Source organism: Petromyzon marinus, chromosome 58 (genome assembly GCF_048934315.1).
Source record: "Petromyzon marinus isolate PM22_M1 ecotype Great Lakes invasive population chromosome 58, UKy_Petmar_22M1.pri1.0, whole genome shotgun sequence".
Lineage (NCBI taxonomy): Eukaryota > Metazoa > Chordata > Hyperoartia > Petromyzontiformes > Petromyzontidae > Petromyzon > Petromyzon marinus.
Window position 1 is genome coordinate 5814890 of NC_133724.1, and position 72089 is coordinate 5886978.

Below are 72089 nucleotides of genomic sequence, written 5' to 3' on the forward strand. Positions count from 1 at the left end.
GGAGAGAGAGAGATGAGAAAGAATAGAGATGCAGTGTGAGAGATGAGAGAGTGAAGTGAGAGAGATGCAAGGCGAGAGAGGAGAGAGAGAGAGATGAGAGAGAATACAGATGCAGGGTGAGAGATGAGAGAGTGAAGAGAGAGAGAGAGATGCAAGGCGAGAGAGGAGAGAGAGAGATGAGAGAGAATAGAGATGCAGTGTGAGAGATGAGAGAGAGATGCAGGGCGAGAGAGAAAGATGCAGCCAGATGACAGAACAGAAAGGCTCAAACACGGCGGCGGTGACGATGACTAATTGCCTCTTGGATGCTAATTGGCTCGTTACGTTTAATTGGATTTGAAATCGAGCTGACATTTGCTTCTACCCACAAATAATCCTTGTTGTTGTTGTTGTTGCTGTTCGTGCTGTTGTTGTTGTTGTTGCTTCGCCGTACACAGGGCTGGGATTCCTTGGGGCCGCTTCCTGAAACTCTTCTGACGGAGCTGCATCAAAAGCAGCCAGCGCAGTCAGCCAGACCCCGGGCACAGCGGGGGACATAGAGACATCTGTTGACAGTTGTTTGTACCACCAACCACCACACACCCGCCACCACCACCACCACCACCACCCACAACCAACCACCACCCACCACCAACCACCACCACCCACCACCACCACCACCCACCACCAACCACCACCAACCCCCCATCACAACCAACCCCCCGCCACCACCAACACCACCCACCAACACCACCGCCACCCACCACCAACTCCCCCCACCACCCCACCACCACCACCACCAACCCCCCACCCACCACCACCAACCGCCCACCCACCACCACCGCCACCCCCCACTTCGACAGAAGCAAGCGGTGCGGCCTGCACATCATCAACGACCTTGCAATTGCTCGAAACATCTGCCACTTCCTTAACCCCGTTAAATTGTTCCACAATGAATGTTCACTTTGGTCTCAATGCGACTGTTAACGCCCGCAACGGGGCCCGGCACGGCCTCTGCATCGAGGGGGCTTTTCTTGTGCCACGTGCCAATTGGTGAACCCCACTCCCCTACCCGCTCGCCAGCACTCGGCGTGTTGGACAGTAAAAGCCACAACGAGTGCGTGGCTGCGATTACAGCAGCAGCTAGCAGCTAGCAGCAGCAGCAGCTAGCAGCAGCTAGCAGCAGCAGCAGGCGATTTACGCCGAATTGTGGAAGCTTACGTGTTGCAAAAATGTCACCCTTCATAGTTTACCCAGCAAAAAGTATTTGCTGATTCCCGTGACAATTTGGGCGATTCGAGTGCGTTCTGTGTTGATTTGCCAGCGATTACCACCACAGCAACCACCACCAGCTTCATCAGGCGATTAGCCGGAATTGTGGAAACCAACGTGTTGCAAAATTTAACCCTTAATAGCTTAACCAGGAACATTGATTGCTGAGTTTCGTGAGAATTTTTCTGTTCAGGAGGGTCCTGCTAGGGTGTCTTTCGTTGTTGTCTTTTTGCGGGCGACGATGACCTCTATCTGTGCCGGGCAACTCCATCTCATCCGCGCCCCCTATTACCCGCAACTCCTACAGTGAGGGAAAAAAGTATTTGATCCCCTGCTGATTTTGTACGTTTGCCCACTGACGAAGAAATGATCAGTCTATAATTTTAATGGTAGTTTTATTTGAACAGTGAGAGACAGAATAATAACAAAAAAATCCAGAAAAAACGCATGTCAAAATGTTTTAAATTGATTTGCATTTTAATGAGGGAAATAAATATTTGACCCCTCTGCAAAACATGACTTAGTACTTGGTGGCAAAACCCTTGTTGGCAATCACAGAGGTCAGACGTTTCTTGTAGTTGGCCACCAGGTTTGCACACATCTCAGGAGGGATTTTATCGCACTCCTCTTTGCAGATCTTCTCCAAGTCATTAAGGTTTCGAGGCTGACGTTTGGCAACTCGAACCTTCAGCTCCCTCCACATATTTTCTATGGGATTAAGGTCTGGAGACTGGCTAGGCCACTCCAGGACCTTAATGTGCTTCTTCTTGAGCCACGCCTTTGTTGCCTTGGCCGTGTGTTTTGGGTCATTGTCATGCTGGAATACCCATCCACGACCCATTTTCAATGCCCTCGCTGAGGGAAGGAGGTTCTCACCCAAGATTTGACGGTACATGGCCCCGTCCATCGTCCCTTTGATACGGTGAAGTTGTCCTGTCCCCTTAGCAGAAAAACACCCCCAAAGCATAATGTTTCCACCTCCATGTTTGACGGTGGGGATGGTGTTCTTGGGGTCATAGGCAGCATTCCTCCTCCTCCAAACACGGCGAGTTGAGTTGATGCCAAAGAGCTCCATTTTGGTCTCATCTGACCACAACAGTTTCACCCAGTTGTCCTCTGAATCATTCAGATGTTCATTGGCAAACTTCGGACGGGCATGTATACGTGCTTTCTTGAGCAGGGGGGCCTTGCGGGCGCTGCTAGATTTCAATCCTTCACGGCGTAGTGTGTTACCAATTGTTTTCTTGGTGACTATGGTCCCAGCTGCCTTGAGATCATTGACAAGATCCTCCCGTGTAGTTCTGGGCTGATTCCTCACCGTTCTTATGATCATTGCAACTCCACGAGGTGAGATCTTGCATGGAGCCCCAGGCCGAGTGAGATTGATAGTTCTTTTGTGTTTCTTCCATTTGCGAATAATCGCACCAAATGTTGTCACCTTCTGACCAAGCTGCTTGGCAATGGTCTTGTAGCCCATTCCAGTCTTGTGTAGGTCTACAATCTTGTCCCTGACATCCTTGGAGAGCTCTTTGGTTTTGGTCATGGTGGAGAGTTTGGAATCTGATTGATTGATTGCTTCTGTGGACAGGTGCCTTTTATACAGGTAACAAGCTGAGATTAGGAGCACTCCCTTTAAGCGTGTGCTTCTAATCTCAGCTCGTTACCTGTATAAAAAACACCTGGGAGCCAGAAATCTTTCTGCTTGAGAGGGGGTCAAATACTTATTTCCCTCATTAAAATTGATTTTTTTTGTTGTTCTTCTGTCTCTCTCTGTTCAAATGAACCTACAAATGTATAACAGCAGCGAATTTTATCTACACAATAACAGGTCCCTGCAGGGTGGGCTGGTAGGAACATTGGAATTTTGCGCAATTTTACGACATTGTTACGTAAAATTGTGCAAATTGAGAGCGTCTTCCCACCTTTTTGCCCACTGTAAATTTGCCGCGTCCCCAAAAGCGAAGTTCGCAAATGAGATAATGTGACTTCCAAATGTTGGGTGCAATAAGACATATCAAGTCTCTGCGCTGTCTATTGCTGGTTTTACACCCAACAGCACGAGATTTCACTTCGTTAAAGTATTGAAAGGGGACGGACGGACGGACACATTAATCTATTGCAGGCTGGTACACTCAGTTTACAACGTCGTTCCTACCAGTACCAGTATAAACGCAAGCCTCTCACTGTGGAGTCGCATCTCCCGTTTACAGCGCGGATGGATTTTAATAGGATCCGGTGGAATTGTGGTCTGCCATGTGTAACCCCCCGCAAATGGGCTCACTTCTTTGTTTTGATCACCTGTTGGTTGTTAGCTTGTGGATTTTTGTGTCTGGTGGCATTTCTTCACTTGTTTCATTTGCATTTTTTGATGCGTGGATGAACCGGGGCAAACATATTTGCTCGGGAAACAATAAAATAATAAAATATATATAAAACAACAAAAATTATCACGACGTTTCGACCATAACGCAAACGGTCATCATCAGGTGTGAAAAACCAACGGCAATAATCCTTCTCTCAAATGCTTCTTGCCGTTGGCGTTTCACACCTGATGATGACCGTTTGCGTTATGGTCGAAACGTCGTGAGAATTTGTGTTGTTTTATATATATTTTATTATTTTATTGTTTCCCTTCAACGTGACTTTACCGAAAGAGCTAAGAATATGAATTACTGCAGTCACGAAAGCTTTAAATCCCAAAAAAATATTTGTTCGGTTTAAGCGCATGACTTGTACTACAAATGTACAAGAATAAGAATGTATAAGCCATACTCTTTGGTTCTTTCGGTAAAGTCACGTGGATCGAATCATAACGAAGAGATCACGACGTATCGATAGCAACACAAGCAATCGTCTTCAGGTGAAACAACACAGCAGGCAGACTGCCGAGGCAGGAGTAAGGACGTTGATCAACCAGGTGTAGTGTTAACCGCTGTGTTGGCCGACTCTCTGAGTTGCATTATATTTTTAAGTTTGCTAAGTTTTATATATTCTTGGTTCTTTAGGGTAAAGTCACTACGTAGAAGGGAAACAACAAAATAATACAAATATAAAAAATTTCCCTTCTACGTGACTTTACACCACTGTTATATTCTTGGTTCTTTCGGTAAAGTCACCACGTAGAAGGGAAACAATAAAATAATAAAAATATAAAACAATTTCCCTTCTACGTGACTTTACACCACTGTTATATTCTTGGTTCTTTCGGTAAAGTCACGTAGAAGGGAAACAATAAAATAATAAAAATATAAAACAATTTCCCTTCTACGTGGTGACTTTACACCACTGTTATATTCTTGGTTCTTTCGGTAAAGTCACGTAGAAGGGAAACAATAAAATAATTTTAAAAACAATAAAATTCTCACGACGTTTCGACTGCAGCACAAGCAACCATCATCAGGTGATCACCTGTTGATGATCAGGTGATCACCTGTTGATGATTGCTTGTGCTGCAGTCGAAACGTCGTGAAAATGTTATTGTTTAATATTTTTACTTTTATTGAATTATTTTATTGTTTCTCTTCTACGTGACTTTACCGAAAGAACCAAGAATATAACAGTGGTGTAAAGTCACGTAGAAGGGAAATTGTTTTATATTTTTATTATTTTATTGTTTCCCTTCTACGTGGTGACTTTACCGAAAGAAACCAAGAATATGAATCCCTGCAGTCACGAAAGCTTTAAATCAAAATTTAAGTTGTACATGTTTTGTCTTTGTCTCTCTCTCTCTCCTCGTTCCCTCTGTAAATGTCACCCCCCACCCTCTCGCCCGTTACGGCAGCCCCTCCCCCCTCCCCTCCCTCCCACCCTCGGATTAGCCGAGGCCACTCCCACCGCCTCGACATTGACTTGCAAATTCCATCCCTAGCCCCGCCCACTTACCCTTGGGTCGCACCCAGCACAAACGTCTGTGACCTTTCGGTGGCAGGAGCTCTCTCGCTACATTTCCTCCTCCTGCCTCGGCAGTCCGACTGCTGCGTTGTTTCGCCTGAAGACGATTGCTCGCGTTGCCGTCGAAACGACGCGATCTGTCATTAGTTAGTTTTTCACGTGCGTAAAAAAACTTTACCGAAATCGCCGAAGAGGGCGAATTCCTGCAGTCACGAAAGCTTCGAATCAAGAATGTATAAGCCCTATACTCTTTGGTTCTATTGGGGTAAAGTCACGTAGGTGAAAATAAAATAACAAAAAATCACGACGTTTCGGCCACAACACAAGCGGCCTTCATCAGGTGAAGGGACGAGACTGTCTGGAGGACAGCGCTGGAGTGAGAGAAGCCACGCTTAGATCACGACCTTTAAGCTGTGTTAGAAGAAAAACACCAAGCGCCTTGACAAAGGAATTAGCATATAATTTAGCATTGAAATAGCTCATTGAAATAGCTAAGTTAAAGTATACACATTCGCAGAGGTACCCCTTGACAAAGGAATTAGCATAGAATTTAGCATTGAAATAGCTGACTGATTAGCTTGTGACTGGTCACAGAAATAGCTATGTTAAAGTCAGAGCATATACATTCACCGAGGCACATAGTACTAGAATGTATACGCCCCTTTAGAGACTATTCGTTTTGGGGCTTTGAGGGCAAAATCCCATGCGTTATTAATTCAAGTCAACATCTCGGCGAATCTGACAAACCACGCGCAGAGAATCAACATTCTGCTCCGTAACCCCGCTGCATTAACCGGGGTGGCCGCTGGTGGAAAATACAAAAAATCAAGATCCGAACCGCGGGACGTCTGCCGATAACCGGCAGGGGGCCGCATGGGGCCGGCCGCGTGGATGAACGAGACGAGGGCCGGAGGAGGCGATGAAGCCACACCTCCCCCCCCGCGCCCCCCCCCCCAGTCCCCCACGTTATCCTCTTTAAATCCTCTTGCCGCACGCGCCTTGAGAGAAACTTTGCTTTTCTCGGCTGCCGTGCGGTATTAAATATGGAGGAGCTCTTCAGCGTAAAGCCAGCACCCTCAAGCACCAACCTCCACCACCACCACCACCACCCACTACGACCCATCACCTCACGCTGCCCCCACCGGGTCTCCCCCAAAGTGGATTGTGAAGTGAGTTGATGGTCTAAGCCCCGGTTACCAATGACGCACACGAAGGAACATAGACTCACAGAGAGACACATAGACTCACAGAGAGACACATAGACTCACACAGAGACCCATAGACTCACACAGAGACCCATAGACTCACACAGAGACCCATAGACTCACACAGAGACCCATAGACTCACACAGAGACCCGTAGACTCACACAGAGACCCATAGACGCACACAGAGACCCAGAGACTCACACAGAAAGCCATAGACTCACACAGAGACCCATAGACTCACACAGAGACCCATAGACTCACACAGAGACCCATAGACTCTCACAGATTCCCATAGACTTACACAGAGACCCATAGACTGAGACAGAGAGCTACAGACTCACACAGAGACCCATAGACTCACGCATAGACCAGTAGACTCACACAGAGACCCATAGACACACACAGAGATCCATAGACTCACACACAGAGACCCATAGACTCACACAGAGGGCCATAGACTCACACAGAGACCTATAGACTCACCAAAAGACCCACAGAATCACACAGAGACCCATAGACTCACGCATAGACCCATAGACTCACACAGAGAGCCATAGACTCACACAGAGACCCATAGACTCACACAGAGACCCATAGACTCACGCATAGACCCATAGACTCACACAGAGAGCCATAGACTCACACAGAAAACCATAGACTCAAAGAAAGACCCACAGTCTCACACAGAGACACATAGACTCACAAATAGACACACAGACTCACACAGAGACCCATACACTCACACAGAGACACAAAGACTCACATAAAGACCCATAGACTCACACAGAGACCCATAAACTCACACAGAGAACCATAGACTCACATAGAGACACATAGACTCACACAGAGACCCATAGACTCACTTCAGAGAGCCATAGACTCACACAAAGACCCATAGACTCACGCATAGACCAGTGGACTCACACAGAGACCCATAGACTCACAGAGACCCATAGACTCTCACAGAGACCCATAGACTTACACAGAGACCCATAGACTCACATAGAGAGCCATAGACTCACACAGAGACCCATAGACTCACACAGGGAAACAGACTCACACAGAGACCTATAGACTCACACAGAAACACATTAACTCACACAGAGACCCATAGACTCACACAGAGACCCATAGACTCACACAGAGACACATAGACTCACACAGAGACCCATAGACGCACACAGAGACCCATAGACTAACAAAGAGACACATAGACTCACACAGAGACCCATAGACTCACAAAGAGACCCATAGACTCACACAGAGACCCATAGACTCACACAGAGACCCATAGACTCACACAGAGACACATAGACTCACACAGAGACCCATTGACTCACGCAGAGACCCACAGACTCACACAGAGACCCATAGACTCACACAGAAACCCGTAGACTCACACAGAGACCCATAGACTCACACATAGACCCATAGACTCACACAGAGAGCAATAGACTCACACAGAGACCGATAGACTCAAATAGAGACCCATAGACTCACACAGAGACCCATAGACTCACATAGAGACACATAGACTCACACAGAGACCCATAGACTCATTACAGAGAGCCATAGACTCACACAAAGACTCATAGACTCACGCATAGACCAGTACACTCACACAGAGACCCATAGACTGACAGAGACCCATAGACGCTCACAGATACCCATAGACTTACACAGAGACCCATAGACTCACATAGAGAGCCATAGACTCACACAGAGACCCATAGACTCACACAGAGACACAGACTCACACAGAGACCCATAGACTTACACAGAGACACATAGACTCACACAGAGACACATAGACTCACACAGAGACCCATACACTCACACAGAGACCCATAGACTCACACAGAGACACATAGACTCACACAGAGACCCATAGACTCACACAGAGACCCATAGACTCACACAGAGACCCGTAGACTCACATAGAGACCGATAGACTCACACAGAGACCCATAGACTCACACAGAGAGCCATAGACTCAGACAGAGACCCATAGACTCACACAGAGACCCAAAGACTCACACAGAGACCCATAGACTCAAATAGAGACACATAGACTCACATAGAGACCCATAGACTCACTACAGAGAGCCATAGACTAACACAAAGACCCATAGACTCACGCATAGACCAGTAGACTCACACAGAGACCCATAGACTCACAGAGACCCATAGACTCTCACAGAGACCCATAGACTTACACACAGACCCATAGACTCACACAGAGAGCCATAGACTCACACAGAGACCCATTGACTCACACAGAGACACAGACTCACACAGAGACCCATAGACTCACACAGAGACACATAGACTCACACAGAGACCCATAGACTCACACAGAGACCCATAGACTCAAATAGAGACACATATACTCACACAGAGACCCATAGACTCACACAGAAACCCATAGACTCAAACAGAGATACATATACTCACACAGAGACCTATAGACTCACGCAGAGACCCATAGACTCACACAGAGACCCATAGACTCACACAGAGACCCATAGACTCACACAGAGACGCATAGACTAGCCCAGAGACACATAGACTCACACAGAGACACATAGACTCACACAGAGACGCATAGACTCACACAAAGACCCATAGACTCACACAGAGACCCATAGACTCACACAGAGACCCATAGACTCACACAGAGACCCATAGACTCACACAGAGACCCGTAGACTCACACAGAGACCCATAGACGCACACAGAGACCCAGAGACTCACACAGAAAGCCATAGACTCACACAGAGACCCATAGACTCACACAGAGACCCATAGACTCACACAGAGACCCATAGACTCTCACAGATTCCCATAGACTTACACAGAGACCCATAGACTGAGACAGAGAGCTACAGACTCACACAGAGACCCATAGACTCACGCATAGACCAGTAGACTCACACAGAGACCCATAGACACACACAGAGACCCATAGACTTACACACAGACCCATAGACTCACACAGAGAGCCATAGACTCACACAGAGACCCATTGACTCACACAGAGACACAGACTCACACAGAGACCCATAGACTCACACAGAGACACATAGACTCACACAGAGACCCATAGACTCACACAGAGACCCATAGACTCACATAGAGACACATATACTCACACAGAGACCCATAGACTCACACAGAAACCCATAGACTCAAACAGAGATACATATACTCACACAGAGACCTATAGACTCACGCAGAGACCCATAGACTCACACAGAGACCCATAGACTCACACAGAGACCCATAGACTCACACAGAGACGCATAGACTAGCCCAGAGACACATAGACTCACACAGAGACACATAGACTCACACAGAGACGCATAGACTCACACAAAGACCCATAGACTCACACAGAGACCCATAGACTCACACAGAGACCCATAGACTCACACAGAGACCCATAGACTCACACAGAGACCCGTAGACTCACACAGAGACCCATAGACGCACACAGAGACCCAGAGACTCACACAGAAAGCCATAGACTCACACAGAGACCCATAGACTCACACAGAGACCCATAGACTCACACAGAGACCCATAGACTCTCACAGATTCCCATAGACTTACACAGAGACCCATAGACTGAGACAGAGAGCTACAGACTCACACAGAGACCCATAGACTCACGCATAGACCAGTAGACTCACACAGAGACCCATAGACACACACAGAGATCCATAGACTCACACACAGAGACCCATAGACTCACACAGAGGGCCATAGACTCACACAGAGACCTATAGACTCACCAAAAGACCCACAGAATCACACAGAGACCCATAGACTCACGCATAGACCCATAGACTCACACAGAGACACATAGACTCACACAGAGACCCATAGACGCACACAGAGACCCATAGACTAACAAAGAGACACATAGACTCACACAGAGACCCATAGACTCACAAAGAGACCCATAGACTCACACAGAGACCCATAGACTCACACAGAGACCCATAGACTCACACAGAGACACATAGACTCACACAGAGACCCATTGACTCACACAGAGACCCACAGACTCACACAGAGACCCATAGACTCACACAGAAACCCGTAGACTCACACAGAGACCCATAGACTCACACATAGACCCATAGACTCACACAGAGAGCAATAGACTCACACAGAGACCGATAGACTCACCAAAAGACCCACAGAATCACACAGAGACCCATAGACTCACGCATAGACCCATAGACTCACACAGAGAGCCATAGACTCACACAGAGACCCATAGACTCACACAGAGACCCATAGACTCACGCATAGCCCATAGACTCACACAGAGAGCCAAAGACTCACACAGAAAACCATAGACTCAAAGAAAGACCCACAGTCTCACACAGAGACACATAGACTCACAAATAGACACACAGACTCACACAGAGACCCATACACTCACACAGAGACACAAAGACTCACACAAAGACCCATAGACTCACACAGAGAACCATAGACTCACATAGAGACACATAGACTCACACAGAGACCCATAGACTCACTTCAGAGAGCCATAGACTCACACAAAGACCCATAGACTCACGCATGGACCAGTGGACTCAAACAGAGACCCATAGACTCACAGAGACCCATAGACTCTCACAGAGACCCATAGACTTATACAGAGACCCATAGACTCACACAGAGAGCCATAGACTCACACAGAGACCCATAGACTCACACAGGGAAACAGACTCACACAGAGACCTATAGACTCACACAGAGACACATTAACTCACACAAAGACCCATAGACTCACACAGAGACCCATAGACTCACACAGAGACACATAGACTCACACAGAGACCCATAGACGCACACAGAGACCCATAGACTAACAAAGAGACACATAGACTCACACAGAGACCCATAGACTCACAAAGAGACCCATAGACTCACACAGAGACCCATAGACTCACACAGAGACCCATAGACTCACACAGAGACACATAGACTCACACAGAGACCCATTGACTCACACAGAGACCCACAGACTCACACAGAGACCCATAGACTCACACAGAAACCCGTAGACTCACACAGAGACCCATAGACACACACATAGACCCATAGACTCACACAGAGAGCAATAGACTCACACAGAGACCGATACACTCAAATAGAGACCCATAGACTCACACAGAGACCCATAGACTCACATAGAGACACATAGACTCACACAGAGACCCATAGACTCATTACAGAGAGCCATAGACTCACACAAAGACTCATAGACTCACGCATAGACCAGTACACTCACACAGAGACCCATAGACTGACAGAGACCCATAGACGCTCACAGATACCCATAGACTTACACAGAGACCCATAGACTCACATAGAGAGCCATAGACTCAAACAGAGACCCATAGACTCACACAGAGACACAGACTCACACAGAGATCCATAGACTTACACAGAGACACATGACTCACACAGAGACACATAGACTCACACAGAGACCCATACACTCACACAGAGACCCATAGACTCACACAGAGACACATAGACTCACACAGAGACCCATAGACTCACACAGAGACCCATAGACTCACACAGAGACCCGTAGACTCACATAGAGACTGATAGACTCACACAGAGACCCATAGACTCACACCGAGAGCCATAGACTCAGACAGAGACCCATAGACTCACACAGAGACCCAAAGACTCACACAGAGACCCATAGACTCAAATAGAGACACATAGACTCACATAGAGACCCATAGACTCACTACAGAGAGCCATAGACTAACACAAAGACCCATAGACTCACGCATAGACCAGTAGACTCACACAGAGACCCATAGACTCACAGAGACCCATAGACTCTCACAGAGACCCATAGACTTACACACAGACCCATAGACTCACACAAAGAGCCATAGACTCACACAGAGACCCATTGACTCACACAGAGACACAGACTCACACAGAGACCCATAGACTCACACAGAGACACATAGACTCACACAGAGACCCATAGACTCACACAGAGACCCATAGACTCACATAGAGACACATATACTCACACAGAGACCCATAGACTCACACAGAAACCCATAGACTCAAACAGAGACACATATACTCACACAGAGACCTATAGACTCACGCAGAGACCCATAGACTCACACAGAGACCCATAGACTCACACAGAGACCCATAGACTCACACAGAGACCCATAGACTCACACAGAGACGCATAGACTAGCCCAGAGACACATAGACTCACACAGAGACACATAGACTCACACAGAGACGCATAGACTCACACAAAGACCCATAGACTCACACAGAGACACATAGACTCACACAGAGACACATAGACTCACACAGAGACCCTTAGACTCACACAGAGACACATAGACTCACACAGAGACACATAGACTCACACAGAGACACATAGACTCACACAGAGACCCATAGACTCACACATAAACCCAGAGACTCACAGAAAGACCCATAGACTCACACAGAGACCCATAGACTCACACAGAGACACATAGACTCACATAGAGACCCATAGACTCACATAGAGACCCATAGACTCATACAGAGACCCATAGACTCACACAGAGACACATAGACTCACGCAGAGACCCATAGTCTCACGCATAGATCCATAGACTCACACAGAGACCCATAGACTCACACAGAGACGCATAGACTCACACAAAGACCCATAGACTCACACAGAGACACATAGACTCACACAGAGACACATAGACTCACACAGAGACCCATAGACTCACGCACACAGCTGAATAATAATCCACGCCGGGCAAAGACTAGGACCATAGCCCCTCTCCCCTCACCCCCCTCCATAGTTACGCATTCTCTTGAGCGCCCTGTGCAACATTCGTTTAACGTTAGGTGAACATCATCTGGGTTGGGTTACGTGCACCACCCACACCCACCGCTATCGACATCCAACATCCCCCCCACAAAGACAAAGATCCCCCGTACAGCCTCAACAGACGGTAGGGGTAAGGTGCTGTTGGCGCGCACTTTCAAAGGCGGGCACGGCACACGAAGGGGGTGGGTGGCTACCAGCACCACGCCCGGCCGCCTTTGTCTCCCCCAGTGCTAGCGATGTTTACTACACCCCCCCCCCCGCCATCTTTGAACACCGACCGGACGTTCTGAACAAACGTCGAAGCCTCCCCCCCCTACCCCCTCCCCTCCCCCCTCCCCCCTCTCCGCTCCCCCCTCTCCGCTCCCCCCTTCCCCCTCCCCCTCCCCCCTCCCCCCTCCCCGCTCCCCCCTCCCCGCGCGCTGCGCTACGAACCTGGCGACCCGGGTGCGATTCCCGCTCACGGCCAACACCAGTGACGATTATCTGAACCGGTCCTGGGCCTCCCCCAGGTCGACTCAGCCTCAAATGAGTACCTGGTGCGGTGTGTAGTAAACATCGCCACTGGGGAGACAAAGGCGGTCGGGCGTGGTGCTGGCCACACACCCCCTCGTGTGCCGTGCCGGCCTTCATAGGTGCTCGCTAACAGCACTTGCCCCTACAGTCTGTTAAGGCTACACAGGTGAGTTAGTGGGTGAGTGAGTGGTTGGGTGAGTGACTGAGTAGGTGAGTGAGTGGGTCAGTGGGTGGTTAAGTGAGTGAGTGGATGAGTGAGTGAGTGGATGAGTGAGTGAGTGGATGAGTGAGTAGGTGAGTAAGTGGGTGGGTGAGTGGGTGAGTGAGTGGGTGAGTGACTGAGTAGGCGAGGGAGTGAGCGAGTGGGTGAGCGGGTGAGTGAGTGAGTGGGTGAGTGGGTGAGCAAGTGGGTGAGTGGGTGAGTGAGTGGGTGAGTGACTGAGTAGGCGAGGGAGTGAGCGAGTGGGTGAGCGGGTGAGTGAGTGAGTGGGTGAGTGGGTGAGCGAGTCGGTGAGTGGGTGAGTGAGTGGGTGAGTGACTGAGTAGGCGAGGGAGTGAGCGAGTGGGTGAGCGGGTGAGTGAGTGGGTGAGTGGGTGAGCGAGTGGGTGAGTGGGTGAGTGAGTGGGTGAGTGACTGAGTAGGTGAGTGAGTGGGTGGATGAGTGGGTGAGTGAGTGAGTAAATAGGTGAGTAAGTGGGTAGGTGAGTGGGTGAGCGAGTGGGTGAGTGAGTGAGCGAGCGAGTGAGTGGTTGATTTAGTGGGTGAGTGAGTACGTGAGTGACTGAGTAGGTGAGTGAGTGGGTGAGTGAGTGGGTGAGTGGGTGGGTGAGTGGGTGAGTGAGTGGGTGGGTAAGTGGTGGATGAGTGGGTGAGTCAGCAAGTGGGTGGATGAGTGGGTGAGTGAGCAAGTGGGTGAGTGAGTGGGTGGGTGGATGGGTGAGTGGGTGAGCTAGTAGGTGTGATTGAGTGGGTGAGTGAGTGAAGAACACGAACAAGAACAATAAAAACAAGAAGAACAAGAAGAACTAGACGAACAAGAAGTTGAACAACAAGAAGAAGAACAACAACAAGACGAACAAGAACAGTAAAAACAACAAGAACAAGAACAACAAGACGAACAAGAAAAATAAAAACAACAAGAACAACAAGACGAACAAGAAGAAGTTGAACAACAAGAACAAGAACAACAAGACGAACAAGAAGAAGTTGAACTACAAGAGGAAGAACAACAATTACAAGACGAACAAGAACAATAAAAACAACAAGAACAACAAGACGAACAAGAAGAATTTGAACAACAAGAGGAAGAACAACAATTACAAGACGAACAAGGACAATAAAAACAACAAGAACAACAAGACGAACAAGAAGAAGTTGAACAACAAGAAGAAGAACAAGAACAAGACGAACAAGAACAATACAAACAACAAGACGAACAAGAAGAAGTTGAACAACATCAACAAGAACAACAACAACAAGACGAACAAGAACAATGAAAACAAGAACAACTAGACGAACAAGAAGTTGAACAACTAGAAGAAGAAGAACAACAAGACGAACAAGAACAATAAAAACAACAAGAACAACAAGACGAACAAGAAGAAGTTGAACAACAAGAAGAAGAAGAACAATAAAAACAACAAGAACAACAAGACGATCAAGATGAACAAGGACAAGTAGAACACGAGCAAGAACTCCACCCCCTCCTCGGTTATAGGGGATGATTGTCGATGTATTTGGGTTAGGCGGGCTTCATCCAGCAGTGGACAGATCAATGCTTCTGATGATGATGATGGGGATAGAGTCAATCACACGAGCGATTTCACATTTTGTTATCGGTTTACAACGGCTGAATGGCTTGCGTGAAATTGATTTATGAACCACATGAAAGATAAAAAAAACACCCGCGTCAAATAATAAACTGCGATGCGATACAAAAAAGCTGCTCAATGGGTGTATGGGGACGTGTAAAACCCTATGAAGAAGAATGACGCGCAGAGCACTTTATAAAATTGCTATAAAGTTGAAGTGCACGGGCAGGAAGTAATGAAACTAGACTCTAGTGAGTAACATTTTAACATCTTGCAATAATAATAATATAACACTTGACAAAGTTCAACCTTTGTTTAAGCGTGATGGCCTGATTCAATCTCTTAAGTGGAAGATTGTCGTCGTCGTCATCATCATCAGGATCATCATCAGCACCATCGTCGTCACCTTCAGTCGTGATCTCTGCACTGCCAGGCGGTCGCCCAGATTCGCCTAACCCCAGGGAACGGCCTGTGCAGCATCCTCCACCCTCTCCTATGTGTGTCGTGTGTGTGTCGTATGTGTGTCGTATGTGTGTCGTATGTGTGTCGTATGTGTGTCGTATGTGTGTCGTGTGTATGTTGTGTGTGTGTCGTATGTGTGTCGTATGTGTCGTGTGTGTGTCGTGTGTGTGTCGTGTGTGTGTCGTGTTTATGTCGTATGTATGTTGTATGTATGTTGCGTTTATGTTGTGTGTATCTCGTATGTGTGTCGTATGTGTGTCGTATGTGTGTCGTGTGTGTGTCGTATGTGTGTCGTGTTTATGTCGTGTTTATGTCGTATGTGTGTCGTATGTGTGTCGTATGTGTGTCGTGTTTATGTTCTGTTTATGTTGTGTGTATGTCGTATGTGTGTCGTATGTATGTTGTATGTATGTTGCGTTTATGTTGTGTGTATCTCGTATGTTTGTTGTATGTATGTCGTGTTTATGTCGTATGTGTGTCGTATGTATGTTGTGTGTATGTAGTGTGTATGTTGTATGTATGTCGTATGTATGTCGTATGCATGTTGTATGTATGTCGTATGTATTTTGTATGTATGTATGCATGTCGTATGTATTTCGTATGTGTGTTGTATGTATGTCGGGCTTCTCGTGATTTTGCGTCGTGGATTTACTCTCCACTGAATCGGTGGGCTGAAGCAGTGTCCAATTGTGGCGTTTTGTTTTACGTGACAAACCTTGCCGGCTGTGTCGGGTGGCGGAGGATTACGACACATTTATACTCCACGCGATCTAACCCAAAAACCTCCATTACGGATAATATTGGTCGCGAAGGCCTACTACACGTGCAACGTATACAATGAATATTCTTTGGGTCTTTCGGTAAAGTCACGTGGGTAGGTTCAAATAAATTAACAAAGCAACGACGACGTTCGGATCGCAGAACAAGCGGTCGTCATCAGGAAACGTGGGGTTAGATAAATATGAATTCCTGCAGTCACGAAAGCTTTAAGTCAAGTTACAAAAAGAAGTTTATTTTTTTTTGTTCATATCTGTTCATCGTTTGACATTTTCTCTGCCGCTTTTGCTGAACTAGCAAGTTATGATTCGAAGCTTCCGTGACTGCAAGGAATTCATACTCTTTGGGTCTTTCGGTAAAGCCGCTTAGGTAGAAAAGTAATACTGTGTAGGAACCTCCTGGTTACTACACCAGCAACCCACAGGGGATTATTGTGTCCGTCCGTCCGTCGTGCATCCAAAAATGGGAGGGGTGGGGCTGGGTGGAGAGGGGAGGGGCTGGGTGGAGAGGGGAGGGTGGGGAGGGGTTGGGTGGGGAGGGGCTGCTCACCCCGTGGTGCCCCCCTTATAAAACTCAACGTTTAACCTACTCACGCCGGCTTGTGCCCGCCCTCACAGTCGGGCATATTGTGCGGAATGCACCACGTGGTGGTGCCGTTGACCCTGGCCATTGACCGAGCAACCCAACGTTCCTACCAGCTCCCTCCGCAGGAGAACGTGTCAATATCACGACGTTTCGATCGCAACACAAGCGGTCCTCTTCTGTCCACGTGTCTTTACCGAATAGACCCAAAGAGTAGCGAGTCATGATTAACGACCATTTAAGAATGTCTCTCTCCACAGCAAGTTCACTCGGCTTGTGTGGACCGCAGCTCCTTTAATCAATCACTCGTTGTGACCCTGTCACAATCTCTTTGTTAGCGTCGTCGCTTTGCTCAGTTCCTGGAGAAGCCGCCGGTCCGTTGCGGTGAAACGTCGGACATCGGGAGAACAACAACAACAATAGCAACAATAAACAAACAGCACCAACAACGGATGGAAAATTCTCTCCCCAGGAGTTGTGCCTCCGATCGGCTCATGAATTATTGCGACGTTCTCCGCTCTGCCCCCCCCCCGACGCCCCCCCCCCTCTTCCTGACCCCCCCCCCCAACTTGAACCTCAACGCAAAGATGTCCCCCTAGAAGGGGTCCCCCGTGACACATCCGAGAGCATCAACCTCGCCCCCTCCTCCACGCCAGAACTGAGCTACAGATTCTCCGGGAATGATCGAATTCCCGCTTGAAATCCGTCAGCGTGATTGTCCACCTAAGTTTAAAACAAACTAACAAAAAAGTTCCGTATTTATATACTCACATATACAAAGACAAAGATCCCCCGCATAGCCTTAACAGACTGTAGGGGCAAGTGCTGTTAGCGAGCACCTATGAAGGCCGGAACGGTACACGAGGGGGTGGGTGTGGCCAGCACCACGCCCGACCGCCTTTGTCTCCCCAGTGGCGATGTTTAACACACCGCACCAGGTACTCATTTGAGGCTGAGTCGACCTAGGGGAGGCCCGGGACCGGTTCAGATAATCGTCACTGGTGTTGGCCATGAGCGGGAATCGAACCCGGGTCGCCAGGTTCATAGCGCAGCGCGCTAACCGCTACACCACCGCTCCCCCCACACACACGCACACACGGGATGCTTAAAAAAAATGTGAACACTTCGGAGACTTTACAACAATGACCACGAGAAGTCCACAAGGATGGCGCACAAGTGGGGGATTCTTTGACTTTGTGGAGTTATTAACATTGCATTTGTTATCACGTTACAGTATATTAGCGTTGTTTTTCCATTAAAAACGATAGTCCCATTTATGTGTTAACATTTTTTTGTAGCGCCCTGTATATTGTATGTGTGGGGGGAGCGGTGGTGCAGCGGTTAGCGCGCTGCGCAGGAGCTACGAACACTCCGCTCCCCGCCCCCGCTGAACCCAAGTCCTATCAGCAAACACCGGTGACGATTATCTAAACCGGTAATGGGACTTCCCCTAGGTCGACTCAGCCTCAAGTGAGCACTTGGTGTGGCGGTGTGTAAACATCGCCACTGGGGGAGACAAAGGCGGCCGGGCGTGGTGCTCATCACCCCCACTGCCTCGTGTGCCGTGCCGGCCTTTATAGGAGATGCTCGCTAACAGCACTTGCCCCAACAGTCTGTTCAGGCTATACGGGGGGGGGGTCTTTGTATTTTGTTATACAGGGTGGGTCAAAAAGTGAGAAAAACACAGGGTTGGCTTCATTTGATTTTCACAAATCACATCTACACAGAAAGTTAAAACTCGCTATCATTAACTTTAATATAAAGGCTGGTCCCAAAAAGTCAGGACACATACGGTGATCACACTTCAATTTCACAAAGCACATATACAGCACAGGGTTATTTCACATTTATTTTAGCGAATGTTGAAACTGACTTTCATTAATATTAATGTACAGAGTGGTCCAAAAGTCAGGACACATAGGGGTTGTTGTTGTTGTTGTACAGGGTGGCCCAGAAGTCAGGACACATAGGGGTTGTTGTTATACAGGGTGGCCCAGAAGTCAGGACACATAGGGTTGTTATTATACAGTGGCCCAAAAGTCAGGACACATAGGGTTGTTGTTGTTGTACAGGGTGGCCCAGAAGTCAGGACACATAGGGGTTGTTGTTGTTTTACAGGGTGGCCCAGAAGTCAGGACACAGGGTTATTTCACACATTTGAACAAACCACATGCACAGTGCAGGGTTATTTGACATTTATTGTAACAAAAGTTCAAGCCGACTTCGATTCGCATGAATGCACGCTGCATGAATTCTCTTTGGAAATTAATTCAAATTGCCCGATGGTGCTGGATGTAAATTACCAGCGAAACGTCGTGAGTTGGTAGGTGGGTGGGTGAGTGAGTAGGTGAGTGAGTGGGTGGGTAAGTGGTGGGTGAGTGGGTGAGTCAACAAGTGGGTGGGTGAGTGGGTGAATGAGCGAGTGAGTGAGTGGGTGGGTGGATGGGTGAGTGGGTGAGTGGGTGAGCTAGTAGGTGAATGAGTGGGTGAGTGAGTGACTTTACCGTGACTTTACCGAATAAAACCAAAGCGTATGAATCCTTGCAGTCACGAAAGCTTCAAATATTGAATACACGCATCGTCTTTGAAACTGCTTGGCCTACACCAGAGGCAGGTTACTGTGGCCTGGTTAATGCAGACACGACGCCTTGCAAAAAGCCATCGATTTTGGTGTCGGAACATCTCAAGACCTCGGTGTTTTATCGGCAGCAAGGGTCAAATCTACCCTGATCATTCATCGCCCCGGCTACTGACGTCAAGTGAAGACGTCCCGTAGATATTAAAATAACGAGAGCAGATAAACGATTCTCCGGGGGTGTGCGCGACGATGATGAGACGCGAAAGGAATCTCGCCGTGGTTGAGGACTCAATTAAAATGCCTCCAAACAAGACCCCTCTGCGCCACGTCGCAGAGGACGCTCCAATTATAGCGTCTCGACATCCCAACGAGCCTTTGAGCTTGCGTTTAAAATTGACACCAAACACCCACCCCCCCGTCCCCCCCCAGTGGCTAGGGACGGACAAACGAGCTGAGAGTCACCGTATCCTGAATTTGTTCACGACAAGTCAATTTCAATTGCCACCAATCCACCACCGCTCTGTTGACGCTCCTCCAGGATTTGCCAAAACCCAAGGGGCCGTGCATAAATGACGTCACGCACCTGGGGGGGGAGGGGAGGTGGGGGGTGGCGGTTGAGAAATGTGACGTCACGTCAAAATTGCGCAACTTTATAAATAAATACAGACAACACGTTCTGCTTAATTAAATATACTTTTTTTTTTAAATAAATGTTTTCTCCTACAACGTCAGAGTCGCACGCCACATTAAATACGCAACAACAATGACAACAATAGTTTAAAGCGATTTTAAGCATGTATTATTATAATTATTATTTTTTTTGGGTGGGGGCGCAGAGCTTTGTGACATCATATTTCTTCGTCCAAAATCACGTGACGTCATTCATGGACGGGGGCCTCCCCCCTCCCCCCACCAAAACTTTGCTTCCAGTTCAACCCATCCCCCCCCCTCCTCCTCCTCCTCCTCCTCCACCCCACCCCCGATGAAGGTTTGGAGAGTCGAGCGGAGATCAAAACGAGGACCCGCGAACAACCACCTCGTCGCATCCTCGTCGCATCCTCGTCGCATCCTCGTCGCATCCTCGTCGCATCCTCGTCGCATCCTCGTCGCATCCTCGTCGCATCCTCGTCGCATCCTCGTCGCATCCTCGTCGCATCCTCGTCGCATCCTCGTCGCATCCTCGTCGCATCCTCGTCGCATCCTCGTCGCATCCTCGTCGCATCATCCTCGTCGCATCCTCGTCGCATCCTCGTCGCATCCTCGTCGCATCCTCGTCGCATCCTCGTCGCATCCTCGTCGCATCCTCGTCGCATCCTCGTCGCATCCTCGTCGCATCCTCGTCGCATCCTCGTCGCATCCTCGTCGCATCCTCGTCGCATCCTCGTCGCATCCTCGTCGCATCCTCGTCGCATCCTCGTCGCATCCTCGTCGCATCCTCGTCGCATCCTCGTCGCATCCTCGTCGCATCCTCGTCGCATCCTCGTCGCATCCTCGTCGCATCCTCGTCGCATCCTCGTCGCATCCTCGTCGCATCCTCGTCGCATCCTCGTCGCATCCTCGTCGCATCCTCGTCGCATCCTCGTCGCATCCTCGTCGCATCCTCGTCGCATCCTCGTCGCATCCTCGTCGCATCCTCGTCGCATCTCGTCGCATCCTCGTCGCATCCTCGTCGCATCCTCGTCGCATCCTCGTCGCATCCTCGTCGCATCCTCGTCGCATCCTCGTCGCATCCTCGTCGCATCCTCGTCGCATCCTCGTCGCATCCTCGTCGCATCCTCGTCGCATCCTCGTCGCATCCTCGTCGCATCCTCGTCGCATCCTCGTCGCATCCTCGTCGCATCCTCGTCGCATCCTCGTCGCATCCTCGTCGCATCCTCGTCGCATCCTCGTCGCATCCTCGTCGCATCCTCGTCGCATCCTCGTCGCATCCTCGTCGCATCCTCGTCGCATCCTCGTCGCATCCTCGTCGCATCCTCGTCGCATCCTCGTCGCATCCTCGTCGCATCCTCGTCGCATCCTCGTCGCATCCTCGTCGCATCCTCGTCGCATCCTCGTCGCATCCCTCGTCGCATCCTCGTCAAAGCCCCGACGACGTTGGGGAAGCCTCTCCCGGGGCCGTTCAAATCCCGTCGCGAGAGGCCGCGATGGGTGGGGGGCGGGGGGGGGGGAGTGAGATGAGCGAGTCGTCAGGGGTGAGTCACGGGAGCTGGGGGCGACGAGGAGAGCGAGGAGGTGAGCGGGGAGGTGAGATGAGGAGGAGGGGGGGTAGGGGTGAGGAGGTGAGTGGGGGGTGAGATGAGGAGGGGGTGGGGGGGTGAGGAAGTGAGCGGGGGGTGAGATGAGGAGGAGGGGGGGGGTGGAGGACGAGGAGGTGAGCGGGGGGTGAGATGAGAAGGAGGGGGGGTGAGGAGGTGAGCGGGGGGTGAGATGAGGAGGAGGGGGTGGGGGACGAGGAGGTGAGCGGGGGGTGAGATGAGAAGGAGGGGGGGTGGGGGTGAGGAGGTGAGTGGGGGGTGAGATGAGGAGGAGGGTGGGGGTGAGGAGGTGAGTGGGGGTGAGATGAGGAGGAGGGGGTGAGGAGGTGAGTGGGGGGTGAGAGGAGAAGGGGTGGGGGTGAGGAGGTGAGTGGGGGGGTGAGATGAGGAGGTGGGGGGTGAGTGGGGGGGTGAGATGAGGAGGAGGGGGTTGGGGGGTGAGGACGTGAGGGGGGGGGTGAGATGAGAAGGAGGGGGTGGGGGACGAGGAGGTGAGGGGGGGGTGAGAGAGGAGGAGGGGGTTGGGGGGGTGAGGAGGTGAGGGGGGGGTGAGATGAGGGAGGGGGTGGGGGGGGGTGAGGAGGTGAGTGGGCGGTGAGATGAGGAGGAGGGGGGGGGTGAGGAGGTGAGCGGGGGGTGAGAGGAGGAGGGGGGGTGAGGAGGTGAGTGGGGGTGAGATGAGGAGGAGGGGTGGGGGTGAGGAGGTGAGTGGGGGGTGAGATGAGGAGGTGGGGGGGTGAGTGGGGGGTGAGATGAGGAGGAGGGGGGGGTGAGGAGGTGAGTGGGGGGTGAGATGAGGAGGAGGGGTGGGGCTGAGGAGGTGAGCGGGGGGTGAGATGAGGAGGAGGGGTGAGGAGGTGAGCGGGGGGTGAGATGAGAAGGAGGGGTGGGGGGTGAGGAGGTGAGCGGGGGTGAGATGAGAAGGAGTGAGGAGGTGAGCGGGGGGTGAGATGAGGAGGAGGGGGTGGGGGGGGTGAGGAGGTGAGTGGGGGTGAGATGAGGGAGGGGGGGGTGAGGAGGTGAGTGGGGGGTGAGATGAGGAGGAAGGGGGGGGTGAGGAGGTGAGTGGGGGTGAGAGGAGAAGGGGTGGGGGTGAGGAGGTGAGTGGGGGGTGAGATGAGGAGGAGGGGGGTGAGGAGGTGGTGGGGGTGAGAGGAGAAGGGGGGGTGAGGAGTGGTGAGTGGGTGGTGAGATTAGGAGGGGGGGGTGGAGGAGGGTGAGTGGTGGGTGAGAGGAGGAGGGGGTGGGGGCGGGCGAAGAGGTGAGTGGGGGGTGAGATGAGGAGGAGAAGGAGTGGGGTAGGGGTCGCCGGTTCCCGCTCCACACCCCAATGGGGCCCAATTTCGCAAGCGGCATTCGGGCGATTTGTTTACAACCCTGCTCGTGGTGGGGGGGGGGAGCATCTGCCCCCCCCCCACCCCCCCACCACCCCCCCACCCCCCCCCCCCCACCACCACCCCCCCCCCCCCGCCTTAAACGCACGCTGCATCACGACTTAATTGAAGCGCAAAGCTTTTTATTGCTCCCCCACTTAGCGCGTGGCGACCGTCAACAACAACAACAACACAAAGACAAAGGTCCCCCGTGTAGCCTTAACAGACTGTAGGGGCAAGTGCTGTTAGCGAGCACCTATGAAGGCCGGCACGGCGCACGAGGCAGTGGGGGTGATGAGCACCACGCCCGACCGCCTTTGTCTGATGATGTTGGTGGCAGTGAGTGGGAATTGAACTCGGGTGGCAAGGTTCATGGCGCAGCGTAGCGCTAACCGCTGCACCACCGCTCCCCACGACAACAAAAAAAACACTACACTACACTCTACACTACAATCTACACTACACTCTACACTACACTCTACACTACCACTCTACACTACACTCTACACTACACTCGAATCTACACTACACTAAACTACACTCTACACTACACTCTACACTACACTCTACACTAGACTACACTCTACACTACACTCTACACTACAACTACACTCTACACTACACTCTACTCTACACTCTACACTACACTACACTCTACACTACAATCTACACTACACTACACACTAAACTACACTACACACTACACTACACTTCTACACTACACCATACACTACACTACACACTAAACTACACTCTACACTACACTACACACTACACTACACTACACACTACACTACGCTATATACTATACCTACACATACATACACACTACCACACTACACTACACATTACACTACACACTACACTACACTCTACACTACACTCTACACTACACTACGCTATACACTACACTACACTCTACACTACACTCTACACTACACTACACACTGCACTCTACACTGCACTATACACTACACTCTACGCTACACTCTACACTACACGACACTCTACATTACACTCTACACTACACTACACTCTACACTACACTCTACACTACACTCTACACTAAGCAACATTCTACACTACGCTACATTATACACTACACTACACTCTACACTATACTATACACTGCACTACACTACACTACACTCTACACTACACTCTACACTACACATACTATACACTACACTCTACACTACTACACTCTACACTACACTCACTACACAACATTACAACACTAAACTACACTACACTACACACTACACTACACACTAACTACACTCTACACTACACTCTACACTACACTACGCTATACACTACATTCTACACTACACTCTACACTACACACAAACTACTCTACACACTACACACACTACACACACTCCACTACACACTACACTACACACTACACTACACACTAACACTACGCTATATACTACACTACGCACTACACTACACACTACACTACCACACACTACATACACACACACTACACACTACACTACACTCTACACTACACTCTACACTACACTACACTCTACACTACACTACACTCTACACTACACTCTACACTACACTCTACACTACACTACCTATACACTACATTCTACACTACACTCTACACTACACACTAAACTACTCTACACACTACACTACACTCTACACTACACACTCCACTACACACTACACTACACACTACACTACACACTACACTACGCTATATACTACACTACACACTACACTACACACTACACTACACACTACACTACATTACACACTACACTACACACTACACTACACTCTACACTACACTCTACACTACACTACACTCTACACTACACTACACTCTACACTACACTCTACACTACACTATACACTACACTACACACTACACTACACTCTAGACTACACTACACTCTACACTACACTCTACACTACACTATACACTACATGACACTCTATACTTCACTACACTCTACACTACACTATACGCTACAGTATACACTACACTACCCTCTACACTACACTCTACACTACACTACACACTACGCTACACTATACATTACACTACACTCTACACTACACTCTACACTACACTACACTCTACACTACACTATACACTACACTACACACAACACTACACTCTAGAACACCTAGACTACACTACACTCTACACTACACTCTACACTACACTATAACACTACACTCTACACTACACTACACTCATACACAACACTACGCACACTCTACACTATACTACACTCGACACTACACTCTACACTCTACACACTACCACTACACACTACACTACACACTACACTACAATATACACTACACACTACACTACACTCTACACTACACTACACTCTACACAACACTATACACTACACTCTACACTACACTACACACTACACTGCACTCTACACTACACTTTACACTACACTCTACACTACACTCTACACTGCACTCTACACTACACTCAACTACACTACACACACTACTCTCTACTCTACACTACGCTACACTACACTCTACACTACACTATACACTACACTATACTCTACACTACACTACACTCTACACTACACTCTACACTACACTTTACACTACACTACACACTACACTACACACTACAATACACTCTACACTAGACTCTACACTACACTACACACTACACTACACTCTACACTACACTCTACACTACACACTACACTACACTCTACACTACACACTACACTACACTACACACTACACTACACACTACACTACACTCTACAATACACTCTACACTACACTATACACTACACTATACACTACACACTACACTACACTCTACACTACACTACACACTACACTACACACTACACTACGCTATATACTACACTACACTACACACTACACTACACACTACACTACACTCTACACTACGCTACACTCTACACTACACACTACACTACACTATACACTACACTCTACACTACCCTCTACACTACACTCTACACTACACTCTACACTACACACTACACTACGCTATATACTACACTACACACTACACTACACACTACACTACGCTACACTCTACACTACACACTACACTACACACTACACTACGCTATACACTACCGTGGTTGCCCTGGAGGTCAAAAGGCTACGCGGAAGGCGACCTTTGCCTTTCTGTCCGGGGGGGGGGGGGGGTGGTGTGAGGGGTGTGTTGGGGTGTGGGGGGGGGGTTGTGGGGGTGTGGGTGGTGGTGGGGGGTGTAGGGGGTGTGGGGGGTTGTGGGTGTGTGGGGGGTGTTGTGGGTGTGTGGGGGGTGTTGTGGGGGGTGTGGGTGGTGTTGCTGATAGTGATTGGCACCTGTAAAGGCTGGCAAAGTGCACCACGAGGGGGTGTGGGAGCGGCCAGCACCACGCCCGGCCGCCTTTGTCTCCCCCCCCGCTGCCGATTGTTTCGTAGACACCTGCAGCAGCAGCAGCTACTCATTTGAGGCTGAGTCGACCTAGGGGACAGGAGGCCCAGGACCGGTTCAGATAATCGCCGCTGCTGGTCTCAGCTCGTGAGCGAGAATCGAACTCGGGTGGCCGTGATGGTTGTGCAAGGAAGCGCTAACCGCTGCGCCACCGCTCCTCACTCAGAGGTAACAACAAGATGCTCGGTGTAGTCGGCACTTTGCTTCGTTCAACATTTTTATTTTTTATTTTTATTATCAATGCTTTGCTTTATGTAACCTCCCTTCCCCCCCCCCTCAATTGTTTAAATGAAATATTTCAAGCTCTGCTCCTTCTTCTGACCCCTTCCTTCCCTCTCTCTCTCTCTACTCACTCTCTCCCTGCTCTGCATCTGCACTCGGCCCCCCTCGCAGTCCCACGGACCCCCGACGGGCAAGCTCACAATGTGCCCGCAACAGAGCTCTCGTTCCAAGACGGAGGTTCTTTGTGAAGCCATCTGGCTTCCATGAGAGATTCGTTCATGAGGCTATCCACATATACAAGCACAGAGACAATTTCAACCGAGAAGATGGATTCTATCTTAGCAATCATTGGAAAGATTTGATAAACCATTTCAGTTCTTAATTGATTGTTCACGCTTACAGTGGCTTTCAGACAGCATACATTATAAAAAATTTCGTCTCCCCCCTCCTCTTTTCACAATATAGATGGACTAGTCCTGGGTAAACTGCCAAATCGCTGCGCGTGACGCAAACGTTTTTTATAAATAAATAAATGCGTCGTTTAAAAATAAATTTATGCAAACCAACACACCTGATGATGACCGTTTGAGTTATGGTCGATATGTCGTGATAATTTTTTTTTATTGTTTTATATATATATTTTATTATTTTGTTGTTTATCTTCAACGTGACTTTACCGAAAAAACTAAGAATATAAAGCTCTCTACCGTCATCCCCCACCGAGCACGCGGCCCTCCTCCAGCTCCCGCTGCTCCTTGAAGGCCGCGCGTGGCGGAACTCCGGGCCCACACCACACCCAAGGCTCCGACTGGATCGCGGAAGATGCCCAGCGCTGCTGGCCGGACGTTTCCGCTCCACGACCACTTTTCCTCGCCCTGCCATTCCCTCTCTATCTACCCCCTTTCTCTACGCCCCCCTCTCTCTCTCTCTGTCTCTATCCCCCACCCCCTTTCTCCCTACTCTATGTCTATGTCGCCCCTGTTTTCCATGTCGCTCTCACGCACACGCACACGGACGCGCGTCCGTGTCACGACGCGGTTGGGCTACGTGGCGTGGGAAGGAAATTCAACAAACATGCGTTGTTTGCAGACGCGCACGGGAGACGCGCTGCTACTAACACCTCCACCCTCCCCCCACCCCCCACCCCCCGTGTATCTTCCCTCGCACGTATCGGCGCTAATCCGATATCAATTAGCGGCATCTGTTTCGATAACGTGATGGGAGCGAGCGGCTCTAGCGGAGCGAGAGACGGAAGTCTTCCCGCAATGACGGTAAGAGATCCTCCATCCCTCCCTCCCTCCCTCCATCCCCCCTTCCTCCCCTTCCTCCCTCCCCTCCCTCCCTTCCATCCCATCCCTCCCTCCATCCCCCCTTCCTCCATCCCCCCTTCCTCCCCTCCCTCCCTCCCTCCCCTCCCTTCCCTCCCCTCCCTCCATCCCATCCGCTCTTCCTCCATCCCCCCTTCCTCCATCCCCCTCCCTCCCCTCCCTTCCCTCCCCTCCCCTCCCTCCCTCTGATTTTAAACGATCAGAACAGGAAGATGCTTGGTCTTTCGGCACTTTCGTTCGTCATGTCATGTCTTTTTTTACATCTTTTTTGTTTGCTTATGTGCCTCCCTTTTTTTACAAAATCAAAGATATAACACGGTTTTCCCATGCGACATAAATCCCATTGTGTGCTGCTGTGGTCATAAACACCAGCAAACAGAAAATTCAGCCTTTAAAACCCATCACCAGATCCCGTGCTTTCGTCACATTACACAAAGCGCCCTCGGTAGCTCAACACGTCGAGAAAGACGCGACACTCCCACCCCCCGTCAACTGAGTGTACCGAAATTCCAGAAAAAAATTCTGGCAGAAACTCGGAGGGCCTTGAAGATGCGGCAGTGGCTGGGGAAGCCGCTCCCGTCAATTGCGCATTTCCTGGCCCTATAGATGGCCAGTTTGGCATTGTTCATGATGAAGTTAATCAACCCCTAAATATCCTTGGTATCCTCGTTCCCCCTATATCCAAAAATACGAATTGTGGGGGAGAAATGAAGATGGAATTTCAGTGGAATATTGCGTTACAGCTTATAGAGCGAGTCTAGGCTTTTGCCGCGTACGTATTGATGCGCCACTGTTTCGAGCTCACCGCAGAATCCCCGTTCAGGATTTGCGTCTGCGAAAAGTGCCAGGAATGCGTTCGTGGTCACAGTCCCATGGGCAATGCTCCAGCTAAGATCACCGTGGCGCTTGTACGGTGGATTGGAGTGAAACAGCTCCCAATGAGGCCTCGCGCGACCACTGCAGGGCATCGTGTCCCTCCAAGCGTAGCCCTTGCGTGACGTTATTATTTGTTGGTGGTGGAAATCGCCCATTTAGGCGTACAGATTTTTTCCGGTCTACACCTGAGAAGCACCCCTCCCTGGTCATTCCCAGTGAAGTGCTCCCCACTGCTGCTGTGAAGAAGAGAGTTGAGTTTGCTTCCTTGCTGGGACCACATTCAGTGTTGGTGGCACTGGGCCACCGCCGGCCGACTCCTCACCAGCACTCACAGCAGGTGCGCTGCTCCCCACTGCTGCTGTTGAGAAAGACGTTCGTACCTCATTCACGAGTTTTGCGGCGAGTCTCACCGAGTGCATCTTGGTCATTGCAGTTACTGTATCTCGTTAGGGAGAAGCCACTGCCCCTCCGTGCCTGGTCTCACCACATCGCCCACCCTAGTGGGACGTGCGTCCACCACGCGTTTCTCCATGGCAGGGCCCACAAGAGAGAGGGTCGTGCCACGTTGATATTCCGTAACAGCGGCTCGTGAGCGAATTCTGATGCTGACCGGGGTGTATTCAGTCGGGCGGTGACAGGCAAACCCCATGTATGTAGGATACTCCTGTAGAAGTGGGGAATCTGTGCGAGTGGAATGCCTTCAATGTCCATGAAGAAGAGCCGCTTGCAGCACTGAAGGCCCCCGAGGTTATTCAGAAAAAAAAAAACATTTGCTGTGGAACACCACACGGGTGATGGGGCCGTGCAGAGAAACTTCTGTACGGCTTGTAGACGAAATGTAGGCAGCTGGCTCCGTACACACACCGGACCCTTGCCCTCGCCCTCCCGCAGTGGCAAGGCCAAGACACCGGCAGCCACGCGGTGCTTCCTCTGCGGCCAGAAGAAGGCAGCTATCAGTCTCTGAAGTTTTGCTATGAGGTATGCGGGTCGAGCGAGGGAAAAGAAGCGGTGCCCCAAGGTGGATGCAACCAACTGGTTCGCCACCTGGGGGGCGGGGGGGGGGGTTCCCTCTAAACGTGAGAGACTTCTTCTTTGGTTCTTTCGGTAAAGTCACCACCACGTAGAATGAGAATAAAATAATAAATTGATAAAATAAAATAACACAATTAAATTCTCACGACGTTTCGGCCACAACACAAGCGGCCTTCATCAGGTGAAGGGACGAGACTGTCTGGAGCTGGAGCTCCAGCGCTGTCCTACCAGACAGTCTCGTCCCTTCACCTGATGAAGGCCGCTTGTGTTGTGGCCGAAACGTCGTGAGAATTTAATTGTGTTATTTTATTTGATCAATTTATTATTTTATTCTCATTCTACGTGGTGACTTTACCGAAAGAACCGAAGAAGATGAATCATTGCAGTCACGAAAGCTTTAAATCGTGAGAGACTTGCGCAGGCGCCCCCAAGGCTCGAGTCGTTTCCTCGGCCTTCTCTTCCAGGACATCCCAATTTTCCTGCAGTGGTTTTTTTCCTCCACGCCCCAGGAGCACGCCGAGATGGTTCAGACTCTCACTCTTTACTCCACGTTATTGTCTTGGCCAACTCAGGGAACCGGGCCTCGTCCCACTTCCCAACAAGCAGGCCACTGCACTTCTCCCAGATCATCCTGGAGGAGGAGGAGGAGGAGGAGGCCGCACGCGGTGGAGTAAACCTCGTGACACTCGTGCAGCCGCTCGATGTCGTTCAAAGCTCAGTAAGGAGAGGAGGATGTCGTCGGCACACGCTGTGAGGGTCACTCTCATACCGCGGCTCTTTTAGAGTCAGTCCGGCGAGTCAGCGTCGGAGTAGACGCAGAAAGCGCTCCACGACGAGCGTGGAGAGCTGTCCTGACATAGGACGGCCTTAGCCTGATACCACTTCTGAAATCTATAGGAGCAATTAGTCCACCATTAACTTTAACCAGACACTGGGCCATGTTGTACAGCAAACTAATTAATCCTATGAAGCGAGTCCCAATACCAAACGCTTTTAGAGTGCCAAGAAGATACTGGTGATCAACCCTGTCAAAGGCTTTCTCTTGATCAAGGGAGAGAAAGGCAAGTGGAAAGTTCAAATGCTCCGACAGACTGACCAAATCTCTGACCAGGAAAATCCCATCATGGAATGTCCTCCCTGGAACAGCGTATGCCTGGTCATCGGCAATAACCTTAGCCAACACCCCTCTTAAGCCTTGCAGACGCAGCTTCCGGTAGAATCTTATAGTCTGTGCTCTGCACTGAGACTGGACGCCAATTTTTTATAGGTGTCTGAGGTCGCCCTTTTTCGGAATCAGTGTGAGCATGGCTCTCCTCCACTGCTTCATCCAGCACGGCTTTGTAGTCCTTTACGTATGGAGTGCCAAAACTGTTGATAAAACTCCCCCGTCAGCCCATCAATCCCTGGGGATTTGTTCTTGGCCAGGGCATTCACTGCCATGTCCAGGTCGCTTTGTTTGACCTCTTCTTCTAGAAGGTCCCTGTCTTCTTCATCTGGCAGGTCCTTCCAGATTTCATTCTGGGCCACTGTGGATATATGCTCTGGAGAGAATAGATTTCCATAGTACTGTGCTATTGTTGCAGCTATTTGATTATTGTTTGAGTCAAGGACCCCCCTGTCATCAAATAAATGCTCCCATGGCTTTGCGTCCACCATTCTGCTTCCGTAATGAGAAGGAAAGTGTCGAGCTAAGAGTCCCTATCAAGGGCATCTTTAAAACGAGAGCGTACAAATGCCCCTTTTGCCTCTTCTGTCTGCAACCCTTTTAGATATTCTAGGGTCTCCACATATTCCTGCAGTAAGGCCTGGATCGTCCCCAATCTTCCGCCTTTGCTCTAAAGTATGGACCCTGTTCTCCAGCTCACTAATTTCTTGGTCAATATTTGTTGTGTTTCCCCAGGCGTACAACTGACACAGTTTTTTTTTAATGTGTACTTTCCCTATGTCGCACCATTGTGCTAGGGTATTAAACCGATCTTTCTTTCCCTGCCACTCCACCCAGAAGACCCCAAAGAGACCAGTGAAGGTGGTGTCTTGCAAAAGGGCATTATTGAAATGCCAGTATGCCGATCCCCTTGGGACTGCTCGTATTTTCATTTCAAGTAGTATTAGGCGATGATCGGCCAGTGGTGCCGCCTGAATACTGGACGACACTGCACTATTTTCAAGGTCTTTTGAGATGTAAAACCGGTCAATCCTTGACTGTGACAGTGTTCTGTCAGCTCCGGTTCTCATAAAGGTGAAACCTCGCTGCTTTGGATGTTGTGTCCGCCACACATCTACAAGACTGCACGTGCGGAGCACCTGCCGCAAGGTATTCAGGACACCGCTTTTGAACTGGTCGGTGCCAGTGCGGTCGAGGACATCGAGTGTACAGTTGAAATCTCCTCCCAAAATCAGACACTCGTCATTTGGGATGTTTTTTGAGATGGTCCTGTAACTCATTGAAAAAAATCATTTTTTCTGCATCATTGATGGGGGTATAGATGTTTATGAGGTGGACAGAAATGTCATTAAGTTTGATCGTTACGTCGAGGGCTCTTCCCGGTACCACCTCAACCTGGTTAACTATGGTGGGTGTAAACCCTGATGCAAATAACGTTGCCACTCCTGAAGAATAATGAGTAAGGTGACTGAAAAACAAATCACCTATCCATTCCGCTTCCCATTCACTCTCCTCGCTGGTTGTAAGATGCGTCTTCTTTTGCGAGAGAACGCACAAAGTGTCTCTTGAGTGGACCTCTACACCCATTTATATTAATTGCCGCTATCCACAGCATTATGTGTCAGTGGAGTTGTCGCCAGGTGTGTGTTTATTTCCACGTAGTTATTTGGCCCAGGAAGTACCTGATCCTTTTCCTTTCCTTTCCAGATGACGACTTTCCCTGTCTCTTGAAGTCCTGTTCAACATGGAGTAGGGAGGCTATAATTGCCTCCACATTTCGCCACCTTGACAGAGCTGCAGTCACTCGTTCTTCTGAGCCATGCGCTTCGTCTAAAAAGGTCCACAGCTCTGACTGTGAGAATATTGGTGCCCCTTCAGTCAGCTCAGCAGATGTCAGGTTCACTGAACTTCCTGTGCCGAGGGTTTCTTCCAACTCCTCTTCTTGGCTTACCCCCTCAGCCCCCAGGCTTTGAGGATTTTCAGTCGCCGTGGTATCCTCCGCCGATGCTTTATCGGGTGATGCCGCCTGCTCCCTCAATTGACGGCCTTCCATCGTCCTCGTCTTGTTCAGCCCCCGCAGTTTGGTCAGCGGGGTCCTGTTTGGGCCCCTCCGTGCTCTTGGCCGCTCGCGTTTCCTGGGCGCCCTCGGCCGCCTCGCTGGGCGCGTCGTCGAGGTCTGAAGCGCGACCCTCTTCACTTGTTTCCTCCGCCACTGCACAGGTTGCTTTTCCCCCCCCGCTTCTATTTCAGGCTCCAGATTTTCTTCAGGCGTCCTGCGCTTGAGCTTGGTTCCCGCACGGGGCTTCCTCCCTGTGCGTGTCCCGCCTCTAGGGCATCTGGGACGGTGAAGACCGCTGTCCTTGCCACCGGCAGCTCTCCGCGTCTCCCCCAGGCGTTGGTGCGATGTCCGGCTCCAACTCTGGAGATCTTTAAAGGGACTGACCTCATCCACACTTGACTCTGGAGACGACGAAGCCGAATCCTCCGTAAATTTCCGCTTCAGAGGTCCGGCTGTCAATGATGGCTGGGTGGCTGGCTGAGCCTCAGTCTCCATGGCAGTAGCTGGTGTTGGAGCGGGGTCTACCGCCATCTCGGGTGATCTCTGTGGTGAGGGACCCTCTCCTGAGTCACTTGTTGGGTGTGCTTCTTTAGCACCCTTTTCCACAGTTGCCTCGCTGTTGGATTGGGCATTTGCTGTCTTTGGGCAGTGTTTTTTTTAATATGCCCCTCTGCTTTGCATAGGTTGCATTTTACCACGTCCATGCAGTAAAACAGCCTATGGGCCCTTCCTCCATGCATGACCACAAAGGAGCCCTTCCTCAAGCTGCCCATTGGGCACCAGCATGTAGGCCTGTCTTCTAAAAGACAAGACATGCCTCAAGGCAGGATTTTTGAGGCCCAGAGGCACACGCTGTAGGTTGGAAGTTAGCGTGCCCAACTTAGCCAGGTTATCTTGGATGTTAAATTTCGATTTAAAGCTTTCGTGACTGCAAGGATTCATCTTCGTTGGTTCTTTCGGTAAAGTCACGTAGAATGAGAATAAAATAATAAATTGACAAAATAAAATAACACAATAAAATTCTCACGACGTTTCGGCCACAACACAAGCGGCCTTCATCAGGTGGCCGTAACGTCGTGAGAATTTTATTGTGTTATTTTATTTTATCAGTTTATTATTTTATTCTCATTCTACGTGGTGACTTTACCGAAAGAACCAAAGAAGATGTATCTTGGATGTCTTTATCGGAATGTAGGGGGGGGGGGGGGGGACGTTGGATGTGATCACGCGCGCCGACGGCGACGACAGTGGCTCCAAGGTGAGGTGCCACTCGTCAACCGTCGGCCCCTTCTCCGTGGCAGCGTTTGCCACCTTTTGGGACTCCATGAAGAAGACCAACCCTTCCGCTCACCTTGGAGGCGCGCTTTTATCGAGCCTCCAGGCACGATGGCGCCCAGCGCTTCCGCGTAGGCTTCGAGCGGGACATCGGTGGAAGCCCGGGGCAGCGGATCCCAGCCTTCACGCGGAGGCTCCAGCTGCTGTCGCTGCTGCTGCTGCGGGCGCCTTGCAGGCCCCCAAGAGACCGGCCTTGCGTAGCGCGAGGTAGCTTCCGCGTACGTTGTCGCGGGTCGGGGGGGACATCTTCACTCGTGTGAGATGTCGCACACAACTGCTGAAGCAAACCTTTCTATTTTCTAAAGCCAAGAAAAAAAATCAACATAAAAAAAAACAAGAAACGAAAACTACGTATATAAAGATGGTCAAACGTGTGTGTTTTTACGACCAACTTCTCTTAATTACTATTACTGCTGTCCACCCAAAGCTCCCCTGGAGAGGGTCAAATTACTAAGAGGAGGGGAAAAAAAAGCACAGCAATAAGAATTTAAAAAAAACACTGTAAACACGCTCGCAGCACAAAACACGAGGGGTTTAAAGGGGACGTTGGCACTGCACCTCACACCGGCCGGTGTGCGGTGCAGTGCCAACACGTGGCGCGTGTAACACGTGGAAGCCTGCACGAGACAGAGGAACGAAAAAAAAGAACACGATAAACCACAATTTTTTAAAAAAAAAATTGCTTGAGGAACAAAGGAACTCAAAATTGAAATAACAACGAAGGAAAAGCGTGATTATGAAATCAACTATCAAATAAAAGTGGAGGATTGTGCGGAGGGCAAAGAGACCTGCACACTGCAGAGAGCGCGGCCGCGCCCCGAACAGTGGAAACAACGAAAGTCCAAACAAAAAAAGTGATCACAAATGGTGTATAAAGCGAGACACTTGCTGGGGGTGAAGATACATCCCGGAAACAGGGGAGATAAATCAAGTTGTAGAGTAAGGTAGAGGGCTTCGGGTGAAACCCTTCCACTCCCCTCCTCCCCCCTCCCTCCTCCCTCCCCCTCCCCTCCCTCCCCTCCCTCCCTCCCTCCCTTCTCCCCCCCCTCCCTCCCTCCCTCCCTCCCTCCCTCCCTCCCTCCCCTCCCTCCCTCCCTCCCTCCCTCCCTCCCCTCCCTCCCTCCCTCCCTCCCCCCCTCCCTCCCTCCCTCCCTCCCTCCCTCCCTCCCTCCCCTCCCCTCCCTCCCTCCCTCCCTCCCCTCCCCTCCCCTCCCTCCCTCCCTCCCTCCCTCCCCTCCCTCCCTCCCCACCCCTCTCCTCCCTCCCTCCCTCCCTCCCTCCCTCCCCTCCCTCCCTTCTCTCCCCTCCCCTCCCTCCCTCCCTCCCCTCCCCTCCCTCCCTCCCCTCCCCACCCCTCCCCTCCCCTCCCTCCCTCCCCTCCCACCCCTCCCCTCCCATCCCTCTCCTCCCTCCTTCCCACCCCTCCCCTCCCATCCCTCCCTCCCTCCCCTCCCTCCCTCCCTCCCTCCCTCCCTCCCCTCCCCTCCCTCCCTCCCTCCCTCCCCTCCCTCCCTCCCTCCCTCCCTCCCCACCCCTCTCCTTCCTCCCTCCCTCCCCTCCCTCCCTTCTCTCCCCTCCCCTCCCTCCCTCCCCTCCCCTCCCCTCCCTCCCTCCCCTCCCACCCCTCCCATCCCTCTCCTCCCTCCCTCCCTTCCTCCCTCCCACCCCTCCCCTCCCTCCCCTCCCTCCCACCCCTCCCCTCCCTCCCACCCCTCCCCTCCCTCCCACCCCTCCCCTCCCTCCCCTCCCACCCCTCCCCTCCCTCCCCTCCCCTCCCTCCCACAACCAAAGGCGCCTCATTATAATGCGCAACCGCGCGTCGTTCTGAACGCGCTTAGTCGACGCCGGGCGACAGCGTCTCTGCGCTGAGCGATTTTATAGAACAAGCCCCCCCCCCCCCCCCCCACCATGCCTCCCTCGAATGCCCTGTAGTCTGCGCGAGATGTACCCACCACCCCCCCCACCATCACCCACCCACCACCACCCACCACCACCTACCCACCCACCACCACCCCCCCACCACCACCCCCCACCATCACCCACCCACCAACACCCACCACCACCTACCCACCCACTACCGGATGATCTCCTGTGCGTCTCTGTCTCTCCGTCTCTTTGTATCTGTCTCTCTGTATCTGTCTCTCTGTATCTCTGTCTCTGTCTCTCTGTCTCCCTGTCTCTGTCTCTCTGTATCTGTCTCTCCGTCTCTCTGTCTCTCTGTATCTGTCTCTCTGTCTCTGTCTCTCTGTATCTGTCTCTCTGTATCTGTCTATCTGTCTCTCTGTCTCTGTCTCTCTGTCTCTCTCTCTGTCTCTCTGTCTCTGTCTCTCCGTCTCTCTGTATCTGTCTCTCTGTCTCTGTCTCTCTGTCTCTGTCTCTCCGTCTCTCTGTATCTGTCTCTCTGTCTCTGTCTCTCCGTCTCTCTGTATCTGTCTCTCTGTCTCTGTCTATCTGTCTCTCTGTCTCTGTCTCTCTGTCTCTCTCTCTGTCTCTCTGTCTCTGTCTCTCTGTATCTGTCTATCTGTCTCTCTGTATCTGTCTATCTGTCTCTCTGTCTCTGTCTCTCTGTATCTGTCTCTCTGTATCTGTCTCTCCGTCTCTCTGTATCTATCTCTCTGTATCTGTCTCTCTGTATCTCTGTATCTGTCTCTCTTTCTCTGTCTCCCTGTCTCTGTCTCTCTGTCTCTGTCTCTGTCTATCTGTCTCAGCCTCTGTCTCTCCGTCTCTCTGTATCTGTCTCTCTTTCTCTCTGTCTCACTGTATCTGTCTCTCTGTATCTGTCTCTCTGGATCTCTGTCTCTCTGTATCTGTCTCTCTGTATCTGTCTCTCTGTATCTGTCTCTCTGTCTCACTGTATCTGTTTCTCTGTGTCTGTCTCTCTGTATCTGTCTCTCTGTATCTGTATCTCTATATCTGTCTCTCTGTATCTGTCTCTCTGTCTCTCTGTATCTGTCTCTCTGTCTCTCTGTCTCTGTCTCTCTGCCTATCTGTCTCACTGTATCTGTCTCACTGTATCTGTCTCTCTGTCTCTCTGTCTCACTGTATCTGTCTCTCTGTCTCTGTATCTCTGCATCTGTCTCTATGTCTCACTGTATCTGTCTCTCTGTCTCTCTGTATCTGTCTTTCTGTCTCTCTGTATCTGTCTCTCTGTCTCTCTGTATCTGTCTCTCTGTCTCTCTGTATCTGTCTCTCTGTATCTGTCTCTCTGTCTCTCTGTATCTCTGTCTCTCTGTATCTGTCTCTCTGTATCTGTCTCTCTGTCTCTCTGTATCTGTCTCTCTGTATATGTCTCTGTGTATCTGTGTCTCTGTCTCACTGTATCTGTCTCTCTGTCTCTGTCTCTCTGTCTCACTGTATCTGTCTCTCTGTCTCTGTCTTACTGTATCTGTCTCTCTGTCTCTGTCTCCATGTCTCTGTCTCTCTGTATCTGTCTCCCTGTCTCTCTGTCTCTCTGTGTCCGTGTGTATGTATCTCTGTGTGTATCTCTGTGTATATGTGTGTGTGTATCCGTGTGTATGTATCTCTGTGTGTATCTCTGTGTACCTGTGTGTGTATCCGTGTGTATGTATCTCTGTATGTATCTATCTGTATCTGTGTGTGTATCCGTGTGTATGTATCTCTGTGTGTATCTCTGTGTATTTGTGTGTGTGTCTGTGTGTATGTATCTCTGTGTGTATATCTGTGTACCTGTGTGTGTATCCGTGTGTATGTATCTCTGTGTGTATCTCTGTGTATATGTGTGTGTCCGTGTGTTTGTATCTCTGTGTGTATATCTGTGTACCTGTGTGTGTGTCCGTGTGTATGCATCTCTGTGTGTATCTCTGTGTACCTGTGTGTGTATCCGTGTGTATGCATCTCTGTGTGTATTTCTGTGTACCCGTGTGTGTATCCGTGTGTATGTATCTCTGTGTGTATATCTGTGTAACTGTGTGTGTATCCGCGTGTATGCATCTCTGTGTGTATCTCTGTGTACCTGTGTGTGTGTCCGTGTGTATGCATCTCTGTGTGTATCTCTGTGTACCTGTGTGTGTATCCGTGTGTATGTATCTCTGTGTGTATCTCTGTGTGTATCTCTGTGTGTATCTCTGTGTATATGTGCGTGTGTATCTATGTGTAACTGTGTGTGTGTCCCGTGTGTATGTATCTCTGTATCTCTGTGTACCCGTGTGTGTGTCCGTGTGTATGCATCTCTGTGTGTATCTCTGTGTATATGTGTGTGTATCCGGTTGTATGTATCTCTGTGTGTATCTCTGTGTACCCGTGTGTGTGTCCGTGTGTATGTATCTCTGTGTTTCCCTATGTGCAGCTAGGTGTGTAAGTATCTCCGTGTGTATCTGTGTGTCATCTCAGCCAGTCATCTCAGTCAGTCGACCCGTGGCACCTGGGTCTGCCCCGTGTCCTCCTGCCAGTGGGCGTTCGACACTTCACGTGGCCTCAAGGTGCACATCGCCTGGCACAAGCCTCGTGGTGACATCACCGTTAGTTAGTGGCGAATGGCGGTTGTTGTTGCTGTTGTGTCTAAACGTGGAGTGAAAAATCGGAGGACCCGGTGAAAAATCCACGCAACTACGTGGGGAGAGAGAGAAGATGCAAACACCAAGAAGCATACTGGGTGTCAGTGTCGGGATCGAATTCGGGACCTTCTGTATACCAGGCGAGGTAGTTAACATTTCACCACCGGGCTATATTGGCTGGGATGCGGAGGAGAGAAATGTAGACGGGGAATTAAATCTTTGTTGTTGATGAGTGTTAAGAGAAGGGGTGATTCTTCGGGTGAGAGTGGTGGGCGATATGTACAGGAGAGAGTTTGGGGCCGAGGGAGAGAGATGCAGTGAGGGTGCGGATAGTGTAAGGTTGTGGCGATGGTGACAGCTTTAGTTTAATTGCATACATGTATCTATCTCAGTCGCAGCGACGTCCCTACTTAACGCAACCCACCAATCACAGCTGTTTGTGACTCTAGCAGCTGTCACTAAACATCGGAGCGGCCGCCCGCTGCTGCTGCTGCTAGCTGCTGCTTTCTGACAAGAGTCTGACTTGGCCCCCACTCACTCGCTCGTTCGCATGAGATCGTTTGTCACGGAGCTAGCAATCCCTGTCTCTCTCACACGCACGCACGCACACACCACCTACACCCCCTAACCCTTGGCACGCCCCTTGCCACGACCATCTTCAGCCAGCCACCGCGTGATGCCTTCCCAAGACGGCCAGAAAGCAAGGCACTCTGCCGCGTTGTCCGTCGGGTGATATGGCACCCAGAACTTCGAGTCCTCTATCTATCTATCGCGTAAGATGTACGCGATCTAAACCAAAACCATAATCCGTAACACGATGTAACACGATTTTCGTCCCTGGGTTGGTCAGTGTTATTTTCTAATTGCTTATGCCTCAAAAGTATAGAAAGCGGCTGCTATTATTATTATTATTCGTCACTAACTTTGCTTTTGTGTCCAGGACTTTACGTGAACGAATGCCACAAATGCACATCACGTGTTCTCATTGTAAGGAGGGACATTTAAAAAAAATATCGCTGTCCTGGTCACAAAAGCAAAGTTAGTGGGGGGATAAATAGCCGTTGTCTTCACTTTTGAGGCATAAGCAATTAGGAAAATAACACTTACTAACCCAGGAACAAAACCATGTGTTTGTTACACAGTGATAATATAGGTGGTTTCGGGTTCTATGTCGCTGTGTACGCGATCTTACCCAAAACAACTATTTTATGCCATTGGAAACCTCATTTGCCAGTAACAAAATGTGATAATTGTTTTTTAGCCTTTTATCTGGAAACAAAACTGACACATTTTTTTTACAAGGAGTCATGTTTACATTGACCACAATACCTGCGTTCGGAACGCAAACAAAAAAATAACAACTCTGATAATGTATGTGGCACTGTCCTTGAAATTGATTGGTCCACACCCGAGACAGCTATTTGTCATATTTTGTTACTGGCAAATGAGTTTTCCAATGGTGTAAATGCTTACCCCGAGCTCTCATACTCTGATGGTGCATTGTCTTTGAGTTGTGCGCCTTTTGGCGTCTTCTGGTCCAGCATCATGTGAGACGAGGCTCTAAAGAAAGCTGTCTCGGGTGTGGACCAATCAATTTCAAGGACAGTGCCACATACATTATCAGAGTTATTTTTTGTTTGCGTTCCGACCGCAGGTATTGTGGTCAATGTAAACATGACTCCTTGTAAAAAAAAGGTGTCAGTTTTGTTGCCAGATAAAAGGGTAAAAAACCAATTATCAACTATTTTATGGATTATAATATAGTTTGTTTTTAGTGAGATCATGTAGATCCATTAAAACCTATACTAACATCCATAACAAAAGACTATTTCGTTCTTTCGGTAAAGTCACGTAGAAACTAAAATCAAATAACAATAGAATACGACGTTTCGGTTGCAGCACAAGCAGCCATCATCAGTTAAGAATGAATGATTAGACACAGACACGGACAACAACATAGGCACACACGCATGCAGAGAGAGACACGCACACAAAGACACACCGAGCGAGACACACACACACATCCGATTGTCTTTGTGTGTGTGTGTGTCTCTCTTCATGCGTGTCTGCCCGTGTTGTTTCCGTGTCTGTGTTTGATCATTCATTCGCGAAAGCTTCGATTCATAATAATATTACTATTTTTTTTAGGCGAGATTTTAAATATGCACGCGATCTAGCCCCCCCCCCAAAAAACCGACGTAATATATATTCTTGGTTATTTCGGTAAAGTCACCACGTAGAAGGGAAACAATAAAATAATAAAAATATAAAACAATTTCCCTTCTACGTGACTTTACACCACTGTTATATTCTTGGTTATTTCGGTAAAGTCACCACGTAGAAGGGAAACAATAAAATAATAAAAATATAAAACAATTTCCCTTCTACGTGACTTTACACCACTGTTATATTCTTGGGTATTTCGTTAAAGTCACCACGTAGAAGGGAAACAATAAAATAATAAAAATATAAAACAATTTCCCTTCTACGTGACTTTACACCACTGTTATATTCTTGGTTCTTTCGGTAAAGTCACCACGTAGAAGGGAAACAATAAAATAATAAAAATATAAAACAATTTCCCTTCTACGTGACTTTACACCACTGTTATATTTTTGGTTATTTCGGTAAAATTCACCACGTAGAAGGGAAACAATAAAAGAATAAAAATATAAAACAATACAATTCTCACGACGTTTCGACCGCAACACAAGCAATCATCATCAGGTGTGACAACCACAGCAAGAAAATTAGAAAAAAGTGGCGTTTTTTTTCTCTTGCTGTGGTTTTCACACCTGATGATGACTGCTTGTGTTGCAGTCGAAACGTCGTGCGAATTTGATTGTTTCATATTTGTATTATTTAATTGTTTCCCTTCTACGTGGTGGTGACTTTACCGAAAGAACCAAGAACGTGAATCCCTGCAGTCACGAAAGCTTTAAATCAAAATTCGACGTAATATAGTTGATTTTTTTTTGGGGGGGGGGGGGGAACGAGATCGCTAATTACGCGATATAACCACCACCCCCACCCCCCCTCTCCAAAAAAAACAAAACCTGTGTCTTGGACGTGATTGCTCGCGAAAGCTTCCGTGTTGATGTTCCAGCGGCGTCGCCCCCTCTGCGCGCACCGCCTGGGGGACGAAGAGGCGGTGTCCATTTGTTCTGGAGCACGTGTCGCGCAGGCTGCATGATACTCGGTCCTTTGGAGGTGTTGACTACCTCGCCCCGGTACGCAGGAGGTCGTGACTTGACAGCCTGGCTGCTGTATATTTCGAGTTTGCCTGCCTGCCTGCCTCACTCACTCTCTCTCTCATCTCTCTCATCTCTCTCTCTCTTTCTCTCTCTCCCTGTGGTCGCGTAGATTTTTATCCGGGTTCTCCGATTTTTGTTACCCTCCAACATTTAGAATTAAATGTCACGCGTTTAGAGTTGTTTGACTGCTGCTGTACATTTTCACATGGTGGTGATGATGATGATGATAAGCCAATCTAGATTTGAAGTTTTCGGGACTGCAGCGATCCGTACTCTTTGGTTCTTTCGGTAAAAGTCACGTAGGTATAAAATAAAATCAATTAAATCACGACGTTTCGGGCGCACAGCACAAGCGTCCGTCATCAGGTGGGACAACCACAGCAAGAAGCAATTGCTGAAGTGATGATGAGCCACTTCCTTGATATCATTTGTGGCCAGGTCACTTCCGAAAAATATCTCCATAGCTCAGTGGGCCTTACCTGGTAAAATAAAAAATAGTTTTTGCGACAAAATACCTCGCCCGGGATACAGGAGGTCGTGGGTTCGATCCCGACCATGACGCCTGCTGCTGTATATTTGGAGTTTGCGTGTCTCTCTCTCTCTCTCATCATCATCACGGTGGCTGGAGATGTTAACTACCTCGCCCGGTGTACAGGAGGTCGTGGGTTCGATCCCGACCCTGACGCCTGCTGCTGTATATTTGTAGTTTGCGTCTCTCTCTCTCTCTCATCATCATCACGGTGGCTATGAGATGTTAACTACCTCGCCTGGTATGCAGGAGATCGTGGGTTCGATCCCGACCCTAACACCTGCTGCTGCACATTTGGAGTTCGCCTGTCTCTCTCTCTCATCATCATCACAGTGGCTAGGAGATGTTAACTACCTCGCTGGGTATACAGGAGGTCGTGGGTTCGATCCCGACCCTGACACCTGCTGCTGTATATTTGGAGTTTGCGGTGTCTCTCGCTCTCTCTCTATCCCCATGGTAGCATGGATTTCTCTCCAGGTTCTCTGGATTTTCCCTCCACATTCAGACTCAACGTCGCGCGTTTAGAATAATTTGACTGCTTTTAATGTCCACGCGATGACCACGCCGCTTCGCTGGGCTGTCGTTTGTGATCGCCAGATCGCTGTTGGAAGAAAAAAAAATGACTTCACAGCTCAGTGGGCAGTGGCTGGTAAAATAGTGGAAGGAAAAAAAACCTGTTGTCTCGTTGAGCTCTGTTTTATCGTGGAAAGTTCTTTGCGTTGCTCTTTGACCACTTGCCCTCGAGAAAATTGGGCAAAATTTAATCGAACGGTCATTTTGGCAAGAGACGTGTCTTTGACCTGCCCCAGTAAACCTGGAAGGTTGGGTCAACGTCACACCGACGTCGGGGCTCGCTTTTGACGCCACGCTTCCGGCCGCGTCGATGCAACATCGCTCCGACGTGGCCACACCAATCGTCTCGCGTTACCGATTATAACCAACCGAAGCAGTGGCATTTAACAGAATCCATGCGTGTGCATGCTTTTTCTTCCCTTGCTGTTTTTTTTTTTTGTTATATCTTTGTGTGTTTTTTGCCGCGCGGACCACGCAGAGTTGTTTCATGTCACGGAGCTGCGCATTGAGTGCCCCTGTCAAATGCACGCGCGGTCTCGCCCGCCTGTGTGAGGCGTGTGCGTGCCGCACAAGTTAATTGAATCGACTGATGGTGGTAATTAAAAGGGCTTTTGTTTTCCGTGATCCGCGATTTTATCTGCCCGTGGTTTTTTTTTGGGACGCGGGTTTATTTTATTTTTCCCCATTTCCTTTTTTTTTCTGGAGAGAAAAATCTTAGCGCTTAAAGAGTCTGGCGGGGCAGGCGACGTGGGTGGTGGTTGTGGTGGGTAGGTGGGTGGGTGGTGGGTTAGTGGATGCTGGGTGGTAGTGGGTGGGTGGTGGGTGGTGGTGGGTGAGTGGATGGTGGGCAGTGGTGATGGGTGGTGGTGATGGTGGTGGGTGGTGGTGGTGGTGGGTGAGTGGATGGTAGGTGGTGGGTGGGTGGTGGTGGGTGAGTGGATGGTGGGTAGTGGTGATGGGTGGTGGTGATGGTGGTGGGTGGTGGTGGTGGTGGTGGGTGAGTGGATGGTAGGTGGTGAGTGGGTGATGCGTGGTGGTGGTGGTGGTGGTGTGTGATCGTGGGTGGTGGTGGGTGGGTGGTGGTGGTTGGTGAGTGGATGGTGGGCGGCGGTGGATGTGTGATGAGCGGTGCTGCTGGTGGGTGGGTGGTGGTGGTGAGTGGGTGGTGGTGAGTAGTTGGTGGGTGGGTGGTTGTGGTGGTGGTGAGTGAGTGAGTGAGTGGTGGTGGGTGGGTGGTTGATGGGTGTGTAGTGGGTGGCGACCCGGGTTCAATTCCCGCTCACGGCCAATACCAGAGACGATCATCTGAACCGGTCCTGTGCCTCCCCTAGGTCGACTCAGCCTCAAGCCTGGCGTGGTGTAGTCTACGCATCGTGTGCTGTGGCGACAATCCTTAGGTGCTGCTCGCTAACCGCACTTGCTCCAGCGGTCTGTTGAGGTTATACGGGGGATCTTTGCCTTTGCGTGAGAGTGAATGTGCGAGTGGTGTGAATCCAAGACCAGTGGCCATTATCTGAACCGGTCCTGGGCCTCCCCTAGATTCACTCAGCCTCGAATGAGTACCTGGTGCGGTGTGTGAACATCGCCACTGGGGAGACAAAGGCGGCCGGGCGTGGTGTTGGCCACCCACCCCCTGCTCGCTAACAGCACTTGCCCCAACAGTCTGGTAAGGCTATACGGGGGATCTTGCCTTTGCTTTGTGTATGCGAGTGAGTGGATTTGTCTTGTTCTCTCCTCTGTCCTGCACTTGCCCCATTAGTCTGCCCAAGGCTATGCGGGGGACCTGTGTCTGTACGAATGTCCCTCTAACAAAGTGTGAAACGTCGATTACTCAATACTGATTAAGGTTATAATCGTGTAACAATAATCGAAGTGCCTTGCTGCGGGACATTGCGTATTACAGAAGAAAAAAAACGCGTCTCTGATTGACTTTCCAGATTCAACAAGGGTCCCGTTCTTCCTACGGATGGCCTCAGTGCCAACAGCAATCTGGCATCTGTTCAGGAAACACTCAAAGGGGTCTGCTGATGAGTCTAAAGAGGATGGAAACGGTTCCAGAGTTTTAGTTGTTTTAGAAATAATAATAATAATAATAAAAAAATTCGCAGCTTAGAAACTTGATTTAAGATCGGCCTGGAACATCGATAAATCCGCCGATGGGCTAAAAGCATTAACAATTAATGTCTGGATAATTCTGCCGGCATATTTCTATCTTTACCACGGAGTTTCCCTACAGCAACTCGCGTAATAAAATGCTGCGTGCGATGTACAGCACAATTTGCGAATTTAAGAGGGATACATTGACATCAATCTTTGGTTCTTTCGGTGAAAGTTACGTGTCTTTACCCAAAGACCCAAAGATGAATTCCTGCAGTCACGAAATCTTCGAACCAAGTTGAATATATTGACACGCTTTCGTTGTTGTCGTTATTCTTATTATTATCATCATCATTATCATCATTGGACACGATTCGTTTATTAACACAGCAATCGGACGTCCGATTACCGAGCGAAGGCACGCAACGAGGAGTGACGCGAACCCATTTACGCTACCGCGGTCCTCGCTGATCTCGTCCAGGAGCACGTGAACGCGAACTCCCCGCCCGGTCACCGCGGCCGTCTGGAACGCTCTTGCTCCCGACGTTCGCGACGCCGCTGGTTTAGCAATGCGCGCTTTTGAGACGCGAACCGACGCACGCATCTCGTGAGCGCTCACGAGTTGTTTGCGCTCAGCTTCGTCGTCCTTCCAGCCCCACGCGCCCACGATTAGCACGGCTGGCCTACGTGCGGTGGGAAAGATGCTCAACACACGCACGTACGCACGCACGCACGCGCGCAAACACGTGTCACCGTTGCCCCGTGGAATATTTACGCTTGACAGGGATTGTGTTTTTTTTTCTTTCTGGGGGAGGGGGGGGAGGGATCCCGGATGTTTTAACTTTTGAGGCTCAGAATCTCGAGGAATGGGGGAGTGTGGCTTGCACCTGCATCTTGTAAAACAAAACAAGAAACGAGGGGATGGAGGCATGGAGGAAAGGAGACAGAGACAGAGAGAGAGACAGAGAGAGAGCGCAAACGCGTGAGTAACGCAGGCAATTGAAGACAATGAATGGAAGAGGAATCGGAGTTGGGAGGGGTTCGGGAGAGGGATGAGAAGGAGGAGGATGTTTGTCCCAGCAGAGTGTGGAAACATTGACGGGCTAATAAACAGCAGCGGGCGGTGGTGGCAATATTGTGGCGCGCGGTGGGGGTGGTGGTGGTGGTCGTGGTGGTCGTGGTCGTGAGTCCAAAGAGTTCACTGAATCGCACTTTGCATTTGAGCGCTGTGTGTTTGATGGCTCGAAATGCGCCACGAGGTCACTCGCCCGTGTAGCCTCAGCAGACTGTTGGGGCAAGTGCTGTTAGTGTGGAGCAGCACGCCACGGCACACGATGGGGTGGGACGGGCAGCACCACGCGCGTCCGCCTTTGTCTCCCCAGTGGCGATGTTTACTACACACCGCATCGGGTACTCATTTGAGGCTGGGTCGACCTATGGGAGAGGGTAGGACCAGTCAGATAATAATCACGCACTAACCGCTCCCACTCACCTGCACACACACACACTCACTCGCAAACACACTCACCTGCACACACATTCACTCTCACACACACTCACATACACATACATTCACTCTCACACACACTCACTCACTCACACACTCACTCTCACACTTACTAACTCACACACTCACCTACACACACACTCACTCTCTCACTCACTCACACACAATCCCTCACACACACACTCACTCGCAAACACACTCACCTGCACACACATTCACTCTCACACACACTCACATACACATACATTCACTCTCAAACACACTCACTCACACACACACACTCACTCTCACACTCACTCACTCACTCACACACTCACCTACACACACACTCACTCTCACACTCACTCACTCACACACTCACCTACACACACACTCGCAAACACACTCACCTGCACACACATTCACTCTGACACACACTCACATACACTCACTCTCACACATACTCACATACACACTCACTCTCACACACACTCACCTACACACACACTCACTCTCACGCTCACTCACACACACTCTCACACACATTCACTCTCACACTCACTCACTCACACACTCACCTACACACTAACTCTCACACTCACTCACACACACACTCACTTTCAAACAAACTCACCTACACACACACTCACTCTCAAACAAACTCACCTACACACACACTCACTCTCACACACACTCACTCACACACCCCACCAACACACTCACACCAACACACCTACACACACTCACACACACACTCACCTAAACACACTCTCTCACACACACTCACCTACACACACTCACGCACACCCTCACTCACACCCACACACACTCACACACTCACACCCACACTCACACCAATACGCTCACCTACACACACCTACACACACCTTAACACACACTCACCTAAACACACACTCACTCTCACACACACTCACTCAGACACCCACACCAACACACTCACCTACACACACACGCTCACACACACACTCACCTAAACACACTCACTCTCGCACACACTCACACACTCACTCATACACTCACACCCACACTCACACCAACACACTCACCTACACACACCTACACACACACACACTCTCTCACACACACACACTCACCTTAACACACACTCACTCTCACACACACTCACCTACACTCACTCACACACACCCTCACTCACACCCACACTCACTCACACACACCAACACACTCACACCAACACACCTACACACACTCACACACACACTCACCTTAACACACACTCTCACACACACCTACACTCACTCACGCACACCCTCACTCACACCCACACACACTCACACACTCACACCAACACACTCACTTACACACACACACTCACACACACACTCACCTTAACACACACCCTCACACACACCTACACTCACTCACGCACACCCTCACTCACACCCACCCACACACACTCACACACTCACACCAACACACTCACTTACACACACCTACACGTACACACCTTTGGTCGGCCCTTTCCTTCCAGCTGTTACGTTTTTTGCCTCTCTCCAGGAATGAATGAAGGTGGTGAGTGGATGATGGCTTGCACGTAAACATACCGGGTGGCCAAAACATGTAAGAACACATCAGCTCATTTAATATATTTTAACACCGGTAGTAAGACGCTTATCCTATTACCAACACACACTCACACACTCACGCGCACGTATAAGATTACATTCAACCGGTGCTGATTGTTTAAAGCAAAATCACTCAAAACTGTATATATATTTTTAAACATAATACAGGGTGCCCATCACCTGGCCTAAATAAAATAATTATTGGTCATGACGTATAGGGGGCCGTCCATAAATGACGTCACGCACCTATTGGGGGTGGGGGGGAGGGGTCAGACATTTGTGACGATGTGTGACGAGTGGGGGGGGGAGGTGTTTGAGACTTGTGACGTCACATCAAAATGCGCAACTTTAAATAAATATAGACAACACATTCTACTTAATTAAATAGACTGTTTTTTTATAAATGTTTTCTCCTACAACACCAGAGTGCAGCGCCACATTAAATACGCACTACAATGACAACAATAGTTTAAAGCGATTTAAAACATGTTTTATTTTTTTGTTGGGTGGTGGGGGGCGGGGGGGAGCAGAGCTTTGTGACGTCATATTTCAGGGGGGGGGGTCAAAATCGTCAGAAATCGCGTGACGTCATTTATGGACGGCCTCTTAGGCTTCGCGTCGCTTAATTGAACGGCGACATTAAAGCACGTTCACGTGGTCTCCGCTGCAAGCTGACGTCACACCGGTCGCCATCGACGACAAACCTCGCACCGGCGTAGCGAGTTGAAGCGTTACGAGGTCGCGTTCACTGCACAACAACAACAACGCCGATGATAACAACAACAACAACAACGCCGATGATAACAACAACAACAACAACGCCGATGATAACAACAACAACGCCGATGATAACAACAACAACAACGCCGATGATAACAACAATAACAACAACAACGCCGATGATAACAACAACAACAACGCCGATGATAACAACAACAACAACAACGCCAATGATAACAACAACAACAACGCCGATGATAACAACAACAACAACAACAAAGTGCCGCTCGCCACGAATGTGAACCACAACATTCGGATTGTAAATGTTGTGGCTTGGCTCTCCAACACACAACCGGTGTGCTGCACTAGTATAATACATTATACACTACACTATACACTACACTATACACTACACTATACACTATACACTACACTATATACTACACTATACACTACACTATACACTATACACTACACTATACACTACACTACTATACACTACACTATACACTACGCTACACACTACGCTATACACTACACTATACACTACACTATACACTACACTATACACTACACAACTATACACTACACAACTATACACTACACTATACACTACACTATACACTATACACTACACTATACACTACACTATACACTACACTATACACTACACTATACACTACACTATACACTACACTATACACTACACAACGATACACTACACAACTATACACTACACTATACACTACACTATACACTACACTATACACTATACACTACACTATACACTACACTATACACTACAGTACTATACACTACACTATACACTACACTATACACTACACTATACACTACACTACTATACACTACACTATACACTACACTATACACTACACTATACACTACACTACACACTACACTATACACTATACTATACACTACGCTACACACTACGCTATACACTACACTATAAACTACACTATACACTACACTACACACTACACTATACACTACACTATACACTACACTATACACTACACTACACTATACACTACACTATACACTACACTACACACTACACTATACACTATACTATACACTACGCTACACACTACGCTATACACTACACTATACACTACACTATACACTACACTACACACTACACTATACACTACACTATACACTACACTGCACACTACACTACACACTACACACTACACTATACACTACACTATACACTACACTACTATACACTACACTATACACTACACTATGCACTACACTACACACTACACTACACTATACACTACACTATACACTACACACTAGACTATACACTATACACTACACTATACACTACACTACTATACACTACACTATACACTATACTATGCACTACACTACACACTATACACTACACTATACACTACACTATACATTACACTACTATACACTACACTATACACTACACTATGCACTACACTACACACTACACTATACACTACACTATGCACTACACTACACACTACACTATACACTACACTATACACTACACTACTATACACTACACTATACACTACACTATGCACTACACTACACACTACACTACACACTACACTATACACTACACACTACACTACACACTACACTACACTATACACTACACACTACACTACACTCTACACTACACTATACACTACACTACTATACACTACACTATACACTAGACTACTATACACTACTCTATACACTACACTACACACTACACCAAATAAAAAAAACCCTTTATTATGGAATCGCCCTTTGGCCGATCTCGTCTAGGGAGCTATAAAGCCGCCATCATACCAATTCTCCCGGTCGTCGTCATCGCAGCAGTAGCAGCAGTAGTAGCGGCAGCAGCAGTAGCAGCAGCAGTAGCAGCATCAGCAGCAGTAGTAGCGGCAGTAGCAGCAGCAGTAGCAGCAGTAGTAGCAGCAGCAGCAGTAGCAGAGACTTGTGCTCAGCCATCGTCATCGTCGTCATCATCGTCATCATCGTCATCATCGTCGTCATCATCATCGTCGTCATCATCGTTATCATCATCATCGTCATCATCGTCGTCATCATCGTCATCATCATTGTCATCATCATCATTATCGTCGTCATCATCATCGTCATCATCATCATCGTCATCATCATCATCGTCATCATCATCATCATCGTCGTCATCATCGTCATCATCATCGTCATCATCATCATCGTCGTCGCCATCATCATCATCGTCATCATCATCATGTAGTTTGACGAACTAATTTCTTTAGAAGTGCATTTTGCACGTAGTCTGTTGTCCTTCCCGAGCACCTCCGATTAGCACGGTTGCCTGCGTACGGTGCGAAAGAAGTTCAACATGCATACAACAACCCCAAACTCCATTCCATCCGTCTGGTCCCGTTTGTGCCCCACAACTTCCTCAATACGTCATCACAACATACGACACATGCACCTAACCAATCTCCACCCCATCTCTCTGTCCTCTCAATTCACCACGAAGCAAAGTCACCTGGAACTGGCTTTTGCTCAACACCCGCTCACTAAACAATAAAAGCCTCATTTGAAATGAATTCATTACTGACAATAACCTGCATTTTCTCTGTATCACTGAAACTTTGGCATAAACCTACGGGCTATTTCGCACTCAACCAGACTACGCCTACAGGATATACATACATGGACAAACCACGATCTCAAGGGGCGGGGAGGTGGTGTCGCTGCAGTGTACAGAAAGGACATTTAAACATCCACCATCTCCATCCCTGCTGTTCAGTCCTTTGAACACATCACTTTCAAAATCTCTGGTCCCACTCCTCTGGTCACTGCCATAATCTACCGACCCCCCAAAACCAAATCCTACCTTTCCATCTGACTTTTCTGACTTTTTAACTCAGTTATCTGCCATCTCACCTTCTGTTCTGCTCCTGGGAGATGTCAACATCCACATTGACACTGACTGTAAATTTGCTACTGAATTCCTGGAACTGCTACACTGCTTCAATTTCCCCCAACATGTCAACTTTCCAACCCACAGCCGTGGTCACATTTTGGATCTGGCCTGCTCTACTGGTCTCACCGTACCGCTCCTCGACCCCCACAACCTCAACATCTCGGACCACCTGGCAATCGCCGTGAACATTGATCTCCCCATTTCTACAACCAAGGACAAAAGGACAATTTCTTTCAGAAATCTTAAATCCATCTCTAGTCCTGCCCTTTCAGCCTCTCTTGCCAGAAAAAAATATCCTCCTCCTCCCCCCCACCCGTGACTGACAACCCTTCCGACCTCACCAACTACTACAATGAAATACTTTCCACCAGTCTCGATCATCTGGCTCCCATCGAAACTAAAACTGTCTCATTCACTCACTCTGCTCCCTGGTACACTCCCATTCTGCACAAAACGAAATCCCGTAAGCGTCAGCTTGAAAGGCTCCATAAGAAAACTGGTTTAACTGTTCATCTACAAGCTTACACAGATTACCTTCAGCAGTATAAGGAAGCTCTTAACACAACCCGGTCCACCTACTACTCACACCTCATACATTCTGGTTCTACCAGCCCAAAGGCTCTCTTCTACACAGTAAATAAACTTCTCAAACCCAGTGACAATATCGTCAGCTCATTCACAACTGACAAATGCAACACCTTTCTATCATTCTTTCAGACCAAAATTGACACCATTTACACCAACCTGTCCTCCTCTTCTTCTGCCACCACTGTCTGCTCTGTCATTCCATCATTTGTTACCCCCCACCACACCTCTCAGCCACTGTCTCAGTTCTCCCCTGTGTCGCCGGGGGAGCTGTCTAAAATCTTGACTGGGATGAAAACATCAACACGTGTCCTGGACCCCATCCCATCGCACCTCATCAAAGACTGTTTACCAGTTATCTCCAAACTCATCACAAAAATCATTAACTCCTCTCTCTCAGCTCTGGCTCAATCCCACGTTCACACCCCCATTCTCAAAAAACCTGGACTTGACCCCAACATTATGTCAAACTTTCGGCCCATTTCCAATCTCCCCCTTTCTGTCTAAGATACTGGAACGCACTGTCGCCAAACAACTAAAAACCCACCTCTCCTCGAATGACCTGTTCGAACCATTTCAATCCGGCTTCCGTTCACAACACGGCACTGAAACAGCCCTCCTCGGAGTTACCAACGACATCCTCCTCTCCGCAGACTCTGGTCACCACAGCATCCTCATCCTCCTGGACCTCACTTCGGCTTTTGACAACTATCAACCACACCGTTCATTCTCTCTCGCCTAAAAATCTACCCTCAAAGTCACCGGCACCGCGCTCTCTCCTGGCTCCAATCTTATCTCACCGACAGACGACAGTTCATCCACATCAACAACTGCACCTCCTCCACCGCTCCGTTGTCCCAAGGTGTCCCTCCCATGGCACGGTGCTTGGTCCTTTCCTCTTCATATTATACCTGCTTCCCCTTGCCTACGTCATTCGCCACCGTGGTCTTAACTTTCACTGCTATGCCGATGGTCTTCTTTGGTTCTTTCGGTAAAGTCACGTAGAATGAGAATAAAATAATAAAGTAACACAATAAAATTCTCACGACGTTTCGGCCACAACACAAGTGGCCTTCTTCAGGTGAAAGGAACAGACCTGTCGGGACGACAGAGTTACAGTGAACGCTGCTAAGATTCGCAGCGTCTTTTAAGCTGGTTGAGAGAAGTGAGGCACCTTGACAAAGGGGGTTTACATATCAAACAGGATAATTTAGCATTGAAACAGTTGAGGGATTAGCTTGTGACTGGTCACAGAAATAGCTATGTTAAAGTCAAAGCCTACACATCCACAGAGGCACTTAGTGCATTTGACTTTAACATAGCTATTTCTGTGACCAGTCACAAGCTAATCCCTCAACTGTTTCAATGCTAAATTCTCCTGTTTGATATGTAAACCCCCTTTGTCAAGGTGCCTCACTTCTCTCAACCAGCTTAAAAGACGCTGCGAATCTTAGCAGCGTTCATTGAAGCTCTGTCGTCCCGACAGGTCTGTTCCTTTCACCTGAAGAAGGCAACTTGTGTTGTGGCCGAAACGTCGTGAGAATTTTAGTTTTATTTTATTATTTTATTCTCATTCTACGTGACTTTACCGAAAGAACCAAAGAAGATGAATCCTTGCAGTCACGAAAGCTTTAAATCGAAATTCATGCCGATGATGTCCAGCTCTACATCTCCACCAAATCCATCACCTCCGCCAACCACTCCACTCTCTCGAACTGCCTCGCTGACATACAATCGTGGATGAACAACAATGTCCTTAAACTTAACTGCGACAAAACGGATATGATCATCATCGGTCCCAAATCTATCACTAAATCCATTCGCAGTTTCTCCGTCACTGTCGAAACCTACACCCTGTCTCCATCCCTTCAAAGTCGCAAACTTTGAGTCATTTTTGACAACAACCTCTCCTTTGAACACCACATAAAACAAATCACAAGAACTGCCTTAGTTCACCTCAAAAACATCTCCAGGCTTGGCCCATCACACTCTTTCTCCGCCGCAGAAACTCTCATCCACACCTTCATCACCTCCAGAATCGATTACTGCAACAGCGATCCTATACGGCAACTCAACCAAAACATTAAATAAACTCCAGTACATCCAGAGAACTCTGCTGCTACGTCTGCTCACTCACACCCGCACCGGTGACCACATTAGCCCTGTCCTACAAAACCTCCATTGGCTCCCGGTCCCACAACGAATTCAATTCAAAATCCTCCTCCTCCTCCGCCTCACACGTAAAGCCCTTCATAACCAGGCCCCTTCCTACCTCACTGACCTGCTCCACCGCCACAACCCATCCCGTAGCCTTCGCTCATCTGACGCCAACCTCCTGACTCCACCTCTCAGTACCAAGCGTCGAACCTGGGGCGACAGAGCCCTTCTCTATAGCTGCCCCCTCACTTTGGAACTCTCTCCATAAAACAAATCCGTGACTGCACCGACCTTCCAGCGTTCAAATCATTGACTAAAAACTCACCTTTTTTTAAAAAAAAAACTGCTTTTAATGTTTAGCTAAGTTTGATGTGTTTTTTACCATTTGATGTTGTTTTTGCTGCTTTTATGATTTTATGTGAAGTGTCTTTGAGTATTCAGAAAAGCGCTCACAAATAAAATGTATTATTATTATTATAACACGCGTACGACATACACACGAGAGGGTGGAAGATGCTGGCAAGGACGTGCCTAGGGTACGGCGAATCGGGGCGACGACCTAGCAGTAGACAGATCACGGCTGATTATGGTGACGCTGATGATGATGATAATGATGGTGTTGAGGATGATCCTGATGATGATGATCATCAAGTTCTGCTGAAAGACTGATTGATGGTGCGTTAAAAAAAGCCCAACACACACCACACGCGGATACATAACACTGCCTCGCGTAGCTATGATGCCAATTTAAAACAAAAAAATTCTTGCTCAGCTAACACCCTCTGAAACCCCTTACAGAGCCCAACCAACTCGAATCGTCACGTACGCGGACGCGCGAATGTGGGTTGGTGTTCCGGCAAAAAACCCGGAGGGAATGGGGAATTAACGTAGAAATGTGGAGCAGCGAGCGAACGCATTTCTTCACGAATTCAACGCTCAAATTTGTGCCCACGTGGGTGCCGTCATTTGATTGCCTCTGTCGGCTGTTGGGCGTTGATGGAGGAAGATTTGCCGTCACAAAGCCGCGCCGCGCTGCGCTACGAACCCGGCGGCTCGAGTTTGATTCCCCGCTAGCGGCCGCCAGCACCGGTGACGATCATCTGAGCCGATACCGCGCCAACCCCCCCAACCCCCCGAGGTCGACTCTGCCAACAAAACGTGTGCCCGGTGCGGTGCGTACACATCGAGGGAGACAAAGGCGGTCGAGGGCACGGTTGCTGGCCACCCGCCCATTCGTGTAGCCGTTCCGGCCTTCATCATTAGACCTCCTTTGCCAGTACCAAAATATAATAATAATAGGGGTTTTTCCCCTTTTTTCTGGTAACAAAACTGAAACCTTTTTTTTACAAGGATTCATGTTTACTGCATTAACCACAATACCTGCAGTCAACAAAATGCAAACAAAAAACACATACTATGATAATATATGTGGCATTGTCCTTGAAACTGATTGGTCCACACCAAGGGACGGCTTTATTTTGAGCCTCGACCCAATTGGTGTAATTACTTTGATAGTGGCATTGTCTTTGAGCTGTGTGACGCCTTTTGGCGTCATCTGGTCGAGCACCAATTGGGTCGAGGCTCAAAAGAAAGCCGTCCCTTGGTGTGGACCAATCAGTTTCAAGGACAATGCATCAAATATTATCATAGTATGTGTTTTTTGTTTGCATTTTGACTGCAGGTATTGTGGTTAATGCAGTAAACATGAATCCTCGTGCAAAAAGGTTTCAGTTTTGTTACCAGAAAAAAGGGGAAAACCCCCTATTATTATTATTACGTTCCGGCCTTCATAGGTGCTACTCGCTAACAGCACTTGCCCCAACAGTCTGCGAAGGCTATCCGGGGAGGGAGGGGGGAGGGGTGATCTTCGTCTTTTTTTGGCCGAACGAAACAATTGTCCCTGCAGCCGTGCTACGAGGGGGGGTTTCTGCAACCACAACGAGGCCATTGGTTTCGAATTCGGTGAAACGGCTTGAAAAATAAAACACAATATTTAGAGAGCCGCACTGCCACATGGTGCGTAACGACGAGAGACTGCGGCGGTGGTGGCGGTGGTGGCGGTGGTGGTGTTGGGTAGTGGTGGTGGTGGTGGTGGCGATGGTGGCGGTGGTGGTGGTGGTGGTGGCGGTGGTGGTGGCGGTGGTGGTGGTGGTGGTGGCGATGGTGGTGGTGTTGGGTAGTGGTGGTGGTGGTGGCGGTGGTGGGTAGTGGTGGTGGTGGTGGTGGTAGTGGTGGTGGCAATGGTGGTGGTGGTGGCGGTGGTGGTGGTGGCGGTGGTGGTGGTGGTGGGTAGTGGTGGTGGCGATGGTGGCGGTGGTGGTGGTGGTGGTGGTGGCGGTGGTGGTGGCGGTGGTGGTGGCGATGGTGGCGGTGGTGGTGGCGATGGTGGTGGTGGTGGTGGCGGTGGTGGCGGTGGTGGTGGCGATGGTGGTGGTGGTGGTGGCGGTGGTGGTGGCGATGGTGGTGGTGTTGGGTAGTGGTGGTGGTGGTGGCGGTGGTGGGTAGTGGTGGTGGCGGTGGTGGTGGTGGTAGTGGTGGTGGCAATGGTGGTGGTGGTGGCGGTGGTGGTGGTGGCGGTGGTGGCGGTGGTGGTGGTGGTGGGTAGTGGTGGTGGCGGTGGTGGTGGTGGCGGTGGTGGCGGTGACGGTGGTGGTGGTGGCGGTGGTGGTGGCGATGGTGATGGTGGTGGTGGTTGTCCCATAATTAATCGCGGTCACGAAGCAGTCCCTTAAAGAGACGCATGCAGATCCGGACGGCCCCTGCCCATGATGAACTGGACTTCCATGGTGAACTGTGACTCCCATGGTGAACTGGACTTCCATGATGAACTGTGACTCCCATGGTGAACTGGACTTCCATGGTGAACTGGACTCTCATGGTGAACTGTGACTTCCATGGTGAACTGTGACTCCCATGGTGAACTGTGACTCCCATGGTGAACTGGACTCTCATGGTGAACTGTGACTCCCATGGTGAACTGTGACTTCCATGGTGAACTGTGACTTCCATGGTGAACTGTGACTCCCATGGTGAACTGGACTCTCATGGTGAACTGTGACTCCCATGGTGAACTGTGACTCCCATGGTGAACTGTGACTCCCATGGTGAACTGTGACTTCCATGGTGAACTGTGACTTCCATGGTAAACTGAACTTTCATGGTGAACCGTGACTCCCATGGTGAACTGGACTCTCATGGTGAACTGTGACTCCCATGGTGAACTGTGACTTCCATGGTGAACTGTGACTCCCATGGTGAACTGGACTCTCATGGTGAACTGTGACTCCCATGGTGAACTGTGACTTCCATGGTGAACTGTGACTTCCATGGTAAACTGAACTTTCATGGTGAACCGTGACTTCCATGATGAACTGGACTTTCATGGTAAACTGGACTTCCATGGTGAACTGTGACTTCCATGGTAAACTGGACCCCCATGGTGAACTGGACTTTCATGGTAAACTGTGACTTCCATGGTAAACTGGACTCCCATGGTGAACTGTTCCATGGTAAACTGGACTTCCATGGTGAACTGGACTTCCATGGTGAACTGTGACTTCCATGGTAAACTGGACTCCCATGGTGAACTGGACTTTCATGGTAAACTGTGACTTCCATGGTAAACTGGACTCCCATGGTGAACTGTTCCATGGTAAACTGGACTTCCATGGTGAACTGTTCCATGGTAAACTGGACTCCCGTGGCGAACTGCACTTCCACGGTCAGCTCGCCCCATAAAATATCAAGAAAAGCCAAATATTTTTTTTTCCTTCGAACTTCAAGAGCCGACACTGCAGCCCTTAAGGAGGCACCGCGCATCGACTCTGGAGCCTCGCCACTCGCCCCTCGATCTCTCACGCCGACATAAGGACGAATTGTGAACGCCGACCCACCAATGGCTACCCCGTGCAAAGGCCCCCCGCAGCATGGAATTGCATATTTATTTTGTTATTGCACTTACACGCGCACTCAGTCGCTCGCTCGCTCGCACTAACTGTCTTCCTTTGACTTCCCACAGCCCTCGTTTTATTTCGTGCCGCAATAGGCGGCACTGATTGAGTTCACCCTCCCCCCCCCCCGCCCACCGTGATTCCTGGGAGGGCGTCCTAACCAAAGCACAAGCGCACGCACGCACACTACGTGAAACAACAACAGCAACAACAACAACAACAAAAGCCTCCCGTATAGCTTCTAGCAGACTGCCAGGGCAAGTGCCGTTAGTGAGTAGGAGCCGTGAAGTCAGCCACTGTCGCACGTGCGTGTGGTGGGTGGTCAGCGACACACATTGCTCTCGGTGATTTGTGAAATTGAAGAATAGTCACCCTATGTGTCCTGACTTCTGGGCCACCCTGTATAACAACAACATCCCTATGTGTCCTGACTTCTGGGCCACCCTGTACAACAACAACCCTATGTGTCCTGACTTCTGGGCCACCCTGTATAACAACAACATCCCTATGTGTCCTGACTTCTGGGCCACCCTGTATAACAACAACAACAACAACCCCTATGTGTCCTAACTTCTGGGCCACCCTGTATAACAATAACATCCCTATGTGTCCTGACTTTTGGGCCACCCTGTATAACAACAAACCCTATGTGTCCTGACTTCTGGGCCACCCCTGTACAACAACAACCCCTATGTGTCCTGACTTCTGGGCCACCCTGTATAACAACAACCCCTATGTGTCCTGACTTTTGGGCCACCCTGTACAACAACAACCCTATGTGTCCTGACTTCTGGGCCACCCTGTATAACAACAACAAACCCTATGTGTCCTGACTTTTGGGCCACCCTGTACAACAACAACCCTATGTGTCCTGACTTCTGGGCCACCCTGTGTAATAACAACAACCCCTATGTGTCCTGACTTCTGGGCCAACCTGAACAACAACAACCCCTATGTGTCCTGACTTCTGGGCCACCCTGTATAACAACAACCCCTATGTGTCCTGACTTCTGGGCCACTCTGTACATTAATATTAATGAAAGTCAGTTTCAAAATTTGCTAAAATAAATGTGAAATAACCCTGTGCTGTATATGTGCTTTGTGAAATTGCCGTGTGATCACCGTATGTGTCTTGACTTTTTGGGACCAGCCTGTATATTAAAGTTAATGATAGCGAGTTTTAACTTTCTGTGTAGATGTGATTTGTGAAAATCAAATAAAGCCAACCCTCTGTTTCCTGACTTTGTATCCACCCTGTATAACAAAATACAAAGATCCCCCGTAAAGCCTGAACAGACTGTTGGGGCAAGTGCTGTTAGCGAGCAGCACCTATGAAGGCCGGAACGTTACACGAGGGGGTGGGTGGCCAGCACCACGCCCGGCCGCCTTTGTCTCCCCAGTGGTGGTGTTTTTCAGATCGCACCAGCTACTCATTTGAAGAAGGGGATGGGGGTGTTCGCCCAGGTCCGGTTCAGATAATCGTCACTGGTGTTGGCCATGAGCGGGAATCGAACTTGGGTCGCCAGGTTTTGCGCTAACCGCTACACTACTACTTACCATCATCATCATCCAACAAATATATAAATGTACAGCGACAACCGCCATTCACGAAGTGGCGGTGACATCACCACGAGGCTTGTGCCAGGCTATGTGCACTTTAAGGTCACGTGAAGTGTCGAACGCCCGCTGGCAGGAGGTCACGGATTGAGTGAGATGACTGGCCGATGCACCACCTGTGCCCCCTACTCTGACAGCTTGCTTTGTTTTAGCCGCCCGGCGCTCCGCTCGTCGTTGTTGTGAGCGTCGCTCCTCTGACCTCCATCGTTGCTGGAGGACGACTGCCTCCAACAGCCCAGCAGCGTCCTTCACGAGCCTCCTCCACAGAGGCCGATCTTGACACCGCTGCTACCAGTCATCGGCAAAGTCCACTCAAGCACCACGTCCTCCTGTACCCGTTCAGCCCCCTCTATCCGGCCAAACAGAACCTGCTTGGGCATGCGGTGGCTGGGCATGCGGGGCTCTATGACCCAGCCAACGCAGCATCAGCCTGCCACAGGAGCTCACCGGTGGGAATGTGTCCGGATCTTTCCAGAAGATCGTGAGCTCTCACCGCAATGCGGCCGAGTTGAACCCAACAATGGATCATACGCAGAGCCAGCCTGAATGTTGCTGCTGACCAGGCGCAGATGTATCGCAAGCATCGAGAAAGGACGGCGTGACACAGACACAAATGAAAGTGGACAAAACTTAAACGCAAAGGATATAGACGCAACACAACACGCAGACACACACAGATGAAAAACAGACACAACACAGGCACATTGGATACAGACACAGTAGTGACACAAGTTAAATAGGCACGACACAAACACAATGAAAATAAACGCAACACGGACACAATGGAAATGAACACGATACAGACACAAATGAAATATGCGCAATACGACACACGTGGAATATACACAATCGAACACAATTGAAATGTACACAATGCGGACACAAATAAAATACGCACAATGCATACACAAATGAATGAGACGTAACACAGACACAAAGGAAAGATGTACAACAGAGACACAGCTGAAATAAATACCACATGCACAGATGGAATATACACAACACGACACAAATGTAATAAACACAACGAAGACACAAGGTAAAGATACACAAAGCATACACAAAGGAAAGTGACACACCATATGCCCAAAATAAAAAGACACAACGCAGACAAAAGGAAAGATACACAAAGCATACACAAAGGGAAAGTGACACACCACACACACAAAATAAAAACACACAGCACAGACAAAAGGTAAAGATACACAAAGCATACACAAAGGAAAGTGACACACCACGTACACAAAATAAAAACGACACAACGTAGACACAAAGGGAAAGTGACACAACACAAACACAAGGTAAAGTGACACAACGTAGACACAAAAGGAAAGTGACACACCACATACACAAAATAAAAAGACACAACGTAGACACAAAAGGAAAGTGACACACCACATACACAAAATAAAAAGACACAACGTAGACACAAAGGGAAAGTGACACAACACAAACACAAGGTAAAGTGACACAACGTAGACACAAAGGGAAAGTGACACAACGCAGACACAAAGGTGCTGAGTTGTCAATCCACTCTCTCACCAGCGATGGTCCAGGCGCGGAGTCTCTGAACAACAACAACAACAACTACAAAAAATCACCTAAAAAGCAAAAAAAAAATGCCAACGGATATATAATATTAATGCCATCAATAAATAATGCTCAGAAATTACAAGGCCATGGTGTAAAATATTTAAAACGCTCCTAAACATAGTCCCCCCACCACGCAAATAATTAAACTCCGCTCTTTTTCCTCTACCCGCGCGTCCATCTGGTTCGGCTCATTCACCATGCCAGCGCTCGTCTTTAAACAAGATAAAGGAATAGGTTTTACCCTTTTAACTGGCACAAAAACTGACACCTTTATTCAAGGCATCATGTTTGCAATAACCACAAGCAGTCAAAATGCAAACAAAAAAGACAACTCTGATAATAATATTGGCACTGTCCTTGAATTTGATTGGTCCACACCCGAGACGGCTTTTCTTAGAGCCCTTTAGTCTCTCCACTGGTGTTGGACCAGAAGACGCCAAAAGGCGTACAACTCAAAAACAGCGCACTATCAGAGTATTGAGGGCTCGGGGTGAGCATTTACATTATGAGACCTCCTTTGCCAGAAACAAGATATAGGAATAGGTTTTACCCTTTTAACTGGCACAAAAACTGACACCTTTATATCTTGTTTCTGGCAAAGGAGGTCTCATAATGTAGATGCTCACCCCGAGCCCTCAATACTCTGATAGTGCGCTGTTTTTGAGTTGTACGCCTTTTGGCGTCTTCTGGTCCAACACCAGTGGAGACTAGGCTCTAAGAAAAGCCGTCTCGGGTGTGGACCAATCAAATTCAAGGACAGTGCATATTATTATCAGAGTTGTCTTTTTTGTTTGCATTTTGACTGCTTGTGTTGTGGTTATTGCAGACATGATGCCTTGAATAAAGGTGCCAGTTTTTGTGCCAGTTAAAAGGGTAAAACCTATTCCTATATCTTGTTTCTGGCAAAGGAGGTCTCATAATGTAATATAAACAAGATAAATTCACGGCGATCTTGCTTTTAATTATTGCTTCTGCCACCACTCCTACCGCCGCCGCCGCCATCAGCAGCAACACGGATCATTTACGATTTTGAAAAAAAAAAATCAGCCGGTGATTTCCTATTGGATCACGCACCATTTGGCTCGTGATTCTCCTTCTTCTTCTTCTTCCCTTGTTGATGGGACTTTGTAGGATGAGCGTTGAGATTTAATGAGGGGGGCCATGCGGGGTTGGACCAACAAGGTCTGAATTTGGTCTGTAGTAAAAGGTTGGGCACTGATTAGGGGTTGACAGGTACAAGCCACACTAGAATCGCGTGACGAGCGTCCGTGGTAGGCAGGGAGTGCCTTGCCCCCCACCACCCACACCCCCCCGATAGCCAAAGCCACGAGTTGGTGTGGGGGGCACGAGTTGGTGTGGGAAGGGCCCCCCATTGACAAGCACCACGACGAGATATATTTTCGAACGGTGTAAAAAACGAGAATAATAAAAACTAAATAAAACTAGAATTTAAAACGTGCGCGCGAGTGCTTTCCGCGGTTTTTATTTGCTTTCGATTTTATTCGAGCGGGCAAAAAGAAAACGTCGCAAAGGAGGTGGAGAGTAACCTCCACTGGGAAGTCGTCTGTGGCTGCATTGTGTCGGAGACCGGGCCGGCATGGGGCCCACCACAGCGTTAAATGTTCGAGACCGTGACCGCGTAACGAAGTGATGGAATTGGAACTGATGTACGTCATTTATGTATCCAAGGGGCGCCACGTTGGCTAGGGAGATGTGTTCAACCACCACCACAACGTGATGTGTGTATGAATGTGTGGTGATGTAAACTCTGTGTGTGTAGCAGCGTGTGAGTTGTTTTTGTGAGTTGTTTTGCGTTGAGTGTAAACTGTGCGTGAGAATGTGTAAAAATGTGAGTGAGAATGAGCTGTGTGAGTGTGTGATGGTGTGGTGATGTGCACTCTGTGTGTGTGATGGTGTGGTGATGTGCACTGTGTGATGGTGTGATGGTGTACACTCATGTGTGTGTGATGGTGTGGTTATGTGCACTCTGTGTGTGTGTGATGGTGTGGTGATGTACACTCTGTGTGTGTGATGGTGTGGTTATGTGCGCTCGTGTGTGTACCTGGCGCAGCCTGAGTGAGGCCTAGTTAATCATACACGTGGCGCAGCCTGAGTGAGGCCTAGTAAATCATGCACAAGGTGCAGCCTGAGTGAGGCTTAGTTGGTCATACACGTGGCGTGGCCTGAGTGAGGCCTAGTTAATCATGCACCTGGCGCAGCCTGAGTGAGGCCTAGTTAATCATACACGTGGTGCAGCCTGAGGCCTAGTTAATCGCGCACATGGCGCAGCCTGAGTGAGGCCTAGTAAATCATGCACAAGGTGCAGCCTGAGTGAGGCTTAGTTGGTCATACACGTGGCGTGGCCTGAGTGAGGCCTAGTTGTGCATGACACTGCCTGGGTGAGGCCTGGCGGATCGTGCACCTGGCGCAGCCTGAGAGAGGCCTGGTTAATAGTGCGACGGACCCCAAGCTGTGTTCCTGCCAAGGCAACATTGCCACGGACCCCAAGCTGTGTTCCTGCCAAGGCGGCATTGCCACGGACCCCAAGCTGTGTTCCTGCCAAGGCAACATTGTCACGGACCCCAAGCTGTGTTGCTGCCAAGGCAACATTGCCACGGACCCCAAGTTGTGTTCCTGCCAAGGCAACATTGCCACGGACTCCAAGCTATGTTCCTGCCAAGGCAACATTGCCACGGACCCCAAGCTGTGAATGAGAGTCCCCTGTGTGGGCTTCAGTGGGGCCATCTGGTTGGGCAGCAGAGACACGAGAGTCCAAGAAACGACATTTCCAGTCGTGGGCTGAGCTCAAGGAGGGCTAGCTCGAGCACCATCCTGTGGCGGGGAAAGGAGGCGGTGCAAGCGGTTCAGCCGAGCACACAACAGCCAAAAATCTGCTCTCCCTGTCTGGGGGGGCGCTCTTCAACCCTAGCACATGGGCGAGAAGCCGTGCATGTGTGACGAGTGCGGCAAGACGTTTTTCTCGCGCTCGGCCTACAAGTATATATATTTTTTCTTTTCCACTTGTATGTAAATCTGCGTTTACCACGGATATTTTAGAGATGGAAATTCTCCTGCTGTGTATCCTACTGCTGTCCCTCCCGGCCATATCTAGTGCCACACTCAACTCTACAAACAGCTACTCTCGTTACTTTGCATCCATACTTGTTGTTCGATTTGCCACTACACCTGCTATGAAACAGCTCATAGACACTTCTACACTCCATCATTGTATCCTTTTAAACCCTATCTTTGTCCCATTACTTCACCAGCACTCCTTCCAAACTTAATGTTGCTCTTAAAAATAACACCATCTGCGAGCTACTGTTATTCGTCCAAGGTTCGCCGCTCTTCATCCTTTCACAGAAAATACTTGTGCAAACTATTAATTTTACTTTTCTTATTTCTGGGTGATATTGAGCTTCATCCTGGCCCAAATGAAAAGAACTCGTATAATTCTGCAGATTTTTCTGGCAGGAAAGGTGTTGGTGTTCTACATGTCACCATCAAAGGGCTTGTGATTAAATTAAGTCAACTAAAACTAGAAGTGGCAAATCTTGACCCGGACATTTTTTGCCTAACAGAAACATTTCTCACTCCTGCCGTCAATGACTTGCAGATTGCGATTGACAACTACAACCTTTTTCGGCTTGACCGAGGATCTAAAGGAGGTGGAATTGCCATCTATGTTCGTAATACTATTGCATGTTCACTAGCTCACTTCTTGTTTAAAAAATGTTGCTTTGAAGGTCTGACTCTCAGAATAACTCTCCAAAATAATCAACAGATATTGGTAGTGTGCTGCTATCGACCGCCTAGTGGGAAGGATGTTGAAGCTGCATCTGCACTGAGAGGGCTTTTTGGGGGCCTCCCAAAAGGTTAAATAGTTTTAGTAGGTGATCTAAATTGGAATTGGCTAAAGCGGCTGGCCGTGGCCACAAATTTTGCAGATGAATTTAATCTGTTTCAATTAATAAATGTCCCCACAAGACCCAACCTAAAAAATCCGGGACAGTCATCTCTGCTTGACGTCCTATTGACAAATGCCCCTCACAATTTCACACTGACTGGTGTTCTGGGTAATAACCTTAGTGATCACTCCTTCATTTTTGGGGTGAGATCATCAGCCAGACCCAAAGCCCCCCTAAATTGGTTGAGAAGCACTCTATGAGACACTTCAGCACTCAGGCATTTACTAATTATGTGCTTCACTCGGATATTGACAAGGTCTGTGATATCCCCAACCTGACTACGGCTTGGGAGACCTTCAGGTACACGTTTCTCCAAATTCTTAACAAACATGCTCCGTTGGTTAGATTTAAAACTAAAGGCAACAGCCCACCATGGTATGATCCTTTGATTAAAAAGCTCATAAAAACTAGGGACAAGGCTTGGGCATGTGCTAAGAAAAGTAATTTGGTCAATGACTGGCTAGAATACAGAATTTTAAGGAATAGATGCGTCAAAAAAATACGGCATGCAAAAAATGCCTACTTTTCCTCTACTCTCCTGGAATCACATGGAAATGCCAGGATTTTCTGGAAAACAATCAAATGTATCGAAAAGGCATCCAAAACAGACAATCTACCCGTTGAGCTTAACCGAAATGGGGAATATTTTTCAGATCCCCAAAAAATAGTTGACAATTTTAACCTTCATTTTTCTGAAGCTGGTAATCTTTTTGATAATGTATTGGGAGTCACCCCTGCTCAGGCAAATTCCTACACCCCTGTCCAAACATTAAACGAATTTAGTTTCCAGCCAATCCACGAAAGTAATGTTCTGAAACAACTGTCCTACCTCAAAGGGTCCTCCTCTACCGGAGCAGATAGTATTCCCGTCTTTGCTCTACTAAACTGTTGGTCACCTAATATACAAACCTATAGCCCATATTTTCAACCTGTCCATCAAAGAAGCATCAGTTCCTCTAGAATGGAAACATTCCTATGTCCGTCCACTTCACAAAGGGGGCCCTAAAGATGATCCAAATAACTACCGACCTATCTCAATTTTGTCCCCATTGATGAAAATTTTTGAAAAATTATTACCTACCAATTTAGCAGTTCCCTGTCCAACAATCTACTACATCTAAAAAATCTGGGTTCCGAAAAAAATACAGCACCACATCTGCTGCATTAGACTCTCTGAATCACATTTGCAGTAGCCTTGATAATAAGCAGTACTGTGCCTGTCCTTTTCTAAACCTGTCCCAAGCTTTTGATACAGTAGACCACAACACCCTGCTTAGTAAACTAAGTTGCCTCGGTTTTTCCGAAAACGCAGTAAAATGGTTACAAAATTACCTCTTTTCTCGCACTCAAACTGTATTCACAGATGGTTTGAGGTCAAACAGTGTTAAGATAACAAAAGGGGTTCCACAGGGTTCCATCCTCGGCCCCCTTTTGTTCTCTCTTTATGTCAATGACTTGGGCACTGACCTGGATGATTCCAGGGTAAATCTTTTTGCAGATGACACGATACTGATTACTGCTGGCCGCTCTCCGGATGACGTGATTGCTAAGCTACAGGTTGATTTGAACAAACTACAACATCAACTAGTTGCTCTTAAACTAGTCCTGAATACCTCCAAAACCAAGGTGCTATGCTTTTCACCAGGCCTAAAGCAGGAAGTTACGTTTCCCCAATTACATTCCTTAAATAATTATCAAATAGCGCAAGTCAAGATCTTGGGGTCATCCTGGATTCAAAACTGAATTTTGAAGTCTTCTGGATTCTTTCGGTAAAGTCACGTAGGATGGGAATAAAATAATAAAAATAATAATAACAGGATAAAATTCTCACGACGTTTTGGCCACAACACAAGTAGCCTTCCTCAGGTGAAGAAACATGACTGTCCGGAAGACAGCGCTTGAGTGAACACTGCCAAGCATGGACAGCGTCTTTTAAGCTGTGTGGGAGGAACAGAGCGCCTTGACAAAGGAGTTAATATTATAAACACAAGATCCAGGTCCGATTCAACACAGTACATAAAATCCGTGATCTGGTTCCGTCTGTAAAAGATGTGGTGCCAGACATACAGTACCCGGGCGTCTACAAACTAAGTTGCCTCTGTGGTAGCAGCTACATTGGAGAAACCAAACGACATATCTCGGACCGCATTCGTGAACACAAAGCAGACCTTAAACACGGTAGGACCAACACCTCAGCTGTGGCAGATCACTGTTATATTTCAGTGGGCTAATATGACATTGACTTCTCCAAGACGGAGGTTCTCTGCAAGCCATCCGGCTACCATGAGAGATTGGTTCATGAGTTTATCCACATATACAAACACAGAGACAATTTCAACCCGAGAAGATGGATTCTGGCTTAGTAACCATTGGAAAGACGTTATAAACCATTTCGGTTCTTGATTGATTGTATTTTACGGTGACTTTCAGACTGCATTCCATTCGCTGGCACTGCCTATTAGTACCTATCACACGACGGTCAATAGTATCGTTTATAGCATTTGTATAATAATAAATAGTATAACAGTGTAATGTTTAACATAATTCACAAGGCAATATATAGTACCGTAATTGTATAGTGAATATACAGCGGTGTGGTATACAGTAAGGTTAATAGAATAATACATAGTGTAATACTACAAGTCTAATATTTTATAGTCTAAAGTATAGGGTAGTGTATAGTAACGCATTGCATAATTCAAGGGTGGGATTTGTCTATGGATACGATATTATACAATGTAGTTTATATTGGAAGGTGTAATATTTGTATTGTATAGTAGTCCAGTTTATGGCATAGTTGTAACGCAACACAGGACAGAGCAGCACACCGTGGCTGCTTCCTCCTCTTCCCCCCACCCCTCCTCCGTTCCGAACATAGATGGACTCGTCCGTCTGAACATAGCTCGTCGCTCTCCGTGGTGCTAATCCCTCATACTAACATCATGCTAATCCCCCAGTTACATGATAATTTACTGTTGATATGTAAACTGCTGCTAATCCCTCACACCAACATTATGCTAGTCCCCTAGTTACATGCTAATTTATATGTAAACTCCTCTCCCCTCGTCCGTCTGAACATAGCTCGTCGCTCTCCGTGGTGCTAGTCCCTCACGCCAACATCATGCTAATCCCCCAGTTACATGCTGATTCATATGTTAACTCATTTGTCAAGGCGCTCTGTTCCTCCCACACAGCTTAAAAGACGCTGTCTATGCTTGGAAGTGTTCACTCAAGCGCTGTCTTCCGGACAGTCATGTTTCTTCACCTGAGGAAGGCTACTTGTGTTGTGGCCGAAACGTCGTGAGAATTTTATTCTGTCATTATTATTATGTTTATTATTTTATTCCCATTCGACGTGACTTTACCGAAAGAACCCAGAAGATGAATCCCTGCAGTCACGAAAGCTTTAAATCTAAATTGAATTTTGAAGATCACATTGATTATATTGGTAATGTAGTTACTATGCCCACTGATAATGTAGTCACTACCCCACTGATAATGTAGTTACTACACCACTGATAATGTAGTTACTACACCACTGATAATGTAGTTACTACACCACTGATAATGTAGTTACTACACCCACTGATTATGTAGTTACTACACCACTGATAATGTAGTTACTACGTCACTGATAATGTCGTTACTACACCACTGATAATGTAGTTACTACACCACTGATAATGTAGTTACTATGCCCACTGATAATGTAGTTACTACACCACTGATAATGTAGTTACTACACCACTGATAATGTAGTTACTATGCCCACTGATAATGTAGTTACTACACCACTTATAATGTAGTTCACGACGCCACTGATAATGTAGTTACTACACCACTGATAATGTAGTTACTACACCACTGAAAATGTAGTTACTACACGACTGATAATGTAGTTACTACACCACTGATAATGTAGTTACTACACCACTGATAATGTAGTTTACTACACCACTGATAATATAGTTACTACGCCACTGATAATGTAGTCACTACACCACTGATAATGTAGTCACTACACCACTGATAATGTAGTTACTACTCCACTGATAATGTAGTTACTACACCACTGATAATGTAGTTACTATGCCACTGATAATGTAGTTACTATGCCACTGATAATGTAGTTACTACACCACTGATAATGTAGTTACTACGCCACTAATAATGTAGTTCACGACGCCACTGATAATGTAGTTACTACACCACTGATAATGTAGTTACTACACCACTGATGATGTAGTTACTACACCACTGATAATGTAGTTACTACACCACTGATAATGTAGTTGCTACGCCCACTGATTATGTAGTTACTACACCACTGATAATGTAGTTGCTACGCCCACTGATTATGTAGTTACTACACCACTGATAATGTAGTTGCTACGCCCACTGATTATGTAGTTACTTCACCACTGATAATGTAGTTGCTACGCCCACTGATTATGTAGTTACTACACCACTGATAATGTAGTTCCTACGCCCACTGATTATGTAGTTACTACACCACTGATAATGTAGTTACTACTCCACTGATAATGTAGTTGCTGCACCACTGATAATGTAGTCACTACACCAGTGATAATGTAGATACTACACCACTGACAATGTAGTCACTACACCGCTCATAATGTAGTTACTACCTCACTGATAATGTAGTTACTACGTCACTGATAATGTAGTCACTATACCACTGATAATGTAGTTACTACGCCACTGATAATGTAGTCACTATGTCACTGATAATGTAGTTACTACGCCACTGATAATGTAGTTACTACGTCACTGATAATGTAGTTACTACACCACTGATAATGTAGTCACTACACCACTGATAATGTAGTTACTATGCCCACTGATAATGTAGTTACTACACCACTTATAATGTAGTTCACGACGCCACTGATAATGTAGTTACTACACCACTGATAATGTAGTTACTACACCACTGAAAATGTAGTTACTACACGACTGATAATGTAGTTACTACACCACTGATAATGTAGTTACTACACCACTGATAATGTAGTTTACTACACCACTGATAATATAGTTACTACGCCACTGATAATGTAGTCACTACACCACTGAAAATGTAGTCACTACACCACTGATAATGTAGTTACTACTCCACTGATAATGTAGTTACTACACCACTGATAATGTAGTTACTATGCCACTGATAATGTAGTTACTATGCCACTGATAATGTAGTTACTACACCACTGATAATGTAGTTACTACGCCACTAATAATGTAGTTCACGACGCCACTGATAATGTAGTTACTACACCACTGATAATGTAGTTACTACACCACTGATGATGTAGTTACTACACCACTGATAATGTAGTTACTA

The 72089-nt window shown here is 48.5% G+C and overlaps 1 long non-coding RNA gene across 1 annotated transcript; it reads left to right on the forward strand.

Annotated features, from left to right (window-relative positions):
- Positions 1–27730: 27730 nt before the first annotated feature.
- Positions 27731–41788, forward strand: LOC142905737 (uncharacterized). Its single transcript, XR_012929765.1, has 2 exons — positions 27731–28570; positions 39445–41788. It is a non-coding gene; the product is annotated as an uncharacterized LOC142905737 (long non-coding RNA).
- Positions 41789–72089: the final 30301 nt, after the last annotated feature.